The sequence below is a fragment of the Piliocolobus tephrosceles genome, chromosome 19 (assembly GCF_002776525.5).
Source record: "Piliocolobus tephrosceles isolate RC106 chromosome 19, ASM277652v3, whole genome shotgun sequence".
Taxonomy (NCBI): domain Eukaryota; kingdom Metazoa; phylum Chordata; class Mammalia; order Primates; family Cercopithecidae; genus Piliocolobus; species Piliocolobus tephrosceles.
This window is the reverse complement of record NC_045452.1, coordinates 5474822-5545252: the sequence shown is the minus strand read 5'-3', so window position 1 is coordinate 5545252 and position 70431 is coordinate 5474822. Positions and strand designations below refer to the sequence as shown.

At 49.6% G+C, this 70431-nt stretch overlaps 3 protein-coding genes across 3 annotated transcripts in view; all 3 read left to right on the top strand.

Annotated features, from left to right (window-relative positions):
• KIAA1671 (KIAA1671 ortholog) overlaps positions 1-6707 on the top strand; it is a 180044-nt gene extending 173337 nt beyond the window's left edge. Inside the window, exons 10-11 of the mRNA XM_023185779.1 lie at positions 4595-4677; positions 6284-6707. Coding sequence (XP_023041547.1) covers positions 4595-4673 — 79 coding nt within the window. The 3' untranslated portion in view covers positions 4674-4677; positions 6284-6707. The remainder of the gene's footprint in view (positions 1-4594; positions 4678-6283) is intronic.
• A 7887-nt stretch (positions 6708-14594) lies between these two features.
• On the top strand, positions 14595-21896 carry CRYBB3 (crystallin beta B3). The gene is made up of 6 exons (XM_023185778.1): positions 14595-14645; positions 16115-16209; positions 17417-17535; positions 18510-18642; positions 19983-20125; positions 21583-21896. Exons 2-6 carry the CDS (start codon positions 16135-16137, stop codon positions 21746-21748), a joined length of 636 nt encoding a protein of 211 aa, XP_023041546.1. The 5' UTR covers positions 14595-14645; positions 16115-16134; the 3' UTR covers positions 21749-21896.
• Positions 21897-34231: 12335 nt separating this feature from the next.
• CRYBB2 (crystallin beta B2) lies at positions 34232-47023 on the top strand. Its single transcript, XM_023185777.1, has 6 exons — positions 34232-34300; positions 36043-36122; positions 39566-39684; positions 42809-42941; positions 44307-44449; positions 46758-47023. Exons 2-6 carry the CDS (start codon positions 36069-36071, stop codon positions 46924-46926), a joined length of 618 nt encoding a protein of 205 aa, XP_023041545.1. The 5' UTR covers positions 34232-34300; positions 36043-36068; the 3' UTR covers positions 46927-47023.
• The last annotated feature ends 23408 nt before the right edge of the window (positions 47024-70431 follow it).

The following is a 70431-nucleotide window of genomic DNA, read 5'->3' as shown; positions in this document are numbered from 1 at the left end:
GGCCCACAGGCCAAATCCAGCCCCCATCTGTTTTTGTAAGTAAGCTTTGTTGGAACACAGCTGCATGCATTCATTTATGTATTGTCTATAACTGCTTTAGTACTACCGCTGCAGAAGTAAGAAGTAGCGCAGACACCCCACGGCCCACAGAATCAGGAATATTTACTCTCTGGCCCTTTCTCTGACCCCTGTGATGGAGGGAGGCAGAGGAAGGGCTCATAGTGCACACTTGAGATGGGCGGCAAAAAGACTTCCAGCTGGGTGCAGTGGCTTACGCCTATAATCCCAGCACTTTGGAAGGCAGAGGTGAGAGGATCACTTGAAGCCAGGAGTTGGAGGCGGTAGTGAGCTATGATTGCACCATTGCACTCCAGCCTGGACTACAGAATGAGACCTTGTCTCAAAAAATAAAAAGAGAAAGAAAGAAAAGAAAAAAACTTAGCTGGCTGTGGTAGCACATGCCTGTGGTCCCAGCTACTCCAGAGGCTGAAGTGGGAGAATCCCTTGAGCCTAGGAAATGGAGGCTATGATCGTGCCACTGCACTCCAGTCTGGGCAATGCAGTGAATCCCTGCCTCTCTAATAAATAAAAAGAAGCTTCCAAGAGAAGGAGATACTTGAACTGAATCATGGTGGACAACTGGGTCTTAGCTGGACCAAGGGCAGTGAGAGGGGATCCCAGGCTAAAGCCGCTGCGCATGCAAAGGCCTGGAGGCCAGATGGACCTGGGAGCCTCAGGCAGTGCACGATACATAGCACAGAGTGGGCTGTGGGAACCTGAAGGCGAGACGTTAGAGAGAGACAGGGCCATAGTTGAGACAGTGCCTCCCTGCTCTGGTAATGCCAGAATTCCGGCTCCAAAGTCTGTGGAGGGCTCTCGCATTTCTCTGTGGCTGGAGGAACCCCCAGACCAGGGTCTCAGAGGCATCTCTGGAGGCCTGGGCTTGTGTCTCCACTATTAGGCAAAGCTTGGCTGAGGTCTAGAGTACCCTAGACCCCCATCTGCCCAGGGGGCCCTCTTCTTCCTCATTACTAGACCGGCAGGCATAGTAGTTGAAAGCCTGCCCCTAGACTCCAGAATCACCTCATCTCTAGTCCCCTCAGGTGCAGACCCCGACCGTACCGCCAACCAGGCCAGCATCTTTTCTGACCCCTCCAGGGCCATGGGTCTCACGAGCTTTCTCTGAGAACAGAATCAGTCACGTCCTGTGTGCATGTGTGTTTGATTATAAAAGCAGTAGATCTTCACTGTAGAAAATACAAAAAGAATACAAAGGGAAAAAGAAAATCATCCACGATCCCACCGTGCAAAGACCACTACTGTTGATATGTGGGCATCTCTCCTTCCATTTTCTTTTTCTTTGTAACATAGCTGAGATCACAACGTTTGCAGAGTTTGATTCCCCTGCTCCGTGTTCTATATGAATATTTTCCCGAGCCTGTTTACAATCTTCATAAACGTGATTTTTTTCTTGAATAAAGTTTTAAACAATGATGACTTTATTGTTTTTTGTGTTGTTTCATTTTTTGTTTTTGAGAGAGGGTCTCACTCTGTTGCCCAGGCTGGAGTGCAGTGGCGTGATTATAGCCTCCACCTCTCCAGTCTCAGGTGAATCCCCTGCCTCAGCCTCCGTGAGTGGCTGGGACCATAGTTGTATGCCACCACGCCTGGCTAATTTTTGTATTTTTTTGTAGAGACAGGATTTTGCCATGTTGCCCAGGCCGGTCTCGAATTCCTGGGCGATCCTCTGCCTCCCAAAGTGCTAGGATTACAGGCATGAGCTACCGTGCCTGGCCTGACTTTATTGTTTTTATTAAAATGATGTGTTCTCATTGTAAGAAATTCTGAGAACACAGAAAACTGCTAAGAAGAAGGTAAAAAAAATAAAACTCAAAAATAATACCATGTAGATGGTGGCTACTCAAATGTATTCACTTTGAGAAAATTCATTGAGCTATGTACCTTTTGATTTGAGTGCCTTTTTGTATGTGTTCTTCCATTTTAAAAAGTTTAAACAGGCTGGGCGTGGTGGCTCACACCTGTAATTCCAGCACTTTGGGAGGCCAAGTCAGGCAGATCACAATGTCAGGAGATTGAGACCATCCTGCCTAACACAGTGAAACCCCATCTCTACTAAAAATACAAAAAATTAGCCAGGCGTGGTGGCAGGCGCCTGTAGTCCCAGCTACTGGGAAGGCTGAGGCAGGAGAATGGCATGAACCCAGGAGGCAGAGCTTGCAGTGGGCCGAGATCGTGCCACTGTACTCCAGCCTGGGCAACAGAGCAAGACTCCGTCTCAAAAAAAAAAAAAAAGTTTAAACAAATCTCACCTCCCCAAAACAATTATTATTGACATTCGATAAACAAAAGGCGTCTCTGTTTGTCTTATGGGCATTGTATTGTTCAGCGTTCTCCAGAGAAACAGAACCAGTCGTGTGTATGTGTGTGTGTTTGTGTGTGTGGGTGTAAATAATACAGTTGACCCCTGAACAAGGCGGAGATTAGGGGTACTGACCTCCTACCTAGTCAAAAATCTGCATGTAGCTTTTGACTTTGTAAAACCTAACTACTAATAGCCTAGTATTGACCGGAAGCCTCACCCATAACCACATATATTTTGTATGTTATATTTTATATATTCTTACAATAAAGTAAGCTAGAGAAAAGATGTTATTAAGAACATATAAGGAAGAGAAAATGTATTTCCTGTTCATTAAGTGGAAGTGGATCATCATAAAGGTCTTCATCCTTCATCATCATTGTTTTCCCATTGAGCAGGCTGAGGGGGAGGCGGAAGAGGGTTTGGTCTTGCTGCCTCAGCGGTGGCAGAGGCAGAATAAAATCCAAGTGGACCCACACAGTTCAAACTGTGTTGTTCAAGGGTCAGCTATATATACATGTATGTATATATGCATGCACGTGTAGATGCTTGTATGTATGTATAGAGATAGATTTTAAGGAATTGGCTCATGTGATTGTGGAGGAAGGCAAGTCCAAAATCTGCAGAGTAGACTAGCAGGCTGGGGGTGCAGGCAAGAGTCCAAGTCCAAAAGGCTTCCCTCTTCTTCCTGGAAGGCCAGTCTTTTTCTTTTTCTTTTCTTTTGAGACGGAGTCTCACTCTGTCGCCCAGGCTGGAGTACAGTGGCGCTATCTTGGCTTACTGCAAGCTCCGCCTCCCAGGTTCCCGCCATTCTCCTGCCTCTGCCTCCCAAGTAGCTGGGACTACAGGCACCTACCACCATGCCCGGCTAATTTTTTTTTGTATTTTTAGTAGAGACAGGGTTTCACCATGTTAGCCAGGATGGTCTTGATCTCCTGACCTCGTGATCCGCCCACCTTGGCCTCCCAAAGTGCTGGGATTACAGGCGTGAGCCACTGCACCTGGCAAGGCCAATCTTTTTCTATTCAGGCCTTTAACTGAATAGATGAGGCCCTTTCATATCACAGAGGGTGGGTCTGCGCTACTCAGCACCTACTGATTTAAATGTTAACCTCATCTAAGAAAAAATGTCTTTGCATAAACATCTAGAATAATGTCTGACCAAATATCTGAGTACACATTAGGTTTAAATCGATGCATAAAACTAACCATCAGTGACACTTACCTGGATAGAGAGATGGAAGGATGAATAGCTATTTGCATGACAAATGGATGGATGGAAATAATTTTATATAAGATGAATTTTTTGTTTGTTTGCGTTTTGTGGAGAATGGGGTCTCACTGTGTTGCCCAGGCTGGTCTCAAACTCCTGGGCTCAAGCTGTCCTCCTGCCTCTGCCTCCCTAAGTGTTGGAGTTACAGGCGTGAGCCACTGTGCCCAACCAAGATACATTTTTATACCTGCAGATTATCTCATAGAACGGATACACTGTGATTTATTTCAGCGGTCCCCAACCTTTCTGGCACCATGGACCAGTTTTGTGGAAGACAATTTTTCCACAGACCAGGGGTATAGGGGGTGGTTTTGTAATGATTCAAACACATTACATTCACTGTGTATTTTATTTCTATTATTATTACATTGTTATTATAATGAAGTAATTCTACAGCTCACAGTAATGTCGAATCAGTGAGAACCCTGAGCTTGTTTTCCTGCAACTAGATGGTACCATCTGGGGGTGACAGGAGACAGTGACAGATCATCAGGCATTAGATTATCATAAGGAGCCCGCAACCTAGATCCCGCGCATGTGCAGTTCACAATAGGGTTCACGCTCCTGTGAGAATCTAATGCTACCGCTGATCGGACAGGAGGCGGAGATCAGGTGGAATGTGAGTGATGGGGAGCGGATGTGAATACAGACGACGCTTCACTCACTCTCCCACCCGTTCCTAACAGGCCATGGACCAGTATCCGTCTGTGGCCCAGGGGCTTGGGGACCCCTGATTTATTTAATATTCCCCATTGTTGGACACTGGTGAATTTCTACTGCTCGCTTATCAGTCCCATTAATACGGGCATCTTTGCCACCTCCAAGTGCTTGCCGCAGCCCCACCTGGGCCCAGGGATAGACAGTTGGGTACCACTCAGTCCTGCCCGCGAGGAGCCCACAGTCTGGTTTCAGCTAGTCTCTTACTGGCTTTGTGGTTTCAGGTCAGATGAACCCTCTCCCCAGTGGCTAAAGGAATTGAAATCCAAGAAGAGGCAAAGTCTTTATGAGAACCAAGTTTGACCAGGTATGAAGGGGCTCTGCTGGGGAACCTGGGAAGAACCCTGCAGTCACGGGAATGGGGAACTCAGTTAGGGTGGCCAAGCCTCAGAGACTGGGACTGTTGTACCCAAGGAAAGAGGCTGTGCGAGGGGAGAAGTGAGGGGTGGGGAGTGTTCAGAGTTCCTGTAAAGAGGATGGTGATGTCTGTTTCCATTTAGGGAGGAAACAAAGCTGGGCTGCCTGGAGTGGGTGAAAGGCACCAGGCCAGGAGGCAGGTGACCGGGGCTCTGGGCTCATGCGTTTGGCTGGCCCTTCTAGCTGCATCACCTTTTGTTGATAAAACAAAAGGGCGGGACATCAGAGGTTAGCTTAATTAGAAATGGTTACTTTTTTTTTTTTTGAGATGGAGTTCCACCCTTGTCGCCCAGGCTGGAGTGCAGTGATGCAGTCTCGTATCTCAGCTCACTGCAACCTCCGTCTCCCGGGTTCAAGCGATTCTCCTTCCTCAGCTTCCCAATTAGCTGGAATTACAGGCGCCTGCCACCATGCCCAGCTAATTTTTATATTTTTTGTAGAGATGGAGTTTCACCATGTTGGACAGGCTGGTCTCGAACTCCTGACCTCAGGTGATCCGTTCGCCTCGGCCTCCCAAAGTGCTGGGATTATAGGCGTGAGCCACCACGCATGGCCAGAAATGGTTACAATTTTTATGGGGTGAATGTTTCATGTACAGCCTATGTAGTTAAAAATCAATTTGAAAAAATATACATTAAAAAAAATCCCGATTAGATAGGCACTGGTGTAAGTTGCAAATGACTGAACGTCATGAACTTCAGTTTCCTCATCTGTAAAATGGGTTAGCAGTGTCCACACCGCCAGGCTGTCCTCAGGGCCCACTGAGAATGCACCTGTGGTGCTTGACCGAGCACTGCCTGATGGTACATGCACCATCAAAGTCAGCATTGATGTGATGAGCACAAGAGACTCACCATCCCTTATCCACAAAGCCAAATTCCAGAAAGCTCTGCAAACAAAGCTTTTTCCTAACGCAGTGGTGAAACCTGACCTGAGTGAATATAATTCTACTTCGACTCTCTTTTCCCCACTTTATATGAATGTTCATAATACACGGCAGGCATATTATCTGCTTGATTATGCTGGTGTTACATATGTGTATACATACATATATGTGTATATGTTACATGATTATGTATGTATGATGCACATGTGTGTGTATAATAAATTCTAAAAATGTTAAATTCCCAAATAAAACTATGCTCAAGGGATTTGGATAAGGGATCGGGATCTGTGTTTATTTTGTGTTTGGTGCAGTACATGTAATATCTCATTTAAGCCTCCAGCAACAACCCCTTTGAGGAAACTGAGGCTCAGAATTGAGACTGGAACCCTGATCTGACCCTAAATTTCATGTTGGTTTCATGGTATTCCATGACTGCCACCCTCCTCACCTCCCCTTTCCCCCCAACACAAAAAAAATCTATTTTCTGACCTTAGGCTTCTAGAAGTCTCTTTATTGGAGAATATCAGGCAAGGTTTTAAGGCCTGATGGTAGAGAGAAATGGAGCCGAACGTTCCCACCGCTGACACCAGGACTGTCCCTTCCTCTCCAGGCAGGGAACCCTGCTACGTCTACTGAACAGAAGCCTTAACCGTCAGAACCCGCAGAGGAGGCCAAGCTGCTGCCGTTTCTTCCTGCACAATGCTTATGTGCCTGGGCCCTTCCCGTTGGATTGAGAATGCTATCCAGTGCCCCCGTCCTCGCCAGGCTCTCCCTGGATCCAGACGGGAAGACCCAACCTCCAGAAGCACTCGCTCATCTCCCCAGACAGCACTTCAGGCTGGGAAAGGAGCCAGGCTGCCCAGAAATGTCTATGTGGGTGGTTTTGCTTTTTATGTAAAAATGTGCATTTCTACCTACTTTAGACACCTTCATCAGCTCCAAGAACATCAGCACGAGGCTGGAATTGTCTCCCCAGGTTCTGAAAAACACCTGAATTTGTGAAAGCACCTCCTCAGCCGACCCCAGGGCAGGTCTTTTTTGGGAAGGACATTTCCAAGAAAGATCAAACTGTTCATTTCCTGCTGTAGTCTCGATGCAAGGCATTACCGCCAAGTTGAGGGGTTTTTATTCTTTTTTTTTTTTTTTTGGTGAGTTTCTTCTTCCCCTCGAGGAATCAGCAGTTCCAATTTTGAAACGTACCCTCCCTGATTGTGTGTATTTCTCTTTCTAGTGGGGCTGTGTGCATCACTGGCCTATGTTATTGTGTCATTTTTGTTGGCTTTAGAAGGCGATAAAGCAATAATTCAGCTAATTTTCTTTGAAACTTGATATGTATGTATGTGTTTACGTTAAAGGACAGGAGGAAAGATGTGTGAATAATTTGTTCTGAAGTATCCAGTCACCTCAGGTTATCTTATCCCTATCCAAGCTGTTTAGAAGTTATAATTGTCACTCTTGTATATATTTCCCTGGCTTCTTTTCATTTGAGCTCTGGTTTCTGTAGGGTGACCTTTGCCCCTTGGCCTTAAGGGTTCATAAACTGCAGCCCAAGTGGTGGTGCCTTTGCCACTGAATCATCAGACCCGCCCTAGGAATCTTTTTCTCCAGAGTCTTCTTTGAACATGACCTGGGCTGCTGGCATGGAGGAGTTGTTCCGAACTGGCCTCAGAACAGATGCATGAATGAAGGGTACTTTTTCTTTTGCTCACCTCATTTTCCCCCATCGAACTCCACCTGACCAAGTGCTTTTTTTGGTCCAAATGCGGGTCTTGCTGAAAGCCCTTCTCTGGAGGGGAGCTCCCCAGCCAAGGACTCTGGACAGAAATGCTGGGTGCTAGGTGACAAATCATAAAGCTGGCCCTGCCTCCTTTTTTTCTTGCTAGCGATCAGCTCATTCCAGGGAATCCCCAAGACCTCTGGGGGCTCCAGACACTCTCTACCTTGTCTTTGTTTTTGGAAATGCCCAACACCAGACTTTTCCACTTCTGAGTCCTAAGGCTGTAGCAGATACCCCAGATGTGCTTGGCTGGCCACCTGCCATGCCTGGACTTGCCATAGTCTACGTGCCAACCTTGCCTGGGAGATACCCATCATGAGATGCTTGGGCAATTCAGAGAGAGCCTGTGGCATGGGGTGGCATTTCCTAGTGGATCCATGCACAGCACTCTGGCTAGATACGGAAGTGGGGGGCACGTGTGCCCTCTACTCCCTCCCCACAGTTTCCTAAGAGGTAAAAGTCTCGATGAATCCATTATTTGCAAATGCTGTCAAAACATGCTTCCCTTTTCCCTGGCTACCTCTCAGGAGTTCATTTGTCTCTCCATCTCAGCTTCCTCCCTCGTCTCCCTTTACCCCTCTTCTCTCTCTTAATGGGTGGATGGGCATGGATAGAAATCCTCTGTTTCTCTAGCTCAGGACAAACACCTAGGCCCTGGTGAGGCGGTTGCTGTTCAGCACCAGGGACAGCAGCTGCAGGGCTGTGAGGCAGGAACCCACCTTGTGTCCTGTTTGATGAGCTTTGGTTACTGATGAGCAGTTGCCGGACCATGCCACCACCCAGCCTTTTACACCTGGGAGCCTCATGCATCTGGGTTTGGGCGTTTGGACCCGCTTGATGATCGTTTGTTTTCTCGTCATTCCCTGAATTAGTCATCTAGTCATCTGTGGCCATTTGGGGATTAATTCCTGCAACTGCTTCAGTTGAATTTTTTTTAAAGATCCAGTTTCTGTTTTCTAATAATTTGGATCTTATGGCTTTCAAAGTCAATAGGATCCCCTTTAAAAAATACCTACTGTTGTGGTTGTTTTTTTTTTTTTTTTTTTTTTTTTTTTTTTTCTGAGACAAGGTCTTGCTCTGTTGCTCAAGTTGGAGTGGAGTGGCACGATCACAGCACACTGAAACCTCTACCACCTGGGCTCAGGTGATTCTCCCACCTCAACCTCTCAGGTAGCTGGGACTACAGGTATATGCTACCATGACCAGCTAATTTTTAAATTTTTTTGTAGAGACAAGGATCTCACCATGTTGCCCAGGCTGGTCTCAAAATCAAACTTCTGGGCTCAAGCAATTCTCCCCGCTCAGCCTCCCAAAGTGCTGGGATTACAGACATGAGCTACTGCATCTGGCCTAAAACACATTCCTAGTCTTTTGATGCAGACTTCTTATCTTGGCTGATGTCTGTCTTTCCTTCAGGGGGAAAGGACCCCTTTGTACCATCTCAAGCAGTAGGAAAGGAACTGCTCTTACATCTATTGATGCTCCTCATGCGAAACTCTCAATTCTTAATTAGTCATGTCTCAGCTCAAGGATATCAGACAGGAAGGAAACACACTTGAAAATGAGATTGACTGGAGATTTTTTTCCCTAATCTCTCACACCTTAATTGGAAAAATAATCTATTTAATTCTGTGTTAATTAGGATATACAAAGTTCAGCCTCCTTGAAAGTGACTAGGGCAAGCCCTGAAGATCTTCCTCACCACTTTTTATTTTTCTGTAACCATATCTCCTCCAACACCGCAGGGCAGACAATCACAGTGAGTCAAGAACGACCCTCTTTCGTGCGGGCTCCGCCATGACCTCTGAACCCTGCTTATGATCAGTGCAATGAAGTTAGAAGTAACTGATGATTGGGAGCCTTTGCAGATAGCTGGGCAAATGGGTAATTTACTTCTCCCTATTCTAAATGGAGTGCGCTGTCTTTGAGGCTAAGCAAGGGAGTGTTGTACACTAGTTTCTAGACTTTGCCTGGAGACCCCTTTGGAAATCCATCTTCTTTTTAATATCACTTAACATGCCTTAATAATCTGTGTGCAATGGAGTCATCTGCTCCTCATCCAACCCTCCTCCCCGGGGGCTTCGGCTGTCCTCAATGAGAGTCTCATGCAGAATGGAAAATCCTCCATATGTACAATCTCTCACCCCTCCTCATTTCTCTTCCTCCTCACCTCCACCACCCCTTTGCACATCAGCATTTTGACAGCTGGTCTTTTGAGAAGCCCGTGTCTTTTTCCTCTTCAGTAGATACCCTTCTTCATGGTCTTTTGCCTAATGAAACAGAGGCCTTTGGCCTTTGAAAATCCATGACGAGGCCTCAGAAGTCAGTATTGTGGAGGATTACTCCATGCCACCAGAGACACTCTGGCGAAAGAGAAACCTCGTGGTCTTTAGGATGTTGGGATTTTGAGTGGTAGCCTCAGGATTCAGGGAAAGGACAATCGGATGGTGGTGTTTTCCAGGGGACGAGCCAAATCACGTGGTTTCAGACACTTGTGTTTTCCTTTGTGCCTCCCTGGAAGGGAGGCCAACTTAAGGGTATCGCCAAGAAGCCAGAATTGAAATAGGCATGAGCCTGTGGTTGTCAACTTTATAGGCTGGGCAAGGGATTTAGCAAGACCCTTAGCGTGATTTTCCTAAAAGAGACCTCAGCTGCTCCGACCTGGTGCTGATAGCTGCTTTGTCGATCTATGCTTTAATATTTTTCTTTATAATATGTCCCCAGATGGCTCCTGGAACTAGTCATAATTACAAACTGTAAAAATCCCTCCTCCCTAGTGTAGATATTTAAACCAGAGTAAGTGATGGGGAGACATTCTGTGGTCTCTGAATGTGCCTTCCCCCTCACCATGTGTTAAAAACACAAAAGCCGAAGTTCCATGGCATCATGATTCCATGGGGCTGGAGGGTAGGACCCCCTCCACATCTAGAAGGGGATCTGCTTTGGGCTTGGTCCCCTTAGCGAGTAGGGGACCCTTGCTGTGTGCTGAGAGGCTGCTAGGACTCACACAGTTGGAATTCTGGGCAGGCTCAAGAAGTCTAGAGCCACATAAAAAGCTGGTAGGCATGAATGTGCCAGGTATTTGCCAGCCTGTGTCTCCTTTTGCACCCCCCAATCCAGAGTTTTCTTTCTTTTGACTAAATTGGCTCCTGCAGGGGGAAGGGCAGCAAGCTAGGCCCTCTGCTCTGGGAAGTCGGCCTGAGGTTTCTGGCAAGTTAACCCTTAAAATCGACACCTCAGCCCGCCGTCCCCTTTGGCCTTCCCAGAATCTCCTTCAGTGGTTGCTCTCCCACCTGTGCCATAACATCATCTTCCATGACTTGGACTGGCACTTCCTTGATAATCCCTGTTGGCATCACACTGGCTATAAATTATGCTGTTTTCTAAAGAATTTGAACTTTTTTTCTTCTTTTCTTGAGACAGGGTCTTGCTGTGTTGGCCAGGCTGGAATACAGTGGCACAATCATAGCTCACTGCAGCCTCCAACTCCTGGGCTCAAGCAATCCTCCCACCTCTGCCTCCGGAGTAGCCCAGATGACAGGCGCACACCACCACGCCCAGCTGATTTTTTAAATCTTCTTTTTGTAGAAACAGGATCTTGCTATATTGCCCAAGCTGGTCTCTAACTTGGTCTCAAGCGATCCTCCCACCTCAGCCTCCCAAAGTCCTGGGATTACAGGCATGAGCCACCATGCCCAGCTGAATTTGAGCTTTTTAATAATCTCATTCCATATAGCCTTATAGATCCTGTAAATAGGGGGGTCACAAAAGTAATATATTGTGTTATGGAAGATAATTTTGTACTGTGCTGTTTCCTAAATCACAACAATATCCTAAAGTCATGCACTTCCCAGATGATCGTGATCCTCAAAACGCTTTGTAAGATGGGGTAGAGTGTGGAAATACATATATATACACACAGACACACACACACACACTTAAGTATAGTATATATTTTCCTAACCTTTCTTCTGGGTCCTTCCTCAGATCTTTGAGTCACGATAGAAAAGGAACTTGAGTTCTTTGTGTAGGAAAGTTAAGCTTCCTGCCTGCGGTGTTCTTGCAATTGCCTTACGAATTCACAAGCTCTAGGAGTTCTGAACGAAAGGCAGACAAGAGGCACTTTATCCAATCCCAGAAAGAATCTCTACCCATGGGACTGAGAATTCATCTAGAAAACCTTATATTTTTAATGTTAAAAAAAAAAAATGGGGCTTACCAGACCTCACAGAGTATTGGACGTCTACAAGTGCTTTTATATTTTGTAACTGTAAAGAGGTTTCATATGCACAGAAGAGCAGTTGGAAATCTGGTCAACTGCAATAAAACAAGATGACCTTTGCATGTACAAAGATGTTGCATTCAGACTATGAAAATAGCAAATAAAGCTTTGGTGCAAGCTGCATTGGAGAAGCCGGTGCGTCCATGTGTGAATGAATAGAGTCTCCCATGCATGCAGGCCCTGACTGGGGCTGGCTGAGTCAGTCTGTCCTGTGCTGAGCTGTGGGCCGGCCAGCAAGAGGACAGAGCTGGGGTCCTGGGAGAGGGTGTCCATGCAGAATGGGAGGCCATGGAAACAAGGCGGGATTTCCGTTCAGACTGACACGGGATTGAGTCCTCCTTCTGCCACCTCCTGGCTGTGGGATTTTCTTTTAAGCACTGGTTCTCCTTACCTATACAATGGAAATGGTGATTGGGACATTTGCAGGTAAGAGTTTAAGGCGGTGGTTCTCAACTGGGTGGATTGTGCCCTCCAGAGCACGTCTGGCAATGACAGGAGGCATTATTGGTTATCACAAGGAGGAAAGAAGATGCTCCAGGAAGTGAGTGGAGGCCAGGGATGCTGCTCAGCAACCTACAATGCACAGGACAGCTCCCACCCCGACCCCACCACAAAGAATGACCCGACCCCAAATGACAGTAGTGTCAAGGTTGAAAAGTCTGAATTGGGGAGATGTGGTACATCAAAGTGATGAGTGCGCAGTAGATCTACAAGATCCTGAAAGATGTGATGGGAGGGGGAGCCACGCCATCCCCACCTCTGCCTTCCTCCTTCTATCCCAGCTGGTGGCAACTACATCCCAACTCGGGGTCCAAACCAACTCTGCTTTCTGTCACCTTCAGCAGGAAGTAGCCCCTTGGCTTGAACTGTCCAGAGTAGGCAGGATGCTGGGAATAAAAGTCAAAAATAACAGATACTGTGCACAGTGCTTTGCTTATATGACCTCCCACAATGGCCCAAGTAGAGAGAAGGTTCTCCATTTATGGGTGAGGAGACAGTAGCTCTCAGACCTTCAGGAACTCGTTCAAGGTCACACGGATCTGTGTGACTTAGAGTCCGGCTGTCATCCACAGCATCCCACCACCATCTCCCTCTAGGGGGTACAGGGTAACAGGGTTTGTTTCTTTTGTTTTGTTTTGTTTTTGTTTTTGTTTTTGAGATGGAGTCTTGCTCTGTCACCCAGGCTGGAGTGCAGTGGCGCGATCTTGGCTCACTGCAAGCTCCGCCTCCCGAATTCACGCCATTCTCCTGCCTCAGCCTCCTGTGTAGCTGGGACTACAGGCACCCGCCACCACGCCCGGCTAATTTTTTGTATTTTTAGCAGAGACGGGGTTTCACTGTGTTAGCCAGAATGGTCTCGATTTCCTGACTTCGCGATCTGCCTGCCTCAGCCTCCCAAAGTTCTGGGATTACTGGTGTGAGCCACCGTGCCCAGCCTGTAACTGGGTTTCATGCTGACTTGAGAATTTTAGCCCAAAACAAATACCAACAACAACAAAAGAAAACCTTGTTAACTCACTCCTTTGCTCCAGTATAATTTTATTCATAAAATAATCACTTATTAGATATTGTTTACAGGCAAAATTATACTTTGTTAGACACTTAAAAAATTCCTGGAAGCAGCTGGGCATGGTGGCTCACACCTGTAACCCCAGCACTTTGGGAGGCTGAGGTGGGCAGATCACAAGGTCAGGAGATCGAGACCATCCTGGCTAACACGGTGAAACCCCGTCTCTACTAAAAATACAAAAAATTGGCTGGGCGTGGTGGCGGGTGCCTGTAGTCCCAGCTACTTGGGAGGCTGAGGCAAGAGAATGGCATGAACCTGGGAGGCAGAGCTTGCAGTGAGCCGAGATCGCGCCACTGCACTCCAGCCTGGGCAACAGAGCGAGACTCCATCTCAAAAAAAAAAAAAAAGAAAAGAAAATTCCTGGAAGCTGGGTGCAGTGGCACGTGCCTATAGTTCCAGTTACTTGGGACACTGAGGAGAAAGGATTGCTTGAGCCCAGGAGTTTGAGTCCAGCCTGGGCAATGTAGCAAGATCCTATCTCTTAAAAAATTTTTAAATGCCTGGATCTACCTTTTCTTTGGTCATAAATAAGTTGACTGTGATGGTCACTTTTATTTCTATTGAGGCTAAGAGCCCAGGCCATGGAACAGGCCAGCCCCTTCTCTCTGCTGTGTGATTCTGAGTAAATGAGTTCACCTCTCTGAACCTTTCTCCATGTATAAAATGGAATCACAATTCCTCCTCTAAAGCTGGCTGGGTTAGATTTCCACACATTGCTTATGAAGCTGACACAATGCCTTGCATGTAGTAGGTGTTCAATAAATGGTAGCTATTACTTGTGAATGTCTTCTGCAGGAAGAAAGTCAGTCTGTCAGTTCTGTAACAGTATCCTGTGGAAACGGGTGGGTGGATTTGTGCCCAAGTTGGAGAGTATGTTTAGGGTGATCTGACTTAAAATTTAGGCCACATGGCTCATGGAAAATGGAGAGTGTCTCGGGTCCCTCACTTTGAGAACTAGAATCTTTCCAAAGGTTTCATGTACCCCAGTAGGAAATGGTGACCCCAAGAAACCAAAGACAGGGAGCTGGTGGTTGTGGGGAGACACTGGAGAGCTGCACACTCTGCCCCTCGCCCAGTGCTGCTGGGCTTCCCACAAAGCCAGTCCGTCTGCCCCCAGGAAGTCATCAGAGGCTGTGGCTGAGGAGACAGGCACTGGGGGCCTCCGTGGACCCGCTATTGGAGTGAAATGGCCTGGACGAAATTGGGTGGACAGGGTGCTGCCTCAGCAGGCTGGGATGTGCTGGGCTGTCAGAAAGTGCTCATAAATAGCATGCCCCTTGCGAAAGCAGGCAAGTCTGCAGACGGCCGTGGATGCTCTGTTCTTCCCGAGGCTACAGCAACAGGTTCATTCTGGGATGGGTTGGGGGTGGGAGAGAAAAGCCACCCTGGAAGGCCCGGACCTTTGGTGGTCTCTGTGGGACGTGCATGGCTGACCGCCTGCAAATAAACCAGGGCCACCCTTAAGGGTCAGGTCCCAGTGAGAGGACCCTGACAGCCCAGCTGGGGGTGGAACAGGGGACCCTTGTCTGCAGTGGCCAGGATCCAAGCCCCTGGACACGTGCTTAGGGCAGGGGACCTTCCAAAACAGTCCCTCTGAGGGAGGGGAGTGGGCACACATGGTACCTGCCAAGTCCCCCAAGAGTCCCCTGTGAGCTGGACCAAGCTCTGTTTCCTGCTGAGGCTGGGACAGACAGAACAGACAGCCCACAGGCTGTGTCCAGAGTATGTGGGCTGTGCAGCTGGGCATGCTGGGGTGGCCGTGCTGGGAGCCGTGGGTGGGTAACAGTTGGATGTGGGGTGTAGATGTAGGGGCCTTGTGTACCACTGTGGATGTCTGAAATGGGCAGGGTTGTGTGTGTGTGTGTGTGTGTGTGAGAGAGAGAGAGAGAGAGAGAGAAACTGTCCTTTGACCCCACGGGTGACATATGACTGACAGTGACCATAGAAACTTTTGTGGTGTGTGCACGTATGTGTGTGTGTGCTGACAAACAGAACAGTCCTGTGTGTGTCCATGGGCGCAACAATGATAAGCATGCTTCCATGTGACTGCAGCAGGGGCCTGTATTGCGTGTCACTGTCCCTGTAGCAATGAAGGAGAACTGTCGGCGTCTGGGTCTTGAAGTGGCTGGTACACAGTCGTATTCCATAAATGCTTAAGGGATGAGTAACCGAACGCAGGGAGACTGACCCAGATCAAGTGTCCAAGGACCTGGTCTTACAAGCGCTTTCTCTAGAGGTCTGTCTGTCCATTCCCAACATTTGGGGTCTCCTGTGCCTCCTGGTCACCCAGCCCAGAGCCTGGCACTGTGTAGGTGCTCATGGAATCTTTGATGAACAAAGTAACCAGTGAACAAAAGAGTTCCTGGAGTATGGAGGTGGGAGAGACCTCTGTAGAGGAAACCCCCTGAGCCCACCCTTTAGCCAGGGTCTGGGGGTGGGACATCTGCAGAGAGCTCTGGGAAACCCGGGTTTCCGGGAGCATTTGGATCGGGGAGAAAAGGGAACGGGCTTTGGAGCCAGGCCCAACCCAGGACACTTCCTCTGTGTGCTTGAGAAAGTGGCCTCACTTTGCTGAGCCTCAGAGTTCCTCTCTGTACAATGGGGCTCCTGATCCCACTGTCTCAGTCCACGTGGCCCATGGTAGGTGCTCAGTGGACGTTTGCTGAATGACTGAATGACCGAATGTCAATCATCATAAGTTATGGCCATGCCCTGTGGGCCGCAAGGCTCTGTAGCTATCCTGGACTCCAGTCACAGCAACACCTGGCTTCTCCCAGGTGGATCCAATGACCCATTTTCCTTTGATTTGAAGCCAGAGGTCTTCCTGGGGAGATGGCGGAACAGCATGGAGCACCCGAGCAGGCTGCAGCTGGCAAGAGCCATGGAGGCCTTGGGGGCAGCTACAAGGTACTGGGCAGGGAGGGGGTGAGAGGGCTGCTCTTGGGCCTCAGGGTCATCTTCCCAGCCAAGCAGCACCTCTGCAGAAAGGAAGAGCCATCCTTCCAACCACCCGGGCCAAGACAAAATGCTCCAGGTGGGTCCTCTGACTGCCACCCTCCCGTTAGAAACTTGTTTCATGACTTTGCTGCATCCTCCTTCGTCTGCAAAACGGAAATGGTCACCCACATCCTGCCTGTGTCAATGGATCAGAGAGGCTCGGTAGTTTCTGGAAACATCGCTCTGAGCTCTGACTCTCCTGTTTGACCTCAGCTTGGTGTCGTGCCCTCTCTGGGGAAAAGGGCACAGGTTGTGGAGGTTCTCTGGACCTCAACAGCCCCATCTTTGAAATGTGGATGGTGCCCAGACATCGTGCCCACAGTTGGTGTAAAGGCTAAAAGAAATGAGTGAAGCCAGCTAGCAGAGGGAGGCGCACTAGAAATCTGAGAGAAGATTTGAATGTGTTGGCTCTACCCTTTCCAAACCATCTCCGGGGTCTTTTTGGGAAACTATTCCAGACAGAGTCTAAGGATGGGTCGAATCCCAGTGCCTCCTCTTAACTTGCTGTGCAGCCCGAGGCAAGTATCTTACCCTTTTTGAGCTTCTTTGATCCCTTCTGTAAAATGACTAGAACAGATGTTCACTGGGGATCTTCTATAAAGTCAGTTTGTGTTTCCAGGTGGGTGAGAGAGGCAAAACCTTAGTTTGCCTTTGCAGCCCCTCTCCGCCTAGGCTTGGGTCAGGCAGAGGTCTTTCCAGAGATTGCAAACAGGTGTTTCATTTTGTAAAGGGGGAAATTTCATGTTAAGGAAAATACAGATTTCTGAATTTTTCTCTTGAAAAAAATGGAACTGGGACCTCATTCCCTCATTGCCAGAAGCAGCTTCATTTCCCCACCAACCTCTCGGGTTATTTCAGTCTGCTGGGCTCCCTACCTGGCTCCTGCCGGACATTAGAGTTGCAATCCCTAGTTTAATTGATCTCATTGAAGTTCCTGAACGCGTTTCCCTCCATGGCCATTAGAGGGCAGTGCAGGCCGGCTTCGGTGCTGGCTCCAGGCTGGAGAGATGCAGAGAGAATAAAGCAGATGGCACTTCCCTCTAATGCCCCAAGGAGGGTCAGAGGCTGGAGCCGGGACCCCAGCAGAGGTGCGATGTTTAGGACGCTGCTCTTCTAGGTGATCGTGTACGAACTAGAGAACTTCCAAGGCAAACGCTGCGAGCTCTCGGCCGAGTGCCCCAGCCTGACCGACAGCCTGCTGGAGAAGGTGGGCTCCATCCAAGTGGAGTCTGGGCCGTGAGTACCTAGACCCCCAGTCCCTCGCCACACCCCTGAGCCTTCTGGGAATGTGGAGGCCCCAGTCTGAGCTCTAGATCTGTTGTGGGGCTTTTGACAACTCCCCTGCCTTCTCTGGCCTCATTTTCCCCATCTGTAAAATGAGATTTGAAGAATTCTCTAGAATCCTAGATATCTGCAGCAAATCCCAGGATATCTGAAGTTGGAAGAAAAACAGCAAGGACGACCTAGCACCTAGCTCAGTGACTGGAACATGGGATTTAATATTTATCATTTTAATAATCATTGTAACACCTAAAATTTAACATGCATTATGTCATTGAATCCTCATGACCCTGTGAGAGAGGTGTCATTCTTATTCCCACTTTATAGATGGGGAAACTGAGGCCAAAGTGGGTAAGTGTCTCACCCATGTCCACAAGGTAGGCAGGTATCCCAGCTGGGCCCTGAATTCCCGCCTTTGGATTGCAAGTCCAGGCTCTGGCACTAACCACCTGGGTGATCTTCGGCAAGTTGCTTCACACAGCAGGCCTCTGTTTGCTCATCTGTGGAATGGGGATAACAATGGTACGTACTTCAGAGAGAGTTTTTATGAAAATGAATGGAATGATGCAAATAAATACATATTAAAAACAATATAATACGAAGAAGAAGAAAAGGAAGAGGAAGAAGTCGCTGTCACCTATGGGTACTTATTGTGTGCCAGGCATTGTGCTAAAGACTTTTCTGAGTACTTTGCACAGAGGCTAGATTCTCAGTAACATTCGCTAGGATGGTTTTCTGGCCCAGAGTCTCAGAGACAGTTCCTGGTATGTCCTAGCAGCTCCTTTAATTACAGATCCAGGAATTAGCAGTAGGGTTGGAGGAAGGGTGCAAGGTTCAAGGTCAGCAGCTCTTGGATCCTTCTCTCACTAAACTCGAATGCTTCCTCAGCTGCAGCAAAGGTGATCCAGGCAGGCCTCTTCCTCCCTCAGGTGGCTGGCATTTGAGTCTAGGGCCTTCCGCGGGGAGCAGTTTGTTCTGGAGAAGGGGGATTATCCTCGCTGGGACGCCTGGTCCAACAGCCGTAATAGTGACAGCCTCCTGTCCCTCCGGCCTCTGAACATTGTGAGTATGGTTCCTGCACACTTCTGAGCGTTCCTGGAAGCAGGGTGCACCGAGAGCTGGTCAGGCAAGCTCATTGCACGAGCTGGGCTGAGGGCTTGGCCCATATGGACCTGGCCTGGGAAGGGCCCTCATATTTCTGATCTGAACAATTGGGTGGGACAAGAAGTGGGATATTGAATGGACACTGGCTTGGGAGTTGAGACACCAGGACTCACATCTTGAATTAAACCAGCATAGCACTGGGACTTTTCTTTGTAACCCTATTAAAACGATGAGCCACATGGCCCAGTCTCAAATCAGTATTGTTATCAAAGAAATGCAGTCCAGGAAATAACTTCAGAAAGTAACTTCAAAATACTTTAAGTTCTCCACTTGTGTTTCTCTAGCACCTGAAAGGGACACAGTCCACAGTGACACTATTTATTTATTTATTTATTTATTTATTTATTTATTTATTTATTGAGACAGACTCCTGCTCTGTCGCCCAGGCTGGAATGCAGTCTCTCTCTCTCTCTCTCTCTCAACATTTTTTATTTATGTATTTTTATTTCATTTTGAGTTGCAGTCTCGCTCTGTCATCCAGGCTGGAGTGCAGTGACATGATCTCTGCTCACTGCAACCTCTGCCTCCTGGGTTCAAGTGATTTTCCTGCCTCAGCTTCCTGAGTAGCTGGGACTGAAGGCTCCCGCCACCATGCTGGGCTAATTTTTGTATTTTTAGTAGAGATGGCATTTCGCCATGTTGGCCAAGCTGGTCTTGAACTCCTGGCCTCAAGTGATCTGCCTGCCTTGGCCTCCCAAAGTACTGGGATTACAGGCATGAGCCACCGTGCCTGGCCCACAGTGACACTTTAAACACCGCCCTTCTTCCTCCCCTGCTTCACTCACATCCAGTAGCTGCGCCAACCCTTTCTCTTTGTCACGTAACTGAGTCCTCCTTAGAGGGCAATGGAAGAGGGGAAACCGGGAAGATGAAACTGGCATCTGGTTAGGAAAGAGAGAAAGATCATATGTTGATACTTTTGATCTCCGTCCACCCTCTCCAGGCCTCAGTTTCTCTATCATTTGAATTATGGGATTGAACAAGATCTGAAAATTCCTTTTCAGTTTTATAATCTATGGCTCTAGATTCCTAAATCGACCACATTTGGAGGAATCTCCCCGTCCCTCCTACAGTGAATTTGGGGGTGGAGGCATCTCCTGAGTCCCTTCCCTCCTGCAGCGGGTTTGGGGGTGGGTGTTGTTTTGTGGTGACTTGTTGATTCTTTCCGGCATCTGGAGCCTCCTTGACCCCTGTTCTGGATACGGGAGCAGCCACTCACCCCACGATATTGCCCTCAGGATAGCCCAGATCACAAGCTGCATCTGTTTGAGAACCCAGCTTTCAGTGGCCGCAAGATGGAGATAGTGGATGATGACGTGCCCAGCCTTTGGGCTCATGGCTTCCAGGACCGTGTGGCGAGTGTCCGTGCCATCCATGGGACGTAAGGGACCCAACCCTCACCCTTGCCCCATCTTCTGGTCAGCCATGCCTCTGGCTCCAAACAGAATCAGTGCCCGTAGTTTCTTGCATGATTGATGTTCCCTGCACTCCTGAACCATTGAGATTTCCAGGCAGCCTTGACTTAAATCAAGTGAAATCTGTTCTCTCCACCTGTTCCCATCTGAGTCCTCCTTTTTTTTTTTTTTTTTGAGATGGATTCTCACTGTCGCCCAGGCTGGAGTGCAGTGGCGCGATCTCAGCTCACTGCAAGCTCCGCCTCACGGGTTCACGCCATTCTCCTGCCTCAGCCTCCCCAGTAGCTGGGATTACAGGCTCCCGCCACCACGCCTGGCTAATTTTTTGTAGTTTTAGTAGTGACAGGGTTTCACCGTGTTAGCCAGGATGGTCTCGATCTCCTGACCTCGTGATCTGCCCGCCTCAGCCTCCCAAAGTGCTGGGATTACAGGTGTGAGCTACCGTGCCTGGCCTCTTCTTCCTTTTCTAAACATCCCCATGCCCTTGAACTGATTCTTGAAATGTTCTTCCCCCTCACAGCTTCTCGTGTTCTTCTTACCAAGGGGCCCAGGATGTGTGCAGCTATTGAGATGTGACACAAGTTGTACAGAGGAGAGCAGGCTTATCACCTCCCTCTTTCTAGGCTTAATATCACCGTTGATGCAGTCTTAGGATCACCTGCTTTTTGTAGGTGGTTATATCTCACTTGTGGGCTTGTAATCTGGAGTTGGACCTTGAGAGATGCCACTCATCCCTGATAACAATTTATTCAATGATTTTTTACCGAACCTCTACTATATGCTGGTATGCAGACACAGAGAACAGCAAGAATGACACATATCCTCTGCCCTCAAAAAATCCCAGCACTTTTGGGAAGCCGAAGCGGGTGGATCACCTGAGGTCGGGAGTTCATGACCAGCCTGCCCAACATGGAGAAACACTGTCTCTACTAAAAATACAAAATTAGCCGGGCATAGTGGCGCATGCCTGTAATCCCAGCTACTCGAGAGGCTGAGGCAGGAGAATCGCTTGAATCCGGGAGGTGGAGGTTGTGGTGAGCTGAGATCATGCCACTGCACTCCAGCCTGGGCAACAAGAGTGAAACTCCAGCTAAAAAAAAAGATTACATAGTCTGATAGACAAAGTAACAGGTATTCACAACGTATTGTGATCAGGATTGTGACTGGGATGCACAAAGGGCTCTGGGAGTCCCAGTTGAGGTACTCGATTCAGCCTGCAGGAGTCTGGAGACATCTAAATTAAGAGATAAGGCTAGAGATGCTTTGGGAAGGGTCCTGTGAGCAGGGTAAGGAGTTTGGATTCATCCCAAGGGCTCTGGGGAGCTGACGAGGAATGTGGGCAGGCAGTGCATGGTCAGATGCTGGCTGGAGGCAGGGTGACTGGAAGCAGACCGTCCACATCTCAACCTTGATCTCCCGGCAGGTGGGTTGGCTATGAGTTCCCTGGCTACCGTGGGCGCCAGTACGTGTTTGAGCGGGGCGAGTACCGCCACTGGAATGAGTGGGACGCCAGCCAGCCGCAGCTGCAGTCTGTGCGCCGCATCCGCGACCAGAAGTGGCACAAGCGGGGCTGCTTCCTCAGCAGCTGAAAGGCACCCAGACCTCAAAGACCCAGACCCACCCTGCGGGGGCTGCAAGGGCAAGAAGAGGAGGCTCCAGGGCTGGGGCGAGGGCTGACCTGTCCACCCTTCCCTGGAATCTGCTCAATAAAGCCTGGGGTTGCTCCCCCACCTGCCATGTTCCTCAGCATCGCTTCCTGAGGGAGCCAGGCCTGGGGCAGGACCTGTGGAAGAGGCGTGCTGAAGGAGGCTGGGGCTTGAGAGTTCTGAGACTCCCAGGAAGGGGCTGTGAACTTTGCCCATATCCTAGGCTCTAATCCTTTCAGGCAGAACCATGTGCCCCTACTGCCCTGATCTTGTGTTTGTCTGCTGGTGCATGTTTCCACCTGAATGTCTGTTAGTCTACCCACCCACTCATCCATCCATCCATCCATCCACCCATCCACCCACCCATGTGCCCATCCATTCATCTACTCACCTATCCATCCATCCATCCACTCACTCACCTACCCATTCATTCATCCATCCATCTACCTACCACCCATTCATCCTTCCATGCATCCATCCATCCATCCACCCACTTACCCATCCATCCATCCATTCATTCTTCCTTCCATCTTCCTATATTTATTCTTTCCATTAATTCATCCATTTTTCCTTCCACTCACCCATCTTTCTATCTATCCTTTTATTCACATATCCATCAATTTTTCTTTCAATCTACTTGTCCATCAATCTGTCCATCTGATCCTCCTTCCTCCCTCCCTCCTTCCTCCCTCCTTCCCTTCCCTTCCCTTCCATTCCCTCCTTCCTTTCTTCCTTCCTTCCCTCCTTCCTTCCTTCCTTCTCTCCTTCCATTCATCTATCCATTATTTCCCCTTCCACCTCTCTGTGGGTCAGTCTCTGTTGTCATTAATGTGTTCAGCAAATGCCATGCCCTGTTCAGTGTATTCAGCAAATGCCATGCCCTGTTCAAGGCCTAAGGACACAGCACAATGTCCTACCCTCCAGGTTCTCACCTTCTATGGGAAAGACAGAAAGTAAATAAACAGGTCAATGAGGGCTACTATTTTGGGAGGTGGTAAATACCAAGAACAATAAAGTTGGATAACAACATGGAAATGATGGGGGTGATGGCCAGAGAACTCTGTGCAGAGGAACCGAGACCTCAGTGAACCACGAGAACATTCCAGGCAGGGAAATAACAGGTGCAAAGGCCCTAGGCAGGAGTGTGCTGGCCTAACAGGAAACAGCCAGGGGGCCAGCAGGTCTGGAGTGGAGTAAAAGACTGGGGGTAGGGGTTAGAGAGAACAGGATTAGATCATTTAGGGCTTCGCAGACCATAGCGGACTTTGCTTGTTCTCTGAGGGAGGTGGGAGCCATGTAGCATTTGAGCAAAGTGAGCCATGGTCTGCATTGGGATTTGATAGGATCATTCTGGTTAGGGTGCAAATAATACACTTAGTGGCCAAGGAGGGATGCAGAGAGACCAGTTGGCAGGCTACTGCAGAGAGCCGGTGAGCTGTGCTGGTGTGGTCCACCTGAGCCTCTCTCTCTCATGCCTCAGTATCTCTGTCCCCTTGCCCAGAGGCCTTCTGCAGCCGTGCCTGGGGTACTGAGTGCCCATTCCACCTCCCCCCACTGACCACTGCTCTGGGCCCCCGTGGATTCATCTGGGCAGTGGGAGTTGCTGGAGAGCTGAACAGACACTGGGGCAGTGCCAGGCATAAATGAAGTCATTATGTATGTATGTATGTATGTATGTATGTATATATTTAGAGACAGAGCCTCACTCTGTCACCCAGACAGTGGCGCAGTCTCAGCTTACCGCAACCTCCATCTCCTGGGCTCAAGCAATTCTCCTGTCTCAGCGTCCCAAGTAGCTGGGACTACAAGTGCACACCACTATGCTGGCTAATTTTTGTATTTTTAGTAGAGACGGGGTTTCACCGTATTTGTCAGGCTGGCCTCAAACTCCTGACCTCAGGTGACCCACCCACCTCAGCCCCACAGAGTGCTGGGATTACAGGCGTGAGCCACCATGCTCGGCCATGATTGAGTCTCTTCTGCCCCTGGGTAGGAAGAGGAGGGACTTTCTGTCTGATAGCCAGCTGACAGCAGACTTCCTGCAGGCAGGCCCCGGGACCACCCCTCACCCATCCAACCTCCATGAGCCAACTCTGCATCATTTCCCTGAGTTTGTTCCCCTTCTGTGCCCGGAGCCTGTCTCAGCCACCTGCAGCCCCCCAGTGGGTGATACAGCTGGTGTGTGGGAGGCCTATGGGGGCCTCAGGAAGGCGTCGAAAAGGATTGAGTAATTTTCAATTACTTTAACCTGCATATTTTACAAACAAGGTGAGAAATCACCTTGGCGTTTTCCGAGTGTATGGGAGACTTGGGCTGGGCATCAGGATCAGATGGAGCAGGGGTGCCCAGCAGTGAGAAAGATGGAAGGCAGGGGCTTGGCATCCCCAGTGTGGAGATACATTACCCCCTGTTGCCCACCCTTTTCTCCCCTCTGAACCCACCCCTTCCTCCCTTTCGCAAGGAGAGGCCTTGACATGCTTTATTCTTTTTTTATCTTTTGAGATGGGGTCTTGCTCTGTTGCCCAGGCTGGAGTGCAGGGGCGTGATCATAGCTCACTGCAGCCTCCAATTCCTGGTCTCAAGCAATCCTCCTACCTCAATCTCCTAAAGCACTGGAATTGCAGGCCTTACACCACCATGCCCAGCTAATTTTTAAAATCTATTTTTTGTAGAGATGAGGGTCTTGCTGTATTGCCCAGGCTTGTCTCAAACTCTTGGCCTCAAGCACTCTTCCTGCCTCAACCTCCCAAAGTGTTGGGATTACAGGTATGAACAAGATGCCATCCAGTCTGTTATGCTTTTTTTTTTTTTAAAGCAGAGTCTCACTCTGTCACCCAGGCTGGAGTGCAATGACTCTATCTCGGCTCATGGCAACCTCTACCTCCCAGATTAAAGCGATTCTCCTGCCTCAGTCTCCTGAGTAGCTGGGATTACAGGCATGTGCCACCACACCAGGCTAATTTTTGTATTTTTAGTAGAGATGGTGTTTCACTATGTTGGCCAGGCTGGTCTCAACTCCTGACCTCATGATCCACCCATCTCGGCCTCCCAAAGTGCTGGGATTACAGGCGTGAGCCACAGCGCCTGGCCTGTCATGCTTTATAAATCAATGCTTACTTCATCTCATTAAACCCTAAGAATGTCATTGGGAGGGAGGTGTGGTTATTAATTCTATTTCACGGATGAAGAAATGGGCTCAGGAAGGCAACATCACCTTCCTAGAGCCACACAGATAAGAAGTGGTAGAACTGAGACCTGAATCCTGAGTATTGACCCCAGAAAATCCATTCCTGAGTGCCGTACACTCTGATGTATCCATAAAGCACAGGAAGTCACCAGGGAGATAGAGTGGAAAATAACATCAGCAGTTGCAGCAGAAACAACGGTAATAATAGCTGCCACTATAGAGCTGCTGCCAAACCCCAAGCACATTATTAAGTGCTTTAGAGTTTCACCTTGACTCTACAGACAGGCAATAGTGATCCTCATATGCAGCAAGAGAAACTGAGGCCCAGAGAGCTGAAGCAACTTGCCCCAAGTGCCACAGCTCTTAAGTGATGGGACCAGGACTCACATTCAGGTCTGTCTCCAAAGCCTGTTTCTCTGTATTCATCAGCTGTTGATGCTGTGGTCGGCCAACCTAATGCCACTGCTGGTGTGGGCAGTGACTTCATTTATTGAGCATCTACTATAGTCTAGGCACCAGGCCACAAGCTGTCCATGCCTGATCTCAGTTAACACCAACAGGGCCCATGACTGGCTCCTGGGTAACAGGAAGGCTTACAGGGAGGCTGGTTCAAGTGTGAGTCAGTGAGCTCACTCACCATGCCCACTCCCAGGCCAAATGCAGCCCCGGGGTCTGGAGTGGGGTTGATTCCAGAGGTGGGGTTCAGCTGCACTGCCAGATTCATGGCAGCCCCAGGCAGTCACTGATGTCCAAGTGACTCTATCCAAAGCCTCACACCCATAATAACCATTTGTGCCAGGAAGCTCTTGTTCTTCACACGTACTCCCATACATTGTCCTATGCAGTCCTCAGCTCCAAGAGGCTCAGAGTAGGGCAGCCAACTGCTGAGGTCACACAGCCAGGGAGGGGCAGAACTGAGATTTGACCCCAGGCCTGTCTAACTCCAAAACCCTGCTCTTAGTCCCAACCCAGACAATATTGTCTTTTTTTTTTTTGAGACAGAGTCTTGGTTTCTCACCCAGGCTGGAGTGCAGTGGCGCGATCTCGGCTCACTGCAACCTCTGCCTCCTGGGTTCAAGTGATTCTCCTGCCTCAGCCTCCCAAGTAGCTGGGACTACAGGTGCACTCCACCATGCCCAGCTAATTTTTTTGGTATTTTTAGTAGAGACGAGGTTTCACCACGTTGGCCAGGCTGGTCTTGAACTCCTGGCCTCGTGGTCCACCTGCCTCGGCCTCCCAAAGTGCTGGGATTACAGGCGTGAGCCACCCCGCCTGGCCCTCATATTTTGTCTTCTACAGGGCAGAACCTGAGAGTGACAGTGAAGCAAGAATATCCCTCAGTTACAAGACAATGAGGTTTAGTGCCAAGAGATCCCTTTACCAGCTTAACTGAGAGGCAGTATTGCTCAGTGATTGCAGGCAGTAGAGTCAAGTGATCAGAGGAAGAGTGACTGAGTTAGGACCTTGATTCACACCACCTGGTTTCCTCTCCAGACTCCACCACTCACTGTGTGCCTTTGGGCAAGTCACTTAACCTCCCTGTGCTTCCTCTGCCTCATCTGTAACATGGAGATAATAATGCTACCTATCTCATAAGGTTGTAGCAGATAGTAACCTGAGTTTACTTTGCAGAAAGGGCTTAGAACAATGGGTAAAACCAACGACGTGCTCTATACGTGTTCACCATCCTCTTCTCATGATCATTTTTTCGATGATGAGAAGTAGGGCAACAGACAGGCTTCCAGAGCTCCGTTCCAGACAGAAGATGCTGGAGACAGGCTCTGTAGTTGTATGAAACAGAGAGACTTGGCAGTTACTCAATAATGGGGGTTTATTCTAAAGACACCTGTGGAAACAGGGAAATTAGAAAACTAGGCTATGTGGCCACACTCAGAATCCAAGCGAAAGCCCTACAAAGAGGCTTCATAGTGGGGGCAGGGAGCCAGGACCCAGACAGTGAACAGGGATCATGGAGAGAGGAACTGGAGCCTGAAAGCTCTCGGGAGCTGGGCAGCTGGCTCTGTGGTCACCTCCCTAGGGATCCACCATTAGGGGACCTCAGCAAATGCATCCCCAAGTCTTGACTCTCTTGGGGGGACCTTCTTGCCATTCCCTGTTGCCAGCTTCCTTTTTCCCTTGCCTTTCCCCCGGACATCTTTGATCTGCTGCCTGGATTGTAGCAGATGCTGGCTGTGCTTTTCCTACCCTGTAGACCTTACAATGTTGCTGTGTGAGGACCACTTCCACCAGCCAGCATCCACATGTCTATGTGCCTGGAAACTCTCCTGTGCCTGGAGAGGTGGGAGGCAGCTATAATCTTGGGGGAATGAATACCTACTAGGAGCAACCTTCATCCAGTGACTAACAGTAGCTGGGGTATCAATTCCCCAACTCCCCAGTGCTCAGGTGAGAACTTTACCAAGCATTCTTCACCATTTTGGAAATTAATGTCACGCACGACAATGCTACATAAGTGTATGAAAATGTCTAACACATATTAAGTTTAATATTAACTTCCTGTCTAAATGTATGCATTATAAATAGGAGTAATTGCCTAACTGCTTTCTTATATCACCTGTTTGAATCCTTTACATACCGAAATACATATTATTACACATTCTATCCTTATTATTCTTTTATAACACAGTTAGAGTTAGGACATTTTATTATTCATTTATTTTAAGCATGCATATAGATGGGTGACATTATAAATTTTATTTCAAGAGAGTAAAAGGGCTGTTACAAAAAATTGTCATAAGAAGGGAGTGTTGTTTCTGATAGGCTATGAGAACACCTTTTGATGATCTCAGAGCCTCCTTCCAGTTCTGACACTTTTGTATCTAAAAGTTAAATATTGTTTGTCCAAGGGGAACACCAAGACCTGTTCTCCTCATGGGAGCAAGAAGATTAAGTGGAGAGGAAGGTTTAGTCCTTTCTCTCTATGTATCTGTCAGGCTATGCTGCAGTAACAAACAGCCCCCAATTCTTGGTGGTTGAAAACAATGAAACTTATTTCTCACTCATGAAAGAAGTCTAGTGCCAGTCAGCAGGGGGCTTTTCTCTACAGAGTCACTCAGAGACCCAGGCTGGTGTAGGCTCTGCCATTTTGCAATGTTGCTATCTCAGGACAGCAGAAGAGAAGACAGCGCTGCAAAGTGTGGCTTCTGTAATAAGATGATTTCACCTGAAAATTACACCAGTCATGTTTGTTCAGAATCCACTGACCAGAAAGAGTCACATGACACCTCCTAATTTTAAGAAGACCCAGTGGTAACCTGCTCACTAATACACTCTAAATTGCCTTCCTTCCTTTCTCTGGCTCACTTCCCCACTCCCTACTTCCTGATGCTCCCTGGGATCACTTTCCAAATAAATTGTATCCACCTGAACTTGTTGCTGTCTTAGAGTCTGCTTCTGGTAGAGCCCAAATGAAGACACCCCTGCTCTTTATCATTAGTTAATTCAACCAGTCAATACATATTTCCCGAACACCTACTATGTGCTGGATCCTATGTAGGCACTGGGGGCACAAAGATGACTGAGTCTTGGCTCAGCTCTCCACGACCTAGCTCATTGGCTAGGTGAGCAAATTGCCCAGGTCTCACATCAAAAGCAAAGATTGGCCAGGTGCAGTGGCCCATGACTAGTACTTTGGAAGGCCAAGGCAGAAAAATTGCTTGAGGCTCAGAGTTCACAACCTACCTGGACAACATAGCAAGACCCTAATTTTTTTTTTTAATTGGCTGGGCACAGATGTGTGTACCTGTAGTCTGAGCTACTCAGGAGGCTGAGACAGGAGGATCCCTTGAGCCCAGCAGTTGGAGGCTGCAATGACCTGTGATAGCACCACTGTGCTCCAGCCTGGGCAGCAGAGCAAGACCCTATCTCAAAAAAAAAAAAAATTTTTTTTTGAGACAGAGTCTCACTGTGTCACCCAGGCTGGAGTGCAGTGGTGCGATCTCGGCTCACTGCAAGCTCTACCTCCTGGGTTCATGCCATTCTCCTCCCTCAGCCTCCCCAGCAGCTGGGACTACAAGCACACGCTGCCACGCCTGGCTAATTTTTTGTATTTTTAATAGAGACAGGGTTTCACTGTGTTAGCCAGGATGGTCTCAATCTCCTGACCTTGTGATCCACCCACCTCGGCCTCCCAAAGTACTGCGATTACAGGCGTGAGCCACCGCGCCCGGCCAACCCTACCTCAAATTTTTAAAAAGGCAAAGCATTTTGAGATGGCAAGAACCTGTGGGCTATAAGTTGCACCATGGTGGGGACCCTATCTGTATCACTCCCCACTGAGTTCACAGGTGACACATTTGCTGGAAGTAGAAATGAATAATGAATGAGTAGAAAGAAACAGGCAGGATGCTGACAGTCTCTTGGCACCTACTTTGAGTGAGGGAGTGAAAAGAAATATAAAAGTCTTTTAAAGCATTGCCATCCGCACAGATGTAGTAATAATGAATAGCATGAAAGCTATAGTTACTGAGCGCTTTCTATAATATTTGTAAGAGCTGCTACTGAGGGCTTCATATGATTGGCTCATTTTACAAAGGGTATAATTACAAATAGTGTAATGTCCATGGGTCAAAATATTTAATTCTTCGCAAGTGTGAAGGAGAAGGAAACTGAGGTAAGAGAAGTAGGGTGGACTGAGGGTTTTGGAGTCTACAAATCTCTGAATTCAAATCTCAGTTCAAATCCCAGCTCTACCACTTTGTGGCTGTGAGCCTTTGGACGAGAAAGTCTCCTCTCTGAGCCTCACTTTGCTTATCTGTAAAAATAGGAATAAGAATCAAACATCTCCCTAGCACATTTTACCACTTCTATCAGCCAGTGGGAACCCTGATGGCTTCCTCGATGAGAATAATAGATTGGTGCAAAAGTAATCGCAGTTTTTGCCATCAAAATTAATGCCAAAAACCCGTGATTACTTCTGCACCAACCTCATACATGGTGCAGGGACCAAGTGTTGGGGACAGGCCCCCCAAAATCTGGCCATAAACAGGTCCCAAAACTTGCCATAAACAAAATCTCTGCAGCACTGTGACATGTTCGTGATGGCCATGGCGCCCACACTGGAAGGTTATGGGTTTACCAGAATGAGGGCAAGGAACACCTGGCCCACCCAGGACAGAAAACCGCTTAAAGTGGTTCTTAAACCACAAACAATAGCATGAGCAATCTGTGCCTTAAGGACATGCTCCTGCGCATATAACTAGCCCAACCCATCCCTTTATTTCGGCCCATCCCTTTGTTTCCCATAAGGAATACTTTTAGTTAATCTATAATCTACAGAAACAATGCTTATCTCTGGCTTTCTGTTAATAGATTCATGGGTAAATCTCTGTTTGAGGCCGTCAGCTCTGAAGGCTGTGAGACCCCTGATTTCCCACTTCACACCTCTATATTTCTCTCTGTGTGTGTCTTTAATTCCTCTAGTGCCCTGACCAAGCTGGTCTCGGCACCAAGGACCTTATTTCTGATGGGGAAATTGAGGCCTGGAGGAGAAAAACTTCACTAAGTTCCAGAGTTCAGTAGGAAGCTGTATAGTTTAAAAGTTAAGAGCGTTTATCTTGAAATCAGACTGATCTAAGTTCAAGCGCTGGTCCTACCACTTCCTGGCTGTGTGATCTCGGACAAGTTACTTAAGCTCTAGGAGCCTTGGCTTCTTAATCTGTATTAGGCGACATTAATAATACCTACTTCAAAGAGGATTGTGAGGATTGAATTAATGAAACCAGACAGTTTCAGGGCTCAATCCATAAAGCCTAGTCCTGCTACTCACTGGCTGTGTGAATTTGGGCAAGTGGCTTATTTATAAAATGGAATGATCAATAAATACAATACTTCCCTCTTGAATATGTTGGGAGGATTAAAAAAGGATGAGTATGGACAGTACCTGACTCGTGTCAAGCTCTCATACTATCTAAATGTTAGGAATTCTTTCTTATTTATAAGGACACAGCCAGGTCTTGAATTCATGCATTTATTCAACAAATATTGACTGAGGTCTATTATGGGCTGAACTGTGTCCATAAAAGATATTCCAAAGTCCTAACTCTCAGTACCTCAGAATGTGACCTTCTATGTGGACATAGGGTCTTTACAGAAGGAAGCAATTTAAAACGAAGTCATCAGGGTGAAGTTACCTAATGAAGTCACCTAAGCCAACATGACTGGTATCCTTATAAAAGCAGAAATTTAGACATAGAATCAGCCACGCACTAAGGGAAGATGATGTGAAGATACAGGGAGAAGATGGCCACGTAATTAAAGTGATACAACTCTCATTCAAGGAACACCAACGATTACCAGCAAACACAAAAGACTGGGAGAGACAAGGAAGGACCCTCACCTAGGACCCCTGGAGCAGGTATGACCCTGCTGACACCTTGATGTCAGACTTCCAGCCCCCAGAATTACACAATAAACTTCTGGGGGGTTTTTGGACATTTTTATGGTAAAATATTGCATTACATAAAATTAACCATTTTAACCATTTTTAAGAGTACAGTTCAGTGGCATTGTTATGGGACCATCACCACTATCCATCCCCAGCCTTTTCATCATCCTAAACAGAAACCCTGTACCCATTAAACAATAACTCCCCATTCCCCCATCCTCCCAGCCCCTGGTAACCTCTATTCTACTTCCAGTCTCCATGAATTTGCCTACCCTAGGTAACTTATATAAGTGGAATCATACAATATTTGTCCTTTTGTGTCTGGTTTATTTCACTTTGCATAACATTTTCCAGCCTCATCATGTTGGAGTCAGAATTTCCTTTCTTTTTAAGGCTGAATAATATTCCATTGCATGGATACACCACATAGTGTTTATCCATTCATCCGTTGATGGACATTTGGGTGGCTTCCATCTTTCGGCTATCGTGAATAATGCTGCTATGAACATGGGTGCGTAAATATCTCTTCAATTCCCCGCTTTCAATTCTTTTGGGCACATGCGCAGAAGTGGAATGGCTGGCTCATATGGTAATTCTATGTTGGATTTTTTTTTTTTTTTTGAGACAGCCACACTGTTTTCCATAGTGGCAACACCATTTTATATTCCCAGTTTCTGTTGTTTTTAAGCCACTCAGTTTTGACACTTTATTATAGCAGCCCTGGGATTTTTTATTTTTATTTTTATTTATTTATATTTTTTGAGACAGAGTTTCGCTCTTGTTGCTCAGGTTGGAGTGCAATGGCATGATCTCAGCTTACCGCAACCTCTGCCTCCTAGGTTGAAGTGATTCTCCTGCCTCAGCCTCCCAACTAGCTGGAATTACAGGCATGTGCCACCATGCCCAGCTAATTTTGTATTTTTAGTAGAGACGGTGTTTCTCCACGCTGCTCAGGCTGGTCTCGAACTCCCGACCTCAGGTGATCCACCCGACTTGGCCTCCCAAAGTGCTGGGATTACACGCGTAAGCCACTGTGCCTGGCCAGCCCTGGGATTTTAAAACAAGTATCTACTATGTGTCAGGCACTGGGCTCTGGCGATACTATGGTAAACCAGGCGGACAACTTCTTTGCTTTTGTGGTGCTTATCTCCTCATTGGAAAGGCAGAAAATAAATGAGTAACAGAATGTTGGGTGGTGATGACTGCTGCAAAAGGAACAGCTCAGTTAGGGGGCTAGGGCATGTGTACGTAGTGTGTGTGCATGCATATGTACATTAAGGAAATGAGAGACAGGGGAAAGCAGGTATACTTGACCCAGTCTCCAAGTCTCAGATTGGATCAAGACACAGCCTGGGCTGCAAGGAAGGTATGTGCACTAAAGAAACGTGAGTAAAGGCCAGACGCCGTGGGTCACGCCTGTAATCCCAGCACTTTGGGAGGCCAAGGCAGGCGGATCATGAGGTCAGGAGATTGAGACCATCCTGGCTAACACAGTGAAACCCCGTCTCAGCTAAAAATACAAAAAATTAGCCAGGCGTGGTGGTGGGTGCCTGTAGTCCCAGCTACTCGGGAGGCTGAGACAGGAGAATGGCGTGAACCCGGGAGGCGGAACTTGCAATGAGCCGAGATCATGCCACTGCACTCCAGCCTGGGCGACAGAGCGAGAGTCCATCTCAAAAAACAAACAAACAAAGAAACTGAGTAAAGGCTGGGCACCCACATGGCAGCGACAGGGCCAGTGGTAGGGATCTAAGAGTGCCTCACTCTAGGTCAGTGGTTAAGAAACAGGTTGGGTGCAGTGGCTCATGCCTGTAATCCCAGCACTTTAGGAGGCAAAGGTGGTTGGATTGCCTGAGCTCAGGAGTTCGAGACCACCCTGGGCAACACGTCAAAACCCTGTCTCTACTAAAATAAAAAAAAAAAAAAAAAAAAAATTAGCTGGACCTGGTTGTGCACACCTATACTCCCAGCTACTAGGGAGGCTGAGACAGGATAATCACTTGAACCTGGGAGCCAGAGGTTGCAGTGAGCCGAGATCTCACCACTGCACTCCAGCCTGGGTAACAGAGCGAGATTCCGTCTCAAAAAGAAAGAAAGAAAGAAAGAGAAACAGCCAGAGGCCTTGAGAATAAAATGCACTCTCCATAATTGTCCTCCCTGACCCTGCAACATCAGGCCCTGCCCACCTTGTCCACCTGGCACAGGCTCTATTTGTCACATGGCATGCTTTAGCTTTGTTAACCTGTTTTCAGGTCTTCTTGAAATACACCATGCTGGTTCCTTGTATATGGACCCTTTCTACTTGGACCTGTCCCCCCACCCTATTCTTCCTCTTCTCCATCCCTGAGGGATGCGCTACCTCCCAGGAGCTTTTCTGAAATGCCTGGGCTGGGGTAGATCCTCTTCCTGACACTCTCCCCTAGAACAGAGCTTGTCACCAAATGGATGCCCGGCAAATATTTGTTGAATGAATAAATGGGTAGATGAATGAAGCCCAGGCTCTGCCAAACCACCCTTCTTTACTTGTTCTTCCCCAGGTCCACTGAGATGTTCCTCTGTCTGCCATGCCTCAGGGCCTGACTGAGCGCACCAGTGAACCCAGTGTGCCCCCAGCCCTGGCAGCCGGACGGCTGATGCATGCAAAGCGGGCATCTCCTTGCCCAGCTGCCTGACCACCCCGGCGCGGCCGAATCTGAAAGCTAATGACATTATTGTGCAGAGACACAATGTCTGTGGGCATTTGCTGACCCGAGCTTTGGTGAGAGCTTAATCCAGCATTCTCACCCTGCTTTTCGCAGGAACACAGCGGTCACTCATCTTGGCACCGGCACTTCTGGGGAAGGTATAAATGCCACCTCCCGCTGGCCAAGCTTCACAGCACTCGCAGGGGCTGGTGTCACTGGTAAGATTGCCTCTTTTGCTTATCTTCCCTTCTTTCTGTCATCCTCACCCCTGCCGGAAAGCATGGGAGCATCTGGATTCTGACAAGTGACTTTGGGCAGAGACTTCAATGCTGTTAACTTCAGTTTTCTTTTCTGGTAAACGGGAAGGGGGTCAAAAAGGCTTCTTTATTGTGAGGATTCAAGAGAAGGTAGGTGGATCATCCAGCACAGTGCCTGGGACACAGTGGGTATTGCAGCAATGTTCCTTATTATTAATATTGAACAGACTATCAGCATCGTTGTTTTGTCAGTCGCTGAGGAGGAGAATGTAACTGAGGGTTTTGCAAGAATCAAACCAGTGACGGTTCAGCCTTGTTTCCAGGTGGGTGAGTCAGTTTTCCTCCACATCTGCAATTCTGGGCCACCCACTCTGTGCCCAGTCTCTGAGAGTGCTACGGGTAGGATGCAGCCTAAGGTATGTGACAGCTCCCAGCAACAGATTATTTCAATGCCACTAAAGCATGGTAGAAATGACTCTAATGATGCCACAATTGCTGCCATTTCCTGCATTCTGAGTGTGTTCTGGGACCACGGCCAAGTGCTTCCGGTTTTATACATTACATAATTGAATCCTCACAATCTGTTCACAGGTATTATTAGACATCATTACTGCCCCCATTTTATAGAACAGGAAGTTGAGGCATAGGGAGAGGATGTGAACTGCCCAGAGTCTCAATTCTGGTAGGCAGCAGAGACTGCTCCTGAACTGGACCAACTGAGCTTCTTCAGTCTGTGAACACTCAGGACTGGGAAGCGATAGGGCAGGACCTCAGGCACTCTGACAAGCCCAGAGGGCTGGTTTCTTGCCGGAGAGAAGTAGGTTTGGCTCCCAAGGTGCTTAACTGAATTTCTTCCTCCTGGGAAACATCCAGTCTTGGCCTTTCATGTGGAAGGGGCTTCTGGAAGCTGGGCATTATCTCTGAATAGGAAGGCCAGGCTTCCTCTCTTAACCCTGAGGAAACACAGCCTGGTTTGATCACCCCTCCTGCAGGAAGTGGGAAGAGGCTGACAATTTTCCAGACTTTTCTGATGTTCTCAATAGCTAAGGCAGGTCTATCCTGCTGCCTGCCACAGTGCCTGGGTTTCTACCGTTGCACCCATTTCTTCCCTTTCTTGTAACATGGGTTCTGTATCAGATGATTTCACTAATGGGGATGTAAAACCAGTGGCAGAGAAGAGAAATCTAGGTACCGGGATGGGGAGAGGAGTCCCAGAGAGAGGGTGGGAGAAACAGCAAGGGGACAGGGAACTTTGTAAGTTCCTAAACTGGGCACCACCACACCACAAAATACAGCCAATGCATAGGCTTTGTTTGTTCCACACAATTTTATTTAGGAAATTTCTGCATAAAGGCAGAAGTTCTGGGATTGACTGTTCTATATTCTGCATGGTATCCATTGTCTGGGGTTGAGTGTTGGGGACCCACTTGGGACCTCATTTAAGCTCAGTTTATCACTGCCCCCCCCCTTTTTTGGAGTAGACTTCATTTTTCCCTCCTCCTGGAGCTGGCCTGGATAGATATAAATGAAGCTAAGGACAGAAGTTCAAGTAGCTGCTTACAGACCCCACAGTTCTGGGACAGCCTGAAACCAGGGGGAAAAGAAGAATATTTGGGGCCAGAGAGGAGTGGTCCCAAGTCCCCACACAGTGAAAAAGTCAGTGGCTCCTCCAGGTCCTCACTGCTGCTTCCTATGTCTTCCAGGTCATTCCTGCACGGGACAGTCCACCATGGCCTCAGACCACCAGACCCAGGCGGGCAAACCACAGTCCCTCAACCCCAAGGTGGGTACCTCTCGGAGGAGGGGGCATGCAATGCTCCTCTCCCAGACTTAGTTGCCCTTCTGTAAAATGGGCTTGGCATCTTTCTTCACAGGTACCCCCTCTCCTACCTACACACTTGGGGCTCCACCCCTCTCCACCCCTGCCCCTCTCTGGGACTCAGTCTCCCCTACCTACACACTTGGGGCTGATTCTGAGAGTCCCTCCCCAGCCCATAGCTGGCATGCTGGGATTCCCAGTACCAGCCTCCGGCTTTGGAGACTTCAGTTTCTCTCCCTTACCTGTTTTCCCACACCTTACTGTCCACAGGGCTCCCTGAAACGGGAGTAGACCCTTATCATCAGTCAGAGATGGGATTAGTAGATGGAAGGTGGGTGTGAGTCCTGGCTCTGCACCTGCTGTGTGATCCGGGCCAATTATTTGATCCCTCTGAGCCTCAGTTCCATCTCTGTAAAAGGAGGAGCCAGATTTATTGCATAGGGAAGTTGTGAGAGCCAAAGAAACCAGGCTCAACCTAACACGCAGCCCGGGGTGTGCAACCACCTAACACCATCAAATAATCCCTTCTTTGATTTCTCATCCACCTGCCCACCCAAGGGCGGCAGGATCTTATCACAATGTCAGAGACTTGTCACACCGAGTCTGCCCTCAAACCTCTATCGAGGAGCACCCACCTGGCTGCCCTCCTGTGCCTCTCTGCTTTGGTAGCTCCAGGCACAGGTTCCTTCAGGAATGGCCCCTTGGTCTGACTCGGTGCCTCCTGGGCCAGGGAAGCCTGAGCAGATGCAGCCCCTCACCTCTTCACCCCGATCTGTCCCTTATGGGGCTTACTTTCCAGAGGAAGGACAATCAATAAATGAATATATGATTTCCAGTAGTGAGAAGTGCTACAAATAAATGTAAACTAGGGGAAGGAGCTCCTGAGAGTTGCAATGGTTGTGGTAGCTCAGGTGTTCCAGGAGGGCCTCTCTGAGGAGGTGACTTTGAGCACACACCTGGGTCAAGTGAGGAAGCGGCTATGTAAAAATTGGGGGTGCCTTTGTGAGGCCGAGACAGGAGGACTGCTTGAGCCAAAAAGTTTGAGGCCAGCCTGGGCAACATAGTGAGATCCCATCTCCACAGAAAAATTTAAAATGGGGGTGAGGGTTGATGACAGCATCCAGACAAAAGGAACATCAGTCACAAAGACTCCAAGGTGGGAATGAGCTGGGTGAGTTTGGAAAAAAGAAGCACTGTCCACTAGACCTATGATGTGAGCCACATAGGTAATGCAAAATTTTCTAGTAGCCACATCATTACAAGTAAAAAGAAACAGGTGAAATTAATTTTCGTATTATATTTTATGAAACCCAATATATCCAAAAGATGACCATGTTAATGTATAATCAATATAAGAATTATTAGGCAGATATTTTACATTATTTTTTCCATTCTGAATTTTCAACATATGATGTGTATTTTACACTTAGAGCACGGTATAAGTAATAGTATGGACTAATTATGCATGCTCAGTAGCCATATGTTACTAATGGCTGCTGTGTGGGACAGTGCAGTTTTAAAGGATTAGACAATTTGTAAAATGTTGCCCTCCACTCTATTGATTAATAATCGAACAATGCTAGTGAGCTCCTGGGTCCTCTGAGCTTCTGGGCTTTCAAATGCATGGAGAAACTACCCTTCCTCACCTGCCTACCCCTATTCAGGTGGGCACCCCAGGCCTGCTCCCTCAGAAACTGCGTTTGATCAAGATCCCAGTGTTACGTGCACAGGTTAGAGTCCGCAAAGTGCTGCTTCAATTTCAGCTGCATCAGACAAGCCTGGGCTTCAGTTTCAGCTCTTCCACTTATTCACGTGGGATCTGTAGCATGTCTTTTAATTAACGTAATTATGTCTCCCACAAGCCGCACAAATACTATGTGCTAACCGCCCGCAAGCTCTTGTCTCCCAGGCCAGGGTAATAATAAACTAGCCCTGAACTTCCACATTCTTGATTCCCCATTTTACAGATGAGACAACTGAGGCCCAGAGTATTGAATTGCTTTTTAGGTTTGCACAACTGGATGTAACAGGACACAATGGAGCCCTTGTCTCCTGACCCTATCTCTGGCCAAGTCAGTGACCGTAAAGGGCTGGGTCACTGATTGTAAAGGCTGGATTGAGCCCATGGAATTCACCTCTAAGCCCTGTGGGGTACCCCTTTTCCTTTCTTTGTGTGGCTAATTCCAGGCCTGGGAGTCAGGGCTATGTTTATCCAGCCTGTGCTGACCATGTCGATTCTGTAGCTTCCCCCACTGGGAGGGTGCTGACCTGAGCCCATCTCGTCATCCAGGGGCAGTTTGCTGGGGAAATGTGGCTGGAAAAGCTCTGCCTCCAAAATTCTCACTGGAACCATGAAAGGTGGCAGCTAGCCTCAAGGTTAATTTGGATGTGGGAGATGTTGGGTGGGTCTCTTCACTTTGCAGAGCTTCAGTTTCCCTGATGGGGATCTCGTGAGCCCCCTTTCTTGGGCTGATAATACCAGGTGAGGCAAGGAGAGTGAAGTCCTCTTAAGAAGTATTTCAAGGGGGAGCTCATAGGGACACCTGGGAATTCTGTGGAGGCTTGGAGAAAGGGCCCAGGTGTGTGTAGTTTTATGGGCGAAATGGAGGTTAAGGGGTGTATATGAAGGTACTGGTGCAGCTCTAATGGGAAGAGGAGAAGCTCAAACGCGTGGTCTAGCACGTCAGTACTCCTAATTTGGTCCATAAGCCAGTGGCACCAGCATCACCTGGGAGATGATTAGAAATGCAGAATCCAGGGCTGCACCCCAGACCTGTTCCCTCAGAAACTGCACTTATCCAGATCCCAGGTGCTACGTGCACATGTTAGGGTTCGCAAAGTATTGCTTCCATTTCAGCTGCATCAGACAAGCCTGGGCTCCAATTTCAGCTCTGCCACTTATTGGAATCTGTACCATATCTCTTAATTAACATAATTATGTCTCCCACAAGCAGAGCAAATACGGTGTGCAAACTATGCTCCCCTGAATCCTTCTAACAAACAATATCACAAGGCAGTTTCTTTTTCTTTTTAAAAAAATTAGAAGTGGGGTCTTGCCATCTTGCCCAGGCTGGTCTGGAATTCCTGGGCTCAAGCAATCCTCCCACCTCAGCCTCCCAAAATGCTGGGATTACAGGTGTGAGCCACCACACCCGGCCTGGGTTCTGTCTTTATTTCCCATTTTACAGATGGGGAGACTGACACTTAGAGAGGACAAATGCAGGCTCAAGGTCCCATAGCTGCTTATAGCCAGAGCCAGGGCTGTTTGATTTTTATGTTTGATTTGTCACTCTGGAGGTGAACCCTTCAGCATCCTTTGGGTTCTCTGAGCTCCCTCCCCATGTCTATCAGCCAACTGTCACTCCTCTTCATCATGATGAGGGTCTGACTCTCGCTTCCTGTTGCAGATCATCATCTTTGAGCAGGAAAACTTTCAAGGCCACTCGCATGAGCTCAATGGGCCCTGCCCCAACCTGAAGGAGACTGGCGTGGAGAAGGCAGGCTCTGTCCTAGTGCAGGCTGGACCGTAAGTACCTGGGTGGCCTCTCCTGGTCAAGGACTTTGGGTGAGGTGATCAGGTTGTGGACTGGGGGAATCTACCCTTGCTGTTCTCCTATCTGCAATCTGGGGACCAAGTTTTGGGGACTGGCAGTGTATGGAGATAATTCATGCTTTGCAGTCAGATAGAGCTGGGTTCAAATCCAGGCTCCACCACTTCTGGGCTGTGTGATGTTGGACCAGGACCTTCCCCCTCTGAGCCTCAGTTTCTTCCTCTGTAGGATAAGGATGACCATGTGCTCTGGGGATGAAGGGAAAGGGTCACGTAGAAAGCCTGATACAGAGGTCAAGGCAGGAAGATGGACATAGTGACTCATGAAGCTTTTAGAACTGCCAATCTCTGGTTCCAGGAGTGTCCTCAATCCTGGGAGGTTTAAGGCTGGATGTCCCAGCTCTGCATCCCCTCCTCCCTTCCCAAATCCTGACAATACTGGGTCTTTACAGATTTTTTGGCACACTTGGGAGCCAGGTCTGTATCCAAGAGAGAAGGGGAGCTGAATGGTTGACTCACCTTATGTCATGTAGCTGAGCATAGTCCTATGTGAGCCTGCAGAGTGTCTAGGACACAAACCACAGCTTCTCTCATCACTCCTTCTCTGTCAATGCCTCAGGATGTAGAAATGTCCACTGGTGGCCAGTAAGTCAGATATGGCTGGAGATCCTAAGGTGAGCCATACCACACCTCAAGGTTCTCAGGGAATTCTGCAGAGTTCCACGGCCCTACATGGGTCAGAACCTGAAGATGTGCAGAACATAGCTAAAGCAGTGACTATGCCAAGCCTTGGTCATCTGACATGCTCAGGGAATCTGTTGCGTCCAAGAGACTCCCTTTCTGGATAACTGAGATTTGACTGTTTAAGCATCACATCTGATTTTCAGCTGCCTTTTCAAATATTTTGATGAAAAAAAATTTCCCAAAGAGATTTTACACTCTTGTGCTTTCTTTTTTTAAAAACATAACATTTAATATTTTTATTAACTATCATTTATCGTTTAAAACTAAGAAGATATGGTTTAAGGCAAAAAACCATATGACTTCTGTTCACTACTCAGAAGTAACCATTATTAAGATTTTGGTATGAATTTAGATTTCCTTCTCTCTTTCTCTGTTTCTCTCTCTCTCTGTGTGTGTATAATCAAATCAAACTTGGATCATACTAAACATGATGTTTTATTACTCACTTTGGAAACTTTACAAGGTAGCATGAACTCTTTCCATGTCATTAAATAGCATTTTATGTTGGTGCTTTTCAAAGTCATTTGAGGAAAATTCACGTCAGATTCACAGAAGGGAGATGCTTTAAAATGGAGGTTCTCGGGCCCCACTTCAGTCCCACTAAATCAAACTTAGCTCTGGAGCCTGGAATCTGCATTTAACAAGCTTACCTGGTGATAGTTACACCAGTTACATTTGATAACTCACATCCTATGTCATTACTTACCATGGCTTTGTAACAGTCCATGATTGAATATGCCATATCCAGGCCCTGATTGTAGGATGTTTAAGTTTTTCAGTTACTGGATATTATAAACAATGCCACAATGAACATCCTTATTCAGATATCTGTGATCCCTTGACAACTGCTTTTGTTTGTTTGTTTTGTTTTGTTGAGATGGAGTTGTAGCTCTTGTCACCCAGGCTGGAATTCAATGGCACGATTTCAAGTCACTGCAACCTCTGCCTCCCTGGTTCAAGCAATTCTCCTGCCTCAGACTACCGAGTAACTGGGATTACAAGCATGCTCCACCGTGCCTAGCTAATTTTTTTGTATTTTTAGTAGAGACACAGTTTCACCATTTTGGCCAGGCTGGTCTCAAGCTTCTGACCTGAGGTGATCTGCCCGCCTCAGACTCCCAAAGTGCTGGGATTACAAGCATGAGCCATGGCGCCCAGCCCCTTGACAACTGTTTTCTAAGGACCCATTGCCTAAAGTAGAATTGCTGGATCAAGACTACTCTTCCAAAAGAGGATAATAAGCATGATCTCCTCTTTCATTAATAACTTAGATTATTCCTCTGAACAGCCATTATTGCACATGCTGAAATGTTTGCCTCTGCACTGGTTGGCCCCAGAATGCTAATCATTTTGAGATTTGTGTTTTTTTCCTCCTATTTTTTGCCTTCCTCTATTAGCCATGCCCGACCTGAAGGCCATCCCTCCCTCTTTAATGTACTATTTTTCTTCTTCTTTTCTTTTCTTTTTTCTTTTTTTGAGACAGTGTCTTGCTCTGTCCTCCAGGCTGGAGTGCAGTGGCCGGATCTCAGCTCACCGCAAGCTCCGCCTTCCGGATTTATGCCATTCTCCTGCCTCAGCCTCCTGAGTAGCTGGGACTACAGGCGCCCGCCACCTCGCCCGGCTAGGTTTTTGTATTTTTTTAGTAGAGACGGGGTTTCACCGTGTTAGCCAGGATGGTCTCGATCTCCTGACCTCGTGATCTGCCCGTCTCGGCCTCCCAGAGTGCTGGGATTACAGGCTTGAGCCACCGCGCCCGGCCTATTTTTCTTCTAATGTGGATCTACAAAAACAGAGTTTGGGCAGAGTCTAACAACAGGGACAAAAGAAGAAACAGATCCAAAGAGAGGGGTTTGGGCACAACAGAGGGGTTCTGGGGTCAGTTCTCAGTGGTGAAGGCTGACTGTGTATCTCTCTCCCCAGCTCCACTTGCAGCCCTGTCATAGCTTGAAATCTGCTACAGTGGGAGCATTTACACCATGGAAATTGGCAAACACTGCAAATCAAGAGTGTTAATTTTTGTTTTGCTTTTTTGAGAGTTGGCTATTAACTTACCAGCATACTATTGGCTTTAGTGCATGGCGTCTATATATCGGTATTTGTTGCTAGGCCATTATTTAGACTGCCTTCTTGTTTCTTAACTGTGTTCCAGGTGGTTAAAGGCAACATAGCACTGAGTTCTGGATAACGGAGGGGACTGTGCACTTGGATTTGCAATGTTAAGGTGCGGGTGGGGCTACTACATCTTGCTGGGTTGGGCAAGAGTGAACCCCGGGGGTCAACGTGAGTAGCCAGGATCCTGCCATAGGAAGCTTGGAGTGGAACTGACCTGCCCCCTTTCTCTTTGTCTCCATGGCAGCTGGGTGGGCTATGAACAGGCCAACTGCAAGGGTGAGCAGTTTGTGTTCGAGAAGGGCGAGTACCCCCGCTGGGACTCGTGGACCAGCAGCCGGAGGACGGACTCCCTCAGCTCCCTGAGGCCCATCAAAGTGGTGAGCCCCCTGCCATCATCCTACTTCCTCTCTCTGCCCATCATCCTACTTTCTGTCTCTGCCACCTTGGAGCTGGAGGTCCCAGGACCAGGAAGGAGCCTGCCCCTCTAGCATTGTGCCCCTTCTGATTGGTGAGGAACCTCCTCACTAGGTAACCTTGCAAAAGTCATTTTACTTCCCTGAGCCTCAGTTTCTTCATCTGTAAAATGGGCATATTGGTATCTACCGTCCTGAGATTCCAATGTGCTTATTAGCTTGAGGGTTGTCACGCTGCGCAACTCCAGGGGGCTCCAATCACAAAACTATGAAATGCTCCAGAGGGCACTATTCACATTCTATTTTACGTGGTTGGTGCCCCCCACCCTGCAGGGTTGGGCAACTCCCATCACAGAATCATTGCTCAATAACTGGTAGCCTTCAGAAATACAAGAAATTCTGAGTTCAGGACTGGAGGAGAAGGTGGTTTAGCTCTTCTTCAAGACTCGTGCCAGTGTGAGTTTTCAGTGCTTCTGAGATCCTGATTCTTACTAGTGTGTGAGTGCGTAAACTGTCGGGGAGGGGACAGGGCCCATCACTGCTCAGTTACACTCCTAAACCCTCCAAGCCCAGTCTAGCTCCTCCCAGGACCTACTGGAAGGTTGGAGAACACTGGACTTCACACCCACAGACCCAGGTTCCCATGTTGGCTGTGCTGCTCCCAGCTCCGTGACCTCGAGCACATCATTTGACCTCTCTGTGCCTCATTTTTCTCATGTGCCAAATGGCATAAAAGGATTTTATGTCTAAGGGATAAGGGTTTTCTTATCTGAAAATCTTATCTTAAACTGAAAATGTTTAAAGGATTAGATAACTAAGGAAAATGTTATAGGAACAGGAGGATGGGAAGAGACGCAGAAATGAAGAAAAATCAAAATATCTCAGGTGCCTATTAGAGGCACAATTAGCCTGTGCATGTGTGTGTGTGCCTGCCTGGGTGTGCGTGTGTGTGCCTGTGTGAGCGCGCCTGTGTGTGTGCACGTGTGTGCGCCTGCGTGTGCATGTGTGAATGTGCACTTGTGAGTGGGTGGTAGATCGTAGCTGCCATTTATAAAAGAGAAACTTGAGGCATAGGAGGAAAAAATGACATTTCAGAATCAAATATTGCCCAAAGTGTTGCAGAGTGTCTGTTACATGAAAATGGCCCAGTAGAAACTTAACAAATGGCTGCAATCCAACAGCAGTTGTCACAGACACGTGGTAGGTGCACTGGGCAGACAGTGATGTGTGGGACATGAGGATCCCAATTCTGGGGCATGAGCATGGGGTGGGAAGGCCAACCCTGGGCCCCGTCACCCATACTCACTTCCCCACATCCTCTGCCAATAGGACAGCCAAGAGCACAAGATCATCCTCTATGAAAACCCGAACTTCACCGGGAAGAAGATGGAAATCATAGATGACGACGTACCCAGCTTCCACGCCCACGGCTACCAGGAGAAGGTGTCATCTGTGCGGGTGCAGAGTGGCACGTAAGTGCATTGCCAGCCCTGGCTCACCCTGCCCCAGGAACTGAGACTCCGGGGTCCTAAGTCCTGCTCTGCCCTGTATACACTGGTGATCTTGCACACATCAGTGTATTCTGTTGACCTCTGGCTTCCCACTGGAAAGTAAATGGGAATTCTCTGCCCACAGGTGGCTTACAGCCCCTGAATTTCTCCCTAGAGCTGCCTTTGGGGAAATGGCCTTTGGAGTGGAGAAACCTTGGCCTTTACCTCAGTCCCAGTAAGCAAGACATGTATGTCAGAGAGGCAAGTTGAGGCAGAGGGAGGATTAGGTTGAGGCAGGAGGGGAAGGAATGAATTGAGTAGTCTGAAAGCTGTGAGAAGCAGGAGGACCAGCCCATGCTGCCTTTGACTGCATGTGTCCCTAAGTTTGGGAACAGGAGGTGTCATTTTCCACTGAATTGAAGTTCCTGGGCACATCGACCCTGGCCATCAGCAATGAGGGATTTCTCATGGTAAAAAATTTGGATTCCGGCCGGGCGCGGTGGCTCAAGCCTGTAATCCCAGCACTCTGGGAGGCCGAGACGGGCAGATCACGAGGTCAGGAGATCGAGACCATCCTGGCTAACACGGTGAAACCCTGTCTCTACTAAAAAATACAAAAAACTAGCTGGGCGAGGTGGCGGGCGCCTGTAGTCCCAGCTACTCGGGAGGCTGAGGCAGGAGAATGGTGTAAACCCGGGAGGCAGAGCTTGCAGTGAGCTGAGATCCGGCCACTGCACTCCAGCCTGGGCCACAGAGCGAGACTCCGTCTCAAAAAAAAAAAAAAAAAAAAAAAATTTGGATTCCATGGGGGTTCACAGATGAGCTTTGGGCAGCAGTGTGTTGGAAATAGCTTATATCAGCTTTTTTTTTTTTTTTTTTTTTTTTTTTTTTTGAGATGGGGTCTCGCACTGTCGCCCGGGCTGGAATGCAGTGGAACAATCTCAGCTCACTGCAGCCTCTGCCTCCCAGGTTCAAGCAATTCTCCTGTCTCAACCTCTCAAATAGCTGGGATTACAGGTGCCCACTACCAAGCTCAGCTAATTTTTTGCATTTTTAGTAGAGACTGTGTTTCACTGTGTTGGCCAGGTTAGTCTCAAACTCCTGACCTCATGATCTGCCTGCCTCTGCCTCCCAAAGTGCTGGGATTAGAGGTGTGAGCCACCGCACCCAGCCTGGAACCGACTCTTACATTTTCAGAATTTGTGTGAACTGGTTGACTAATCATTGGTAGCTTGAAACCAGCCACAGTGGGTGCATTTACAGCATAGAAATCAGCAAGTGCTACAAATTAAGGCTCTTTCCCCACAACAGAACCAGTTTAGCCAAACATACTGGCTTCTTGGGGTTTGTCAGACTCCTAAAGTGGTGTGCAAAGTTCTGTGCTCCTGTTCCCCTTCATTCCCTCTTTCCCTTCATTCATTCGATTCATTCTTTCATTCATCAGTGTTGTCATATGCCAGGCATTGTGTTAGGTGCCCAGGGTGAAGGAGATTAAAGAGATCTGGCTTCTGCCCTGTGTAGCCAACAGTCTAGAAGGGGCAACTGTTAATAATTTAAGAATCCACATGCGTCTAAGCTACTTCCTTGAAGAAAAGATTCTTGAGCCGAGATCTCAAGGAACAGTAGGAATTGCGGGGGTAAAGAGGCCAAGGAAGAGCGTCCCAGGCAACAAGAGCAGCATGTGCAAAGGCCCTGTGGTGCATGTGGGGGGAGCCTGGTAGGTCTGAGAAACTCTACAAAGGTCACTGGCTGGAATGCAGAGATGTGGGAGCATAAGAATGCAAAGTAGAGCTGGAGGTGTCCAAAGAGACTGGCCAGGCAGGTCCTTGCAGGCCAGGCCTGTATGCCATTTTCTGGAGAGAAGACCAGCACTTTCATTAAGTAGCCCCTGGAACCTCTTTCATCAGGAGGCCCCTGGAACCTTCCCCAGCTCTTCTTTGGCCTTTCAGCTGAGCTTGGAGGTGGGATAGGAGTGGATAGAGATGATTCAAAGGTCTGACTTATTCTAAACTTCAGTGAGCTTAAGATACCACCCCCTTGCTCTGACACCAGTACCAGGCCTTCAGGCAAAATTTGCTTCAGGAGGCAGTGAGCTCCCCATCAAGAGAAGGAAGAAAGCAGAGGCTCAGTGCTGGAAGGGTGGGGTGGAAAGGGTGTCCTGCTTACCCCTGGGAAGTGGCAATGGTTGGGAGGCTTCACCCTTCCTAGTGGCTTATGGATGCTCTCCCCTCGCCTCTTGTTTCTCTTCTTGTTTCCCCGCTTCACCCTCCCCTCACCTCTGGTCCTGCAGGTGGGTTGGCTACCAGTACCCCGGCTACCGCGGGCTGCAGTACCTGCTGGAGAAGGGAGACTACAAGGACAGCAGCGACTTTGGGGCCCCTCACCCCCAGGTGCAGTCTGTGCGCCGCATCCGCGACATGCAGTGGCACCAACGTGGCGCCTTCCACCCTTCCAACTAGTACCCTCCCCACCATGCCTCCTTCCCAGGACCCAGACCTGCTGCCCAGCAACCCTCCAGACCAACCAGAGAGTGAATAAAGTGTGACTTGCAACTTGTCTGCTGTGGGTCTTTGATCCCCCTAGTAGCTGGGGTGTGTGTGTGTGTGTGTATGTGTGTGTGTGAGAGAGACAGCGAGAGAGAAATGAGAATCAGCATATATCTGGGCTAGGGGTAGGGCAACAGGACCCTTATTGAATCTTACGGTTCTGCAGCTGCTTAGCTGTGTGACCTTGGACACAGTGCCCAACCTCTCTGAGCCTTTGTTTCTTCATCTGACTTGAAATTCCCTTGCCTCTGAGTGGCTGGCTTGGTTAGCTCCTGAGCCCCCTGTTACATGCTGGTTGCTGAGCACAGTCATTCTCAGGGGCATGTGATGGATGCCCCAGCCCTTAAAAACGTGTTCACTGCCCGCCATTCTCACATTATCCCCTTGAGTCTGGGAGTCTTTTTTGATTTGCAAGAGAAGCCAAGAACCCTGAAACCCACACTCCAGCCCAGGGAGAGGTCAGAATGCCCTGTTTGTGTGTTCATTCATTCATCATATGGCTGCGGGCAACTGTTAGTAATGTAAGAATCTACACAACATCTAAGCTACTTCAATGAGGAAGAGACTACTGAGCTGTGAGGATCTTGGCTGTAGCCAGGCTCAAGGTGATGCAATGATCTGGGAATGAAGGCTGGGTTTATACTGCTGTTCTGGGGCATTGGCCAGGGATAGAGGCTCAGGCAAGTCCTTTTGCCTTCAGAGCTTTGATGCTTCTACTGAGGAAGATGGGAGAGAAACAGTACCTTCCTAATGGGATTGCGACAAGGCTGAAATGAGATGCTGCAGGCCTTCTGTCTGTAGACTCAGTTTTTGTTGGTTAATATGCAGTGCAAATATCTGCTTCCTAGGTGCAGCCTCTTGCCACTTTGTTTTTGGTATCTCTTGATGCCATTTTAAATTTTAATGTAGTCAAACAGCAATATTTTCCTTTAGGGTTTATGCCTTTCATATCTCCTTGAAGAAATTCTTCTTTCTTTTTTTTCCCCCAAGACAGAGTCTTGCTCTGTTGCCCAGGCTGGAGTGCAGTGGTACAATCTTGGCTCACTGCAACCTCCACCTCCCGGGTTCAGCAGTTCTGCTTCAGCCTCCTGAGTAGCTGGATTACAGGCATGCACCACCATGCCCGCCTAAATTTTCTATTTTTAGTAGGGGTTTCACCGTGTTGGCCAGGCTGGTCTTGAACCCCTGAACTTGTGGTCTGCCTGCTTTGGCCTCCCAAAGTGCTGGGATTACAGGAGTGAGCCACTATGCCCGGCCAACCTTGAAGAAATTCTTTCTAATCCCTGGTTACAAAGAAATTCCCCAATATATTTTTTTCCCTAAACTTTCAAAACTTTTTCTCTTCACATTTGCGTTCTTAATCCTTCTGGAGCTGATTCTTGCATGTAGTGTATGGTAGAGATTCAGTTTCTTTTTTTTTTTTTCCACTTTGGACCTCCAACGTCCTAAAATCATTCGTGAAGGAGTCCATTTGCTGCACTGCGGCACAGTCACCTTGCTGATCCATCCCCTTCCCCACAGGTGGGGTGATTTCATGGGCTGTCTTTTCTGTTCCTGTAGTCAGTGTATCCCTGCACTCTTGCCACTTTATGTTAATGACTACTGCTTTGTAGTCAGTGTTGAGGTCCCTAAAATAGGGGCCCTCAAACCCTGGGTCTCCCGTGGCCGGAAATGGGGGTTGCACAGCAGGAGGTGGGCATTGCAGCCTAAGCTCCGCCTCCTGTCAGATCAGCGGCGGCATTAGATTCTCACAGGAGTGCAAACCCTATTGTGAACTGTACATGCAAAGGATCTAGGTTGCATGCTCCAGTGAGAATCTAATGTCCCCTGCCCACAGCCCATGAAAAAGTGTCTTCCACAAAATCGATCCCTGGTGCCAAAACATTTGGGGACCACTGCCCTATAACATTCTTCAGGAATGTTTTAGAAATTCTCGCCCCTTTAGGACTCCATTTAGAAGCACTCCCTCACATTTGGAAAAGTGGAAAACCTTGTTGAATGAACTAAAGTGGTTAAAATGATTATCATAAAGGTAGAAACCAGTAAGTGTTCCATATACATCATGGAATACTATGCAGCCATAAAAAAGAATGAGTTCGGCCGGGCGCGGTGGCTCAAGCCTGTAATCCCAGCACTTTGGGAGGCCGAGACGGGCGGATCACGAGGTCAGGAGATTGAGACCATGCTGGCTAACCCAGTGAAACCCCGTCACTACTAAAAAATACAAAAAATTAGCCGGGTGAGGTGGCGGGCGCCTGTAGTCCCAGCTACTCGGGAGGCTGAGGCAGGAGAATGGCGTAAACCCGGGAGGCGGAGCTTGCAGTGAGCTGAGATCCGGCCACTGCACTCCAGCCTGGGCGACAGAGCGAGACTCCATCTCAAAAAAAAAAAAAAAAAAAAGAGAATGAGTTCATGTGCTTTGCGGGGACATGGATGAAGCTGGAAACCGTCATTCTCAGCAAACTGACACAGGAACAGAAAACCAAACACCGCATGTTCTCACTCATAAGTGAGAGTCGAACAATGAGAACACATGGACACAGGGAGGAGAACATCACACATTGGGGTTTGTCAGGGGTGGGGAGCAAGGGGAGGGAGAGCATTAGGACAAATACCAAATGCATGAAGGGCTTAAAACATAGATGATGGGTTGATGAGTGCAGCAAACCACTGTGGTACATGTATACCTATGTAACAAACTTGCACGTTCTGCACATGTATCCCAGAACTTAATAAAAAAAAAAAAAAAAAAAAAGTCGGGCAAGGTGGCTCACGCCTGTAATTGCAGCACTTTGAGAGGCTGAGGCGGGCAGATCATGAGGTCAGGAGATTGAGGCCATCCTGGCTAACACGGTGAAACCTCATCTCTACCAAAAATACAAAAAATTGCCGGGTGTGGTGGTGGGCACCTGTAATCCCAGCTACTAGGGAGGCTGAGGCAGGAGAATTGCTTGAACCCGGGAGGTGGAGCTTGCAGTGAGTCGAGATTGCACCACTGCACTCCGGCCCAGGCAACAGCGTGAGACTCCATCTCAAAAATAAATACATACATACATACATACATACATAATGTTTTTTTTTTTTTTAAAAAAGAAACCAGTAAGTGCTCAATAAATGTTACTATCATCTATTTCTTCATTCATTCTTCAACCATTACCTACTGAGTGCCTATTTGGATACTTGACTTAGTACCTGGGTGATGAAATAATCTACAACAAACCCCCATGACACGAGTTTATAACAAACCTGCACATGTACCCCCGAACTTAAAATAAAAGTTAAAAAAACAGAATCCACACAAGTCTAAGCTACTTCCTTGAGGAAAAGACTCCAGCTGAGATCTCAAGGAAGAGTAGAAATTACAGGGGTAAAGAGGCTAAAGAGTGTCCCAGATGAGAGCGGCATGTGCAAAGGCCCTGTGGTGGGAGAAGCCTAGTAGCTCCGAGAAACTCCACAAAGGCATGGTGGTGGCTAGAATGCAGAGATGTGGGGGCACATGGAAAACCTTGTTAAAGTGGTTAAAATGATTATCATAAAGGTGGAAACTAATACACGCTAAATAAATGTTACTTTAATCCATTTCTTTATTGATTCTTCATCCAATACTTATTGAGTGTCTATTTCACTCCTGGAACTGGGCAGAGTAAGGATACAAAGTACTAAGACAGATTCCCTGTCCTTAGAAGCTCTCACTCTGCGGGGATTGTGATAGTTTTTTGAGAGTAGAGCAATGGTGATTATTATGGATTGAATGAGAACCCCCCCAAATTCACATGCTTGCTTAGTACCTTAGAGAATGTGACCTTATTTGGAAACTGGGTCATTGCAAGTGCAGTTTTGTTTTAAGCGATAGGGTCTCACTCTGCTGTCCAGGCTGGAGTGTGGCGGCACAATCATAGCTCACTGCAGCCTCCAACTACTGGGCTTTCAAGTGATCCTGTTGCCTCAGCCTCTGGAGAAGCTGAGACCACAGGCGTGCATGACCACACCTGCTAACTTTTTAATTTTTTATGTAGAAATTTGGCGGGCGGGGGTGGGGTGTCTCACTGTGTTGCCCAGGCTGGTCTTGAACTCTTGGCCTCAAGCAATTCTCCAGTCTCCACCTCCCAAAGTACTGTGACTGCAGGTGTGAGCTACCATGCCCAGCCAAATGTAATTAGTATTAAGAGTGGATCATACTGGAGTAGGGTGGGCCCCTATTGGCATGTGACTGGTGTCTGTGAAAACGGGAAACGCGGAGACAGCCACACACACAGGGAGAATGTCATGTGAAGATGATGCTGGGGTGATGTTTCTGCAAGGCAAGGAGTGCCGCAGATTGTCGGCCACCCACCAGAAGCTAAGAGAGAAACATGGAGCAGATTCTCACTTGCAGCCCCCAGGGGAACCCGACTCTGCCAACACCTTGACCTCCGACTTCCACCCTTCCTGGGAACTTCCTAGAGAGTGCCCTGTCCGTACTCCCTCTTCCTCCCTCTTTTTCTCTCTCCCGTGGAGAGTGCTCTGCGCCTCCTCCCTACTCACCTCCCCTCTGAGCTTACAGTTCCCTCCTCTCCGGTCTCCACAGGACCGGGCGGACCCTTTTTACCAGTCCTCAAGGTTCCACTTCCCCTGCAGCCACCAGGTGTCAGCAAAGCTTCATCCTCGGGGTTCGCAGCCCGGCAGCCCGAGCTGCGCAGGCCCTGATTGAAGGCAAGCGCCGTCAGTCACAGGCGTGGGCGAGGCCTCGGAGCCTCGCCACCCTCGGTAGGGAAACTGAGGCTCAGAGAACCCGGAGCCCAGACAGCCTTGTCCCCGGGCCGCCTCCAGAGCCCAGTGTCTTTCTGCAGCCTGGCTTTCCAAAACTTGTTGGGAGGGGGAGAAAAAAAATCAAACAAATCCAGCAACCATTCTTTGTCTTAGGAAGGTGATTCCAAGATTCCGAAGCGCTTTCTCACCCATGATGTCACTAGAAGCCGCAGAGCAAAGCCCACCACTCAGACATGTGACATAGCAACCGCTCAGTGCTTCAGTCTCCTATAAATTGGGAGCAATAATAGTGCCGCTGAGGATTGCAGTGAAGAGTCCAGAAGATGACGCTTATGAAGTTTAGGGCGGAGCCAAGCTCACAGCAAGGCCCTGGGTAAATGAGCGCAGTGTGAGAAGTGCTCAGAGGTGCCTGTGGGGGGCGGGTGGGGGCAGGGAAGGCTCCCCGGAGGAGGAGGCTTGGGTTTTGTAGGAGTAGGAGTTTGCCAGATGGCCTGGATAGAAACCCCTTCCGCATGTTCATTCACCAATTCACTCATTCATTCCTGTCACAAAATTACAATACATTTAGTTTAAAGGCCTTAATTGACTTTTTTTTTTTTTTTGAGATGAAATCTCGCTCTGTCGCCCAAGCTGGAGTGCAGTGGCACGATCTCAGCTCACTGCAACCTCCTCCACCTCCTGGCTATTTTTATTTTTGTATTTTTAGTAGAAAGGGGGTTTCAACATATTGGTCAGGCTGGTCTCGAACTCCTGACCCCACGTGATCCACCTGACTCGGTCTCCCAAAGTGCTGGGATTACAGGCATAAGCCACCACGCCCAGCCCTTAATTGACTTCTATTTGCCATTCTAGAATTGGGTAACACCTCATTCTGTAAAATAGAATATGTGTCCAGATGAGTTGAACAGAAAAGATTTCTTTACAGACAGCAACAGGCAGAAGGAAGAAGATACAGGGAACAAAAAAGCAGAATGGTCCTTTCAAAGTTACTTTCCCCGTAAAGGTTAAATCCTAGGGAACTTCGTTCTCCTCCCGGCTGAAACTGGAAGGCTGGGCAAACACCTTGGTTTGGGCTTACTGGTGTGGCATGTCAGCATGAGTCACTCCGTTTTGGTTTGGTTGGTGGGGCCTAGGGCAGGAGCTCAGTCCAAACCAATGGCCTCCTATAAACTTGAGCGCTCCCATCTTCCTTCTGCCGTCCTTGCTCTGCTTTCCTCTTCTTTTTTGCCCTTTCTTGCTCTTCCTCCTGGTCCTCTAGTTTCTCCTGCTCTGCACCCCCACTTTTCTCCAACCTCCACCTTCTCTCCTTCCTCTCCTCCTCACTCTCATGTCCCCAGATGCAGCCACTCAGCCAGGCTGCAACCTCACCCTCTAGCCTGATGGGGTGGAGGGACGGGCAGCTGGAGCAGGTGGGCTTATGAAGGTGGACAGACCACTGTCTCTAAGCAGCCTGCGGACGGCCTGCCTGACGATTTGTAGGAGCCTTGGGTTTCAGGGGAACTAGTTCTTGGTGTTGGAGAGCTGGACTCAGCAGCCAGACTAGTCCCTGGGAAGTGGGCTGGAGCCTGGCAGAAACAGGGAGGAAGCCACAGGGCAGCCCTAAGAGAGGCAGTGGAAACAGCCCCAAGTCAGGCAGTGGAGCCAGAGGCCCCTGAAGGCAGGCAGGGCTAGAGTCAAGTCCCAGATCTCCTACTCATTGACCCTGTGACGGCAGGCAAATGACCTTACCTCTCTGAGACTCTGTTTCCTCATCTAACCAAGGGCCATGGGGTTTTTACCCCATTGGTAATTCTCAAGACACCTGGTCACCGACCTGACATGAAGTAGTTGCTCAATAAATGACAGCCTAGTTGCCTTTTTGCTCTTCATTCACTCATTGAATAGTGATTGGGGACTCTCTCCTGTGCTGCCTGCTGCTCCATGTACCAGAGACACAAAGCAAAGGAGCCTGCCTGTCGAGCCTGCCTGTCACTTGTTACCAGGAACTCCTGCTCCCTCCTAGGGCAGCCCCTGGTTAATGGAGCTGAGAGAAAGCAAGATGCTGAGCCATGGGGTGTGCACGAGAACCGGGAGGGAGGCTTTATGAAAATCAGGGTCCAGGTGCAGCCCCAGGCCAGGTCAGCTCACAGCAGGCAGGTGAAACTGGAGGAAACTGGAGATACAGCGGGAGGGAGAAAAGGCAAAACCTCTCGCCACCTCCTCAGTGCCTAAAAAGGTCTGAAGCTTGCTCAAAGCTAAGAATTTTAAATCCAAACTCAGACATCAGCCAATACTAAATGTTTGCAAGGATTGGGGAACAAAAACTCTAAAGCGCTTCTGCAGTGATGTAAACTGGTGCCATCACTTTGCAAAAATTAGAATTTGACAGATTCTAGTAATGTTGAAGATGCGGAAATCTGGAGGCCCAGCTATTTCTTCACTGGGTGTTTACCCTGGAAAATCTCTCCCACATCTGTACCAGGAGATAGGTTCAGGATGCTCAGAGCAGCGTTGTCTGCACTGGCAAAAAACTGGAAACAACCTACATGTCCCTCAGAAGGAGAATGAGTAAATAATCAGCATGCAATAATATTATCATGCAATAGACAAAAGGGATACACAAGACCTTATGTATTCAACATGGGCATGTCTCAAATATTGCCGGAGGTAAAAAAACAAAACAACAACAACAACAACAAAAACAGGCAAGTTACAGAACAATATTTGGTATTTATAAGAATGTTTCTGGCTGGGCGCAGTGGCTCACGCCTGTAATCCCAGCACTTTGGGAGGCCGAGGCAGGCGAATCACAAGATCAAGACCATCCTGGCTAATACGGTGAAATCTCATCTCTACTAAAAATACAAAAGTTAGCCGGACGTGGTGGCGGGTGCCTGTAGTCCCAGCTACTTGGGAGGCTGAGGCAGGAGAAGGCATGAACCCGGGAGGTGGAGCTTGCAGTGAGCCTAGATGGCACCACTGCACTCCAGACTGGGCGACAGAGTGAGACTCCATCTCAAAAAAAAAAAAAAGAATGTTTTTAAAACACATATTATCTGTAGTGAGGGATCAGTTTTTGTGTTTTACCTTTTTCGATCCCTTATGGACTGAAAAGTTAGTAGAATGTAATAAAAATGAAAGACCAGAAATGCAAAATGAAAAATACAACAATCATCCCCAATTTTAAATTTTTTAAATTAACAATTAAAAGACTGTCAAATTATTAATTGTCTTTTTTTTTTTTTAAAGAGATAGCGGGGGGGGGGGGCTCACTATGTTGCCCAGGCTGGTCTTGAACCCCTGGACTCAAGAGATCTTCCTGCCTCACCCTCCCAAAGTGCTGGGATTACAGGGGTGAGTCCACCACGCCCAGTCAAAAGTTTCTAGAGTCTTACTCTCAATTTCTGTGTTTATCTCATTGCAGATTGGTAACAAACAATTACCACTGACCAGACTTTAGGCAACTGTTACCATTTGCTTTGTGCTTTTCTATATTTTTTATTTTAATTTCAAGGAAGTTTCTTTTTTCATCATCGTGAGTCCTGGAAGGGTGCTGTGTTCTGTCCCTCTCACTCCTGACTGGCAATGACTCTAAAAAATCCCCCACCCGTGAGGAGGCCTTGGCAAGTAGAAGTGGAGATGTGGTCACTGCTCTCAGGAGAGGCTGAAAGCACAGTCATCAGCCCTGGGAGAGGGGTTGTCTGCACTTCCTTGGCCATCACTAGTCTCTGGGGTGTTTCAAGTTTTTCTGGCAAGCAGGATCATTCTGTGGAGTGAGTCTCAGGACCTTGGGATGGGGGGAACAAAACTTTTCTTGCTTTTTTGGTGCACCCTGGGCTGAAATAAGAAAACCACTAGGGGTGAGTCTTCAAAGCAGAGATAACTCAGGTGAGCAGAGTGGTGGGGAGGGTTTAAAAAAAAAAGGTGGAGAGGAGCACTTTCTCTCTCTCAGATAAGATCTCATCCAGTGGGGAGAACCATGCCTGCTCAGGATGGGATGCCTGCCTCAGAATCCCCTGGGATGTGGATTCCACCCCACCCATCTTCTGCTACAGCAACGGAATTGTTTTCTATCAAGGTGGGACCGAGGTGCTGGGCAGGTTGACCATCACCTCCCGAGTGATGAAGCAGCTGGCTGGGGATGTGGATGGGAAGGAGCTCACAGGCTGCCCCAAGCTCCTCCCACCACGAAGCTGAAAACCAGACCCTTCTGCCCGTAAGATTAGGCTGTCGAGTGTTTCCTGGCTCCTCTTGTGAGAAAAGAGACTCAGTGAAGCAGGGTTCAGATTAGTGAGTCCCCAGAGGTATTCCCAGCTGCTCTGAAGCTGTGGTTCTCAGCGTGTAAGCCACAAACCAGCATCACTGGCATCACCTGGGATCTTGTTGGAAATGCAAGTTCTGATCAGGAGCCGTGGCTCAGGCCTATAATCCCAACACTTTGGGAAACTGAGGTGGGAGGATCGCCTGAGGCCGGGAATTCGAGACCAACTTGGACAACATGATAAGACCCCATCTCCATAAAAAATAAAAACTTAGCTGGGCGTGGTGGTGCACACCTGTAGTCCTAGCTACTCAAGAGGCAGAGGTGGGAGGATAACTTGAGCCTAGGAGTTCAAGGCTGCAATGAGCTATGATCTCGCCATTGACCTCCAGCCTGGGCAACAGAGTGAGAACGTGTCTCAATAAATAAATAAAAAGAAATGCAAGTTCTCGGTCCTACCCTAGACCTACTGAATCACAATTTGGGAGGGAGGGGTGTCCAGCAATCTTCATTTAACAAGCCCCTCCCAACTGTAAACCCAAGTCTGAGAACCATTGCTTTGCCAAGATGGGTCTTGCTTTGTTGACCAGGCTGATCTTGAACTCCTGGGCTCACGTGATCCTCCTGCCTCAGCCTCCCAAAGTGCTAGGATTATAGGTGTGAACCATTGCACCTGGCTACCATTGCCTTTGGGTTTTGTATTTCTTTAAATTGTTCACCTTTCTGCATCTTTCATTAAAATAAGTGTGCGATATGTTCATTTTCTAAGACCAGTTTATAGTTAATGCTGCTGCTTCATAAAGTTATTCTTTTTTACACTAAAGAAGGCAACATTGAGTGGATTGGGCATACATTTTCTTTCTCTCCATTAATCCAGGAATTAGGAAACATCAACCAGGTGGCTCATGCTGCCATTTCCCAAGATAGCAGTTTCTGTCCAAAAGATTGGTCCACATATTGGTCAAATCCTCCTTTTCTTCCAGGCATACTTTATATTCGTCATTATTATATATTCAGGAGGCAAACTGTATTGTTCTTTCTAGAGATAGGTTCTCACTCTTGCCCAGGCTGGACTGCAGTGGCGCCATCACAGCTCACTGAGCCCTGATCTCCTGAGCTCAACTGATCCTCCTGGCTGAGCCTCCCATGTAGCTGGGACTACAGACGTGCACCATCATGCCTGGATAATGGTTTATTTTTATTTTTTGTAGAGGTGGGGTCTCACTCTGTTGCCCAGGCTGGTCTCAAACTCCTGGGCTCAGCTCAAGCAATCTCCCCGTCTTGGTCTCCCAAAGCACTGGGATTACAGGTGTGAGCCACGGTACCCAGGCTTCAATTTTTCTTTAATGTTGCTTTCTCTGTTAGAATGAAAGCTAAGTGAAGTACACCTTGTTCGCCATTGTGTCACCACCACCGCGTACCATGACAGGCTGACAGGAGGCATTTATTAAGTGATTGCTGGCTGATTTCCTCATGCTCCAGCCTATCACCACCTGTGGCTTACTCCCATTTTCTAGGGGAGCTGCTGAGGCTCAGAAAGGGTGAGATGATTTGCTCAAGGCCATGTTGTTGGAAAATGAAAAAGTTGGGTTTGAACCCAGGGCTCTATCCCACCCAGGGTGGTCAGCCTCTCTGGCTTTCCTTGTACCATGGCACTCCAAACCCGCTCCAACCATGCTGGAGGCGTCTCTCCTGGCTGCCCATGGTCACTGCACAGCCCTGTGCACAGAGCCTGTCTCTGGTGCTGGGTGGGCGGGAGGTGAAGTTTTTGAAGCTTCCAGTACTGGAAATGTTGATGGGCAGGGCACCCTGACCCCGGCTTTAAAAATAGGAAGCCTGAAATATCTCTTTCTGGGCCTCCCCCTTGCTGTGGTCTTTGATGCTGCCTGAGTGTGCAGGGCTGCGAGTCCCGGCGTCCTGTGCTGCCCTGGACAGGCTCTGCAAGGAATCCAGGCTGGAAACTAGGCCCAGGTTGGAGCCACGGTCCACCACAATAGTGGCTTCCTAAAATCAAATCTTTGCTCCCCATCTGAAGTCGGGGAGTTGATTGGTGGTGGACACATGCATCTGGGAGCCTTGGCAGGGCAGCCCTGAAGGAGATCCCAAAAGAAGGGTGTATGATTTCTTCATGCAGCTCTACCGAACTTCCAACACCCATTTGAGCTCATGAATTTCTGTTAAATTCACACACTTCTCACCAATCCCCTGATCCAGGCCTGCATTCTGTCTTGTTCACACAACCCCAGCAGCCTTCTCACAGGTCTGTCTGTACTCCCTCTGTTCCCCTACAAATCCCACGCAGAAGTCAGAGGGATCGCAAACTGCAAATCTGATCGTGAGACCCTCCTGCTTAAACCTGCCATGGCTCCCCTTCACCCTCTGGATACAAATTCTAATTACTGACTCACAAGACCTGTGTGGGCCAGCCCTTGCCTTGTCTCTTCAGCTTCCTACCATGTAAATAAACTTTTTTTTTTCTGTCCTGTGTATCCTTGATCAGTCCTCCAGCCACAGGATTCTGGCATATGCTGTTTTCTCTTCCTGAAACATATTTTTCCCCCAGTTTGCCTAATTATCCCATTATTATTATTATTATTATTATTATTATAGACAGAATCTTGCTCTATCATCCAGGCTGGAGTGCAGTGGCACAATCTTGGCTCACTGCAACCTCCACCTCCTGGGTTCAAGCAATTCTCCTGCCTCAGCCTCCCGAGTAGCTGGGATTACAGGTGCACACCACCATGCCCAGGTAATCTTTGTATTTTTTAGTAGAGGCAGGGTTTCACAATGTTGGCCAGGCTGGTCTCAAACTCCTGACAGATCAAGTGATCTGCCTGCCTTGGCCTCCAAAGTGCTGGGATGAGAGGTGTGAGCCACACCTGACCTAATTATCCCCCTTATGCAGGCTTCAAATCTCAGCCTAGCTTCCTTCCTGGCTTCAATGACCAGGCCAATCCTCTGATGTGGACTTGACTAACAGGAAAGCCTCCTTAGAATTAGTCATGTCCAAGCACGAGGCCATGAAGACACCTGTTATGTTAATGAAAATCAAGCACTCAGATAAAAAGCTTGTCTTGTTCTCTCCACATGTGCTGATTTCTTCAGCTGAAAACAACTCATGGTTCAGGCACAAATGCTTCCCCCTCCTTGAGTTAGTGACCGCCCCCCTTCCTCCCTTCCAGAGCACAGACTCCAGAATCTGTTACAGTAACTCTTCAGAACTGCGTGTCTTAAACAACCTCGTCTCAACATTCTCATCTGGAAACAGGGTGCATGTAGCTTGCTTGGCAGGAGATGTGGCCTGCAAAGTGAGGAATCCATACCTGGCACCCAGGTGCTGCATGAAAACATAATTTGTCCATTTTTAAACTTGCAATCGAAGGTGAAGGTACAACAGTGCTTATCAGAGGCAGTGGGGAAGAGAGGGAATGGCAGTCATTGGTAACAGGTGCAGAGCTGCGGTTCCGGGGAGGAGTGAATTCTGCTGATGCACTCCACAGCAGGGTGACTGGTGGTACCAATAGGGCAGCCTCTGTTTTAACATAGCTAGAAAGAAGGACACTGCAGGTTCCCGACACATAGAAATCAAAACTAGACATGGGAACAGATACGACAAACACCCTGATTCTATCATTCGTCAGTGTACACAAGAAAACATCCCACCGTGCCCCCTCATTTTGGACATGTATTACAAAACAAATTTTAAAACTAGAAATAAGCAATACAAAAATACACACAGAACCATCAAAGTCCCTGAACATCCAAAGCAGTTCCCAGCAATATAAATGCGGCTGGAGGCCTCGCTCTTCCTAATGTCAAATTACATTGAAAAGCTATACTTATCTAAACAATACGGGAAAGTCACAAAAATAGAACCATCTGCCGATGGACACAATTAGGCAGCCAAGCAACGAACCTGGATGTGTAGGCCAACACATTTCTCAAAAGAGCCCCTAAAACACAAAATGGAAAATGGCTAGTCAATTCAGTAAATGATTTTGAGAAAACTGGAAATCCACATACAAAAGAATGAAATAAATTCTTTGTGTTCCACGCCACACAAAAATCCCATTCAAAATTTTTTCAAAATCCAAACAGGACATTTATAAGTATAAAACTTCCATGAGAAAACTTAGGATGAGCATTACTTTTTGGAAACCTGAACCTACGTGCATGTGCAAACAGAAAAGATGCAAATAGAAAAGAAGATGAAAGAAACACAGAAGAAAAACACTCACTGCCACAGGAATGAATCCCAAATTAATTTTTCTCTTGACTGGACAAAAAATCACTACCAACAAAAGGAAAAGTAAACACGTCAGAACACAAAAAACTGAAGAGCTTCTTCACAGGAATTTTTTTAAATGAAGCAAAACAGTAGGCCTCCTATAAACTGGGAGAAAATAAGTAATCACATGTCTGAGGGAGGTTCATATTGAATATTTACCAGAAACAAAGACTACTAAGGAAAATACACACACACACACACACAACAGCCAAAATTGGGCAAACAAACTTAGTGGTCACTTTCGGTAAGGACACATGAAACTAACAGGTAAAAGAGTGGGTTCTCCACATCACTGTTCCCTAAAATACCTCAAATAACACTGGGGCCCTACCTGTCACCACACAAAAATTAACTCAAGATGAAAGAAAGAGTTCAATGGAAGACCTCAAACTACAAAAATCCTACAAGAAAACCTTGAAAATAATCTTCTCCACATGGGCTTTCCCAAAGCATTTATATGGCTCAGCCTGCAAAAGCAATTCAAGAAGCAGTGAAATGCACAAGTTGGGTCTAAAGATCCACAGAGCTGGGGCACAGAAAAGAAACTGCCAACAGAATAAACACACAGCCACATGACGGGAGAAAATGCTCCCACGCTATGCATCTGAACAACTGCTAACAGCCAAAATCTACAACAAAGACCTTTAAGTAAGTCAAGACACACAAAAAAACCAAATTTAAAAAAGAGACCCTGTCTCAAAAAAAAAAAAAAAAAAAAAAAAGATAGGGGGAGAAAACACCACCATAGAACAAACCCAAATAATGTAAATGGAAGGGAACACAAATGAAAACGGAAAATAATGAAAGAGCTCTTCCTGCTGAGGGACGGTGGCAGGGAAGTGGCCAAGGGGCATGAGGCTGGACAAATCAAGCTGGCTGCCCCAGACATGACTCCCTGTGACCCTGGATTCCTCTCCCCTGACCTGAGTCTCCGGAAGTCGCACGTGCCTTCCCCCAGGACCCTCAAACTTGCTGGGCTCACATCAAGCACCTGGCCTGAGTCTTTCCTGCCCACATCAACCCTCACCTGCCAATGTCTCCTCCTAGGGGAGCCTCCGCCAGCCTCCCTCCCAAGCTAATGGAGCTCAGCTCTGGGGATTACAGAAGCCCACAGTGGCCCCGGGGCTGTCTCTGTGGGACTGTTGGATGCCACTCACCACTGAGCTGAGACAGCAGGAGAGCAGAAGCTTGGACAGGGCCTTCCCAGCAATGGAAAGCCAGGGGAGGCTACTCTGGATGATCTGGTCTCCACAGCTCCTCCAGAGGGGGATGCCCTTGCCAGTGTGGGCACTGGGCCTGCTCTGTCCAACTACCCTACCCACCCTGGTGGGACATGGAGTCTGGAGTTCTTGGCTGAGTAGATGCGTAAGAGGATGAGGGGTGCTCTTCCCAGCCTGTGTGGCAGGCTCCAGGGCTGTGGGCAGTACTGTCCAGTCTGCCTCTATCCCTCAGCCAGGTGAGGCAGGGGCAGAGGGAAACCCCCAGATTCTTCAGATCCCGCCTGCTTGGCCTTTGGAGCAGGCTAGAGGTGGGACCTGGGGCCTCATCCTCCAAGCGCTGACTGCAGACCGACTCTGCCATATCATGGCAGCATCCTCTCTCTTCTCTCAGCACAGTCACTCCTTCTCCAACAGCATTGGCAGGGCCTTGTCTTGGTGCAGAGCTCACTCAGGCCCATCTCCTACAGCCTCTCTCATGGTTGCCAGATGTGGTCATCCTGGCCCTTGAGAGGGTCCACTGCGCAGCTGAGTGCAGGCTTCGGGCCCAAGGAATGGAATTCAGAGGAAATGGTTTGTGGACACAGGGTCTTGAGAGACGTGAGTCTGTCCTTGCCTGGGGACTGCATCGTGGAAGGCCTCAACTGGGTGAGAAGGGACCCAGAGATGCACCTGCCTTCTTTCTTAGCTTGCAACTCTCCAAGTCCCATCTGTGCTTAGCACACAAGAAGCAGAGGTGCAGACATACCCAAGCTCAGGTGGTTACAGGCCAGTAGGTGCAGAGGCGCCAGTTGGGAGGCTGGGACAGTGACAGTCAAGGATGGGCAGTGGCTAGGACAGGAGCCTGGAACCTGGGCGGCCTCTCGACATCTCCATCCCTCCTCATCCTCATTTTGGAGGACAGAGGTGCTAAGGTAGGAAGAAGGTACTGAGGCCCCAAAAGGAAAGGAAGGTGCAGAGGCCAGGCTTGGGTAACAGGAAGTGGCAGCTGTTTCAGCTGTTTTGGAAACACGGGAACTGGTTTCCCAGTCCTAAAGTGAGGGATGCTGGCCTCATGCCCTCAAGCCAGGACCCTGCAGTGAGTGTGTGTGTGGCCATATTCAGATGGCGTGTGGCCTTGCTGGCACTGTCTGGGGACAACAGAAAAGAGTACTGGAGAGTGGACATGGGAAGATTCTGTTAAATTCAAGAAAAGGGAACTTTCACAAGCGCCCTTGCTGCCCTCCCAAGCCTGCCAGGCTGGCTCACAGCTCCAGGTGGGCACCCCAAGCATCTCAAAGCCACAGAATAGCCACAGCAATGTCCCCTGGGAAGCAGCACCACCTGCCACTTGTGTTGGCTGTGACCTGCATCTCGGGCCTGCTCTCTGTGCATCTTGGATGGAAAACAGCTGGGAAAGAGGCCACGCTCTCCTCCCGGGAGTGTGGCCCAGTGGGAACTGCATTAGCCAGGCACTCACCGGCCACCCGACCTGCTCAGGAAGAGCAGGGGCCACACGCCTGATCAAAGGCCTCTTCCCAACTCCTCTTCTCCCTTGGAGACCAGGACCCCGGAGTCACTCTCTGGACATCTGGCCAATAACCCTGTGGACCCCAGAGCTTCTTTCAGAGCCTGCTGCAGCGCTTGTCGATCTCTACGCCTTATCTGCTGCTTCCCTGCTTGATTTCAACCTCACAGCACCTGGGGTGTGACCGGCATGAAGGGCAGGAAAAGGTCACCCCCTGCCTGAAGGTGGAGGTCCCGAGGCAGGTGCGTATCTGCAGCACAGAGAGACCAGCACTCACCGGGCCTACTGCTGAGCATACTCAGGGTCCTGGGGGACGGGTTCATGGAGTCGGTTTGTGGAACAAACGCGGCCTTCTCGTGGCAGGGGATGGGGAGCCACCCTGGGCCTGGCCTTTGGTCTGGTAGAGATAAACACCTCAGGCTGTGCAGTACCTGGCCCTCAGTCTGTCAGAGAGGAATACCTCAGGCTGTGCAGCAGCTTCAGCGTCACCCAACACCACACTGCCCTGGCAACAGCTGCCCACAGTGGCTTGGAGAAGATGTCCGTGTCAGCCCCTGGGCTGTGGGCCAGCATCTGCCTGAGACAGGACTCCTGGGAGGGGCTGGCCATATGCCCCTTCTAAGTTGCTCTCAGCTCCCTAATGTGCCATTGGGTGCTCTCAGGACAAATGTTTCCAGGACAGGTTCTTCTACACAAGAGGGGTTACCTCCTGGGCCTGGAGTCACACCATACACAAGGAGGCTTTTGGACACCAAGGCAGGGTCACTCTGCACACATCTCATGAATGAAAAGCCTCATTAGAAAATGCATCAGCTTTCCCTGGGGACCCACTGTCTCTAGGGAGGGCCTCATCTCTATCTTCCACTCCCCTCTCCACATGATACAAGAAATACAAGCAACAGCATAAAAAAATGAAGAGGAAGAAGAAAATGATAAGAAAAAAACCAAACCGGATAAAAGAAACAAAACAGGCAAGGGAATCAAGAAGCCTATTACACATTTTGTCCCCTCCCCAATACATGAAAGTTTAAAAAGTCCGACTATGCCAACAAAAAACAAGCAAAAAGATACACAAACAGTCACCACCCAAGCTTTAATAAAGACACAATGGTGCCACTCACGCCCGGCTCAGGTCCCAGCAGGAGGAGGGCACCCCTCAGATTCTGCAGGAAAAGCGGGGAAGACTCCTCCTTCCCCTGGCTGCGCCTGCACGGCTGCCATAGAGGCCCACTGTACAGCACTCACAGCTTCCTCCCCAGGCCAGGAAGGCCAGTCCTGCAGGGCTCCTAGCTGCCTTCCCAGCCCCCAGACTTGCTGCTGCCACCACGAGCGCCAATATCAACAGAGCCACTGCTGCTGTTGCCCTCAACACACTGGCCCATCCTACAAGGTTATTACCTGGTCACTGCCACAGCCTTGCCCTTGGCCTGGCGGCAGCCAGCCACCCTTCTACCATTCCGTCAGCTCCATCTGCAGCCTCCATCGCGGCTACCAAACGCGGCGAGGCGCTGTGGTGCTACAAGGTCCAGCCTCCAGCGTGTGACAAGCGGCTACACCTCCTGCCATGAAGCAACTGGGCAGGCAAAGCCAGAAAAGCCTGTAACAGGATGCAGAGTGGTAGCATTAGAGCCTCACCTTCTCATGCAGGCCACTTGGTTGCTGGAGCCAGTTTCAACCAAATAACTCACACGAATCCTCTCAAGTCCACCCTCTCCTTTTGGCCCATATTGGCCAGGAACTGGGGCCTGGGGTGGGGACTGGAGACACCACAGTGCCCGGGCTTCCCACTCCACAGGAACCACTGGGCCCACCCTAGCTGCGATTCTCAGGAAGCAGGAGCAGCAGACACTCAACCCCAGTCAGCCCTCCCCACCCAAGTGCTGCTTCCCCTTCCTGATCCCTCCACTCACAGGGCCCTGTCGCCCTGTGGTGTCTGTTACTGTGTGCCTGGGGGTCCCAGGTGGTCTGCGCAACACATACACCGTGCCCCAGCCACACATAGCCGTCTAGAGTCTGGAGTTGGGGAGAGAAAGACCACTCTCCTGACCATCGCTGTCACTGCCACCTCCGCCACCTGCCATCAGAGTGGCAGTGGAGATCCCAATGGTGCCCCTAACCCGCCGCCGGCAGTGTAGCCCCTGGATAGCACCCCCAACACCCCGCTCCCCAATGCCGGCACTGTGGCACCTATTGGCAATTGCAACCTGCCCATGTCAGACAATGCAGCACCCGATGGTACCCGCAACCCGCCCGCTGCCGAGGGCAGCATAGTCCGGGATATTGCCCCCAACCAGATCCCTGGCGCGGACGGCGACGCCCCGATATGGCACCCAAAACACCTCCCACTGCAGGCAGTGCAACCCCGGATAGCGCCCTAAGCTGCTCCCCACCAGGAGCAGCAGCCCGGGACAGTGCCCCCAACCCACTCCCTTTCTGAGGCAGTGCAGGTACGATAGCACCCCAAACTCTCTCCCCACCTCAGGCACTGCAGCCACAGATAGTACGCAACCCACCGCCCCTGGCTCAGGCAGTGTACCCCCGATAGGGCACCCAACCTGCCCCCGTCACAGCCAATGCGGCCCCAGACAGCATACCCACCCGCGCCCTGCCATAGCACCCAACTTATCCCCCCAGCCACGGGCAGTGTATCTCGCCTCCAATACTGCCTCCAACCCGCGCCCTCCCTCACTCTCCACGGGCAGTCTGCCCCAATAGCATTCCCAACAAACCCCGTTACCTCTGCCTCACTGTAGCCCCCAGAGAGCACCCTCAACATCCCCCTCCCCGCCACCAACAGTGACCCTAACCCGTCCCCCATCACCAGCATTGCAGCCCCAGATAGTGTCCCCAACACACTCCGAGCTATGGGCAGTGCAGCCCTCAATAGTTAGCGCCCCCATCCAGCTCCCAGATGCAGGTAATGATGCCCTGGATAGCATACCCCCTGCCCACTGCAGGCAGTGAAGCACCCAATAGCGCCCTCAACCGGGCACCTCACCTCTGGCAGTGTTGCACCCAACAATGCACCCGACCCATCCCCGACCAGAGCATTGCAGCACCCCATAGTTCCCCAATTCGCCCCCACCCGGCCATGGGCAGTATAGCCCCAAATAGTTCCCCCAAACCTACCCACTGCGGCAGTACTGCCACAACCCACCCCGAGCCACGTGCAGTGCAACCCCGGATACTGCCCCCAACCCACTCCCCTCCGGAGGCAGCCCCCCAACACGGGCAGTAACGCCCTGGATAGGGCCCCCACCCTCACCCCACGGGGTCCCTGGAACGCTAGACCCTGTCCCCGACTCCTGGGGAAATTCTTGCCACTTTGGGGCACTCCCGTTTGCAGAGACACGCACCCTGGAAGGGAGCCAGGGACTCACGAACCCCCACCCCCAGGTCGGGCTCAGGAGCTGCGGGTCAGGCACTGACCTCCATCACGGGAACCCAGCCTCTTCTTCGGCCTGGCCGCTTTTTCTCCGCAGCTTGCTTCAAACTCTCCCTGGAACCATGGGCGCCTGACCCCGTTCCCTGGGAACTTCTTGACGCTTTGAGGTACCCCCGGAGGGAGAGACACGCACTCTGGGTGGGAGCCAGGAACTTCATGACCCCTCCGGGTCGGTGCGGGGGCTGCAGGGAAAAAATCTGATCTCCGTCCGGGGACCCCAACCTCTTCTTCGACCTCGCTGCTTTTCTTCCACAACCCGCCTCAATCTCCCCCTGGAACCCTGGACGCCTGTCTCTGTCCCCCGAGGAACCTCTTGTCACTTTGGGGTGCCCCCTGGAAGAGAGACACGCACCCTGAGAACCAGGGACTCCAAGAGCCGTCGGCCGCGGGGGCTGCGGGAAAGGCACTGACCTCCGCCTGGGGACCCCAGCCTTTTCTTCAGCCTCGCCGCTTTTTTTCTGCGGCCTGCCTCAACCTCTCCCTAGAACCTCGGGCGCCTGTCCCTGTTCCCCAGGAATCTTCCTGCCACTTTGGGGTGCCCTGTGGGGAGAGACACTCACCCTAGGTGGAAACCAGGGACTCCATGACCCGCCCAGGTCAGGAGCGGGGGCTACCGACAAGACACTGACATCCGCCGTGGGAACCCAGCCACTTCTTCGGCTTCGCCGCCTTTTCTCCGTGGCCTACCTCAACTTCCCTCCGGAACCCTGGGCTCCTGTCCCCATCTCCCAGGGAACTTCTCGATGCTTTGGGGTGCCCCCGTGGGGAGAGACATGCACCCTGGATGGAATCCAGGGACTCCAAGACCCCCAGGTTCGGGCGAGGGGTCGCCCCAGAAGGCACTGATGTCTGGTGTGGGAACCCAGTCTTTTCTTTGGCCTCGCCGCTTTTTTTCCGCGACCTGCCTCAACCTCCCCCTGGAACCCTGGGTGCCTGTCCTTATCCCCTGGGAGACTTCTTGCCGCTTTGGGGTGTCCCCGTGGGAAGAGACACACACCCTGGGTGAGAGTCAGGGACTCCACAACCCCCCCACACACACACCGGGTCGGGCGCGGGGTTTACTGGGAAAGCACTGACAGTACATCCCGGGATAATGAACCTATTCGGCCAGCTTTTTACCATTCTGGCTGTGCTGTATCCTCCCTCACCGCCAGGAACCGCAGCAGCGAGGCAAGCCAACTCAAGCTCCAGCCTCCAGCATGCGGGGCCACTGCCTCCTCCTCCTCCTCCTCTAAACCAGGAATAGAGAACCTACGGGTGCCGATGCAGAAAAACCTGTAATCGCAAGCCTCCCCACTTGGCATCCCTTATATATAAGGTTTAATGCAAATATAGTTCCTGGACTGCATGTTCTGATTGGATGAGGGAAACCTCTAGGCCTATTCTGATTGGACTTTGTTGTCATGTTCTGATTGGTTAGTAGAAGACTTCTTATCCAATCAGAACATGAAAATAAAGCCCAATCAAAATAGACCTACAGCTTTAGCTCTCATCCAATCAGAACATGTAGTACAAGAACCTCTGCAATATAACGTGGGTAAGTGGCAATCGTGTTCCTCTGTGCTCTACTGCGTTTGCAAGCCCGTGTGTTCCGCGCCTGGCTTAGAAAAGCAGGCGTCACCCGTGATATGCTGGAGGCTTGAGTCTGCAGCAGCGTGGCCCGCCTGGCTGCGGTTGGTCGCGGTGAGGGAGAGTACAGCACAGCCAGCGTGGTAGAAAGGTGGCAGAGTAGATGAGCTATCCCAGGCTGCACTACCTGCGGCGGCGGAGTGAGGGGCTGGGCGGGCGGAGACTGGTTGGATGCAGTATCAGGGGCTACACTGCCCAAGGCGAAGGGTGGATTGGGGCGCCATCTTGGGCTAGACCACCTGTGGTGGGGGGCGTGTTAGGGGCAGTATTGGGTGTTGCACTGGCCTCGGTGGGGGAGGTTTGGGTGCGTTATCCCGGGCGTCATTTCCCACAGTGGCGGGGGCTGGGGGGCGCTTGTTGGGGATGCTGTCTGTGGCTGCGCTCGTCACGGCGGGGCAGGGGTTGGGGGCGCTACCTGGGCCCTCAGTGCCGATGACGGGGAACTTGTTGGGTGTGATATCTGAGGCGTCATTGCCCGTGGCTGGGGGCTCGTTGGGGGTGCTATCCATGGCCTGTACGGCCCACAGCCAGGAGCGTGTTGTGGGCGTTACCGGGGCGGACTGCTAGTGGCGGGGGTGGGGGATGGGTTTGGTGCTGTGGCGCGGTGGGGCGCTGCACTGCCTGAAAGGGAGTGGTTGGGTGCACTCTCCAGCGGGGCACTGCCGGTGGTGGGTGGCAGATTGGGTGCACTACCGGGGCTGCACTGCCACGGCGAGAGGGATGTTGGCGAGAGGGGAGCTGGCGGTGCTATCCTGGGCTATACCGCCGCTGGCGGGGGGGCGTGTTAGGGGCGCTATCCAGTGCTGCATTGCCTCCGGCGGGGGTCAAGGGGCGTGTGGAATGGGTTGGATATGCTATTGCGGCTGTACTGCCCGAGGTGGGGGGTGGGATTGGGGGCGCCATCGTTTGCTGCACCGGCGGTGGTGGGGGTCGTGTTAGGGGCAGTATTGGGTGTTGCACTGATCTTGGCGGGGGAGTTTTGGGTGCGTTATCCCAGGCATCATTTCCCCCAGCGGCGGGTCTTGCTGGGGGCGTTATCCGTGGCTGCGCTGGTTGCGGAGGGTCACGGGTTGGGGGCGCTATGTGGATCCTCAGTGCCCATGGCGGAGAACTTGTTGGGTGTGATAGCGGAGGCGTCACTGCCCATGGCTGGGGACTGGTTGGGGGCGCTATGCATAGGCTACCCTGCCTACAGCCAGGAGCGTGTATGGGACATTATCGGGGGCGGACGGCCAGTGGCGGGGGTGTGTTGTATGCTATGGGGGGGCTGCGCTGCCCAGCAGGGAGTAGGCTGGGTGCGCTATCGGGTTTGCACTGCTGGCGGTGGGTGACACACAGGGTGCACTATCAGGGGCTACACTGCCGCGGTGAGAGGCGTGTTGGCGGCGCCATCCTGGGCTATTGCGCTGGTGGCGGGGGGCTTGTAAGGGGAGCTATCTGGTGCTGCACCGCCCGTGGCAGGGGGCGTCACTGCTAAAGGCTGTGGTCTAGTTGGCAGTGCTATCCCAGGACTCATTCACCATGGCGGGGGGCAGGGGAATGGGGGGATGTGGGGGCTGGTTGGCGGCGCTGTCCGTGGCTGCACTGCCTATGGCAGGGAGCGGTTTGGGGGCGTTATCCCGGGCTGCTGCGCTGCCCGTGGCAGGGGGCAGGTTGCGGGCGCCATTGGGTGCTGCAGTGTCCCAGGCGTGTCGAGTTAGGGATGTTCTCGGGGGCTGCACTGCTGGTGGCGGGCAGTGGAGGCGTCAGTGACAGCGGTGGCCTCGAGGAGCAGTCCTCCTCTCTCCAAATGCCAGACTCTAGCGGGTCACATCTTCCTTTTTGTGCTTTTAAGTGTGGCGGGCACACAGCATTTCCGCGGGAATCCTGAGCGCCCCAGTGGCCTCAGACCACCGTGGTTCCCGGACCCGCGTCCTTTTTGCTCTGTGTTGTGAGAACTGCCTGGGTCCCCCGGGCACGCAGTAGCAAACACAACGAGGCTACAGGGCCCTGTGGATGGAGGCATCAGGGACGGGAACCGACACATGGGTGGAGCGGGCTGGCTGGGGTTGAGTTTGTGCCATCTTGGGCTCTTAGACCACCTGTGTCTTGCACTCCTGACCTCAGGTGATCTGCCCACCTCGGACTCCCATAGTGCTGGGATTACAGGCGTAATCCATCGTGCCCGGCCAGTTCTTATGTCTTGTTACCCTCTTGATCTGCATCCTACATTTATGAGGAGTATAAAGAAACTAGTTTACCTTGGTGGAATAGTCTTTTTTTTTTTTTTTTTTGTATACACACAACATGATTTATTTTCCTATTCGCCTAGTACTAGCCAAATGTGTATGTATATTGCTA

Coding starts and splice junctions, on each gene's coding strand:
- CRYBB3 (XM_023185778.1), top strand. CDS start 16,135: ATGGCGGAACAGCATGGAGCACCCGAGCAGGCTGCAGCTGGCAAGAGC. Junction 18,643..19,982: donor CCCTCCGGCCTCTGAACATT/GTGAGTATGGTT, acceptor TATTGCCCTCAG/GATAGCCCAGATCACAAGCT. Junction 20,126..21,582: donor GTCCGTGCCATCCATGGGAC/GTAAGGGACCCA, acceptor ATCTCCCGGCAG/GTGGGTTGGCTATGAGTTCC.
- CRYBB2 (XM_023185777.1), top strand. CDS start 36,069: ATGGCCTCAGACCACCAGACCCAGGCGGGCAAACCACAGTCCCTCAAC. Junction 36,123..39,565: donor CACAGTCCCTCAACCCCAAG/GTGGGTACCTCT, acceptor TTCCTGTTGCAG/ATCATCATCTTTGAGCAGGA. Junction 44,450..46,757: donor GTGCGGGTGCAGAGTGGCAC/GTAAGTGCATTG, acceptor CTGGTCCTGCAG/GTGGGTTGGCTACCAGTACC.